Source organism: Zootoca vivipara, chromosome 6 (genome assembly GCF_963506605.1).
Source record: "Zootoca vivipara chromosome 6, rZooViv1.1, whole genome shotgun sequence".
In the NCBI taxonomy this organism is placed as follows: domain Eukaryota; kingdom Metazoa; phylum Chordata; class Lepidosauria; order Squamata; family Lacertidae; genus Zootoca; species Zootoca vivipara.
In genome coordinates, this window is record NC_083281.1 from 44,180,923 (window position 1) to 44,251,263 (window position 70,341).

At 50.3% G+C, this 70,341-nt stretch overlaps 2 protein-coding genes across 2 annotated transcripts; one reads left to right on the forward strand and one right to left on the reverse strand.

Annotated features, from left to right (window-relative positions):
- Positions 1–1,598: 1,598 nt before the first annotated feature.
- On the forward strand, positions 1,599–14,973 carry UTP11 (UTP11 small subunit processome component). Its single transcript, XM_035120432.2, has 8 exons — positions 1,599–1,722; positions 2,623–2,684; positions 3,828–3,930; positions 4,853–4,966; positions 5,537–5,630; positions 6,094–6,224; positions 7,764–7,874; positions 8,181–14,973. The coding sequence occupies exons 1-8, from the start codon at positions 1,660–1,662 to the stop codon at positions 8,262–8,264; spliced, it is 762 nt and encodes a 253-aa protein (XP_034976323.1). The 5' UTR covers positions 1,599–1,659; the 3' UTR covers positions 8,265–14,973.
- A 14,248-nt stretch (positions 14,974–29,221) lies between these two features.
- On the reverse strand, positions 29,222–30,454 carry POU3F1 (POU class 3 homeobox 1). Its single transcript, XM_035118760.2, has one exon. The coding sequence runs from the start codon at positions 30,452–30,454 to the stop codon at positions 29,222–29,224; it is 1,233 nt and encodes a 410-aa protein (XP_034974651.2).
- Positions 30,455–70,341: the final 39,887 nt, after the last annotated feature.

Sequence of the window (70,341 nt, forward strand, 5' to 3'; positions counted from 1 at the left end):
GCAGAACTGATAATGGAGTGAGCTCTGCTTCCCAGCTCTCCCACTAGCAGCTAGCCTTGCCTTTCCCATAGACACAGCCTCCCTGTCACACACATTTCTGTCCCACAGCAGCAGTACAGGCCTCTCTGCTGTCCCAGCACAAGGGGTGGTGGCGGTAGAGGGCATTTCCTAAACGGTGGACTCGATTCCCTGTCCCCACATCCCTGGTCCTCTTCTAGGCAGCTTCCTCATCCAGTCAGTGCCAGAAGCAGCTGTTTCAGGTCACTGGGAGATGGGATAGATGGGTGAGGAGGGGGATCCCTAGCTGCAGTGAGTTCTTCCTTGGCTGAGGGGAGGTTCTGCTCCATTGGGGGGCTGCCTCTCCACTGCCATTTTTCTTGCTGCCACCACCCAGAGACAGAGAGCTGACCTACACCTCAAAAGCAAAGTGAAGGTGGCAGAATTCTGGGTTGTGTATCACTGAGAGGCAGTGACTGGCCCAAGGTGAGCTTCAAGGCCAAGTAGTGGCCTGACACACTAGCTACTATAATACACTGGCATTCTACAAAGTGCAACCGCTGTAAGACGCTTCCCCCCCCCCCACACGGCAGGGAGCGGCCTAACCCAACCCTAACACTGCCCCCCCCAATCCAAGGAAAGCATTCAGCACAAACATGGAGTTAAGCTTTCTATTTGCAAAGGCCTGGAATCATTCTGGGAATCACAACCTGGATGTAGGGAGCAGGGAAAAGGGTAAGCATGGCCTTAGTCATAGAATATAATGGTAGAGCTGGAAGGAACTCCAGGGTCATCTAGTCCAACGCCCTGCAATGCAGGAATCACTGCTCAATAATCCCTTGACAGACGGCCATCCAATCTCTTCTTAAAAACCTCCAGGGAAGGAGAGTGCACTACGGTCCTCCCAGGCTGAGGTACAAGTACTCAGGGGACACCACCCATCCCCTCTCCTCCCTCTGCCCCTCACAAACCGCTCCAGTGCCTTCAGGTCTCTGCTACCGGTAGGCGCTCCAGGCACTGACCATTGCTTCTACTGTGTGCCTGTTTCCTAGAGCGCTTCTCTCCTGAGCCCCTGCATCTACGGTACGTTCGGAACATTTAGGTTAAGATCTTGCATTTGAGGGTCTTTCAATAACGTGAATACAACACAACGGAATGTAATTGTTATAAAAATGTCCTTTATAGCCAAAATAGAAAATAAAGAATAAGAAACTAGGGCAGGGGAGCAACACCCTAAAAATAAGCTTTGTTCCACCACAAATGAGAAGAGAATGAGGAACTGGGGGTGGGGGCTCCTCTCACACCCTCCTCCCTCCACTCTGAACTCAAGGGCAGCAGGACTCGTGCCACATTTAAACCTCACAGGATCTGGAAAAGTTGGAGATTCCTGATCTAGGGCATGGGGTGAATGGGAGGAGGCAGCTGTATTTCCTCGTCTGGTACCAGGGCGAGCTCGAGTGAGGAATTCCGGCGAAGTCTCCTGAGCTGGCCCCGCGGCTGACGCTTCTCCCTCGTTCCGTCCCAAAGGAAGGAGTCGCTTCTCCTCGTATCCGTGCACGCGCTTTCCTCTGCACGTTCCTAGTTCTTCGGTCCCCGCCGAGCGGAAGTGGGTGAGATGGGGACCGGAAGTCGCCGGCGCTGAAGTGCCCGGTTCGCGAAAGCATGGCGGCGGCGTTCAAGAAGGCGGGCAAGTCCCGCCAGCGGGAGCACCGCGAGCGGAGCCAGGTGGGCGGACCAGGCAGAGGCGCTGCGGGGAGCGGGGCGGGCGGGCGGTCTCCGGTGGCGGCTTCTCCCTCTCTTCCCTCCCCGCCCGTCTCGGGTGTCGCTTCCAGGTTTGGGCTCTGCCTTCAGCAGGAGGGCCAGTGATCCCCGCAGGGGCCTCGTCTGGCTTAGAGGTCGCTTCCCTGCGCCCTGGCTGGGTGGGGAAGAGGTTAAAGGTCGTGACCAGGGTGCCCCTCAGGAGCCGAGGCCGCGGCGTCTCTGGAGCTCCTCTCTCCGGCTTCGGGGGGGTGTCGCTTCCGAGTTCCGACGCCTCCCTGTTGTATGAGGAGGAGCTGCATTAGGAGGGAACCCGAAGGTTTCCTCCCTCTTCCCCTACGGACCTCTGGTTCGTTGCGAACGTTCCAGAAGTTCAATAGAAATGCCCGGTTGGAAGGGACCCTACCCCAAGGGTTCATTCTAGTCCAACCCCCTGCAATGCAGGGATCACAGCAAAAGCGTCGCTGAGAGATGGCCTTCCGTCCTCTGCTTAAAAACCTCCAGTGGAGGAGAGTTCACCACCTTCCGAGGTAGCTGGGTGTCAGACAACCGGGGCCCACCTCGCTCAGTATGGTCTGCACTGACTGGCAGTAGTGGCCAGTCTCCAGGGTCCTTTCCCAGGCCTAAATGGAGATGTTGGCAAGGATTGAACCTGGATGGAAAACAGGCACCCTGCCACTGAGCTTACAGACCTTTACAGTATGAATAAATGTGCTATAAAACAAGCTTAAGCTTCAGTTTAAGTAGTCTACTTGTTTGTTTGTTTGTTTTAAATAAGACACCTTGCACATATACCCACCTACTATGTTTATTGAGTACTTGTCCCCATGTGTGTTTGTTTCTCTCTCCCTGCTCCCCATCTCCCAGCCAGCTTCCCGAAAGAAACTTGGAATCCTTGAAAAGAAGAAGGACTACAAGCTCCGTGCCAAGTGAGTAATGTCTCTCACTCTCACAATATGCCTCCTGCAGCTGCTCACTAGGACCTGCCAGTATCTTGCACAGCAGCAATGTGATTATCATCATCATCATTTATTGCAGTTATATCTCATCTCCTCCAAGGAGCTCCAAGTGGTGTACATGGTTCTCATTACTCTTCATTTAATACTCATCCATCCTCATTTCATCCCCACAACAATCCTGTGAGGTAGATTAGGCTTAGAGGCAGTGACTGGCCCAAGGTCACCCAGTGAGTGTCATGGCCAAGTAGGGATTCAACCCCTGGTCTCCCAGGCCCCTAGTCCAGCACTCTAGCCACTGCGCCACACTAATTTGGCTGTGTCAAGTTTGACCCTTAAATGTGCTGACCCCAAAATGGTGTGCAGGAGCTCTCCACTACTGCACTTCTCTGCTCAACAGTTGATGAACAGGAAGGCTTTTCTTGCAGCAGGCAAGGAAATGGGGTCTCCGCCATGGATGTAGGCAGGTTTTTTGTTGGGGGGGCAGGCTTTTGTTGGGGGCGGCGGCGCAGAACCTCAGTTAAGTATTTTTATTGATTATTATTGATCAATAAATATTGGGCCCAATTTTTGTGAGCAGCTAGAATTGGGGCGAAGAATAAATTGGCAACCAATGTAGTTGGTTTAAAATATGGGTTGTGTGCCATCTAAATGGAGCCCCAGGCTGCAATGTGGCTGCTGCATATTGAACGAATTGAGGTTTGAGTTGTCTTCATGAGCAGCACCATGTGGAGTGTGTTACAGTAAACTAATCTGGAACATTTGGAGGGTAAAGCATTCCCCTAATCATCTGTAGTACTTTGTGTGTTCATGGCAGAGGCTTGCATTAGTTCCTGGTGAAATAGAAAAGCCCTGCCACTGGATCAAACCAAAGGCCTCTTTAGTCCAGCATCCTAGTCTCACAGTGGAGAACCAAATCCCCGTGGGAAGCCTCCAAGCAGGAACTGAGTGCAACTGCACTTTCCTTATTTGTGATGCCTGGCAGCTGATATTCAGAAGCGTAAAGGAAGGAGCAACTCTTCCCTTTCCCCCTTTTCTAGCCCACCCGTAGCCTCTCTGTGGAGGAAACACTGTGTGGAAAGGCTGTGCTAATGTGGATGTTTTGTTGCCTTTCAGTGACTACCATAAGAAGCAGAAAGCACTCCAGGCGCTTCGCAGGAAGGCCGAGGAGAAGAACCCGGATGAATTCTATTACAAAATGACCCGTGTGCAGCTCCAGGTGAGAGTCTGCCTTGGGAAGCAGCCCTGCATAAGGGGGGGACATGGCTTCCTGATTGTTTGTCCAAGAAGCTGATAGCGGATCAAATAGCCTTATTAGCCTGAGTAGAGAATAGGATGGGACTATTTTTGAAGGGTGTGTGTGTTCTGTGACCAACTTGAATAGCTTTAAAAGAGATTAGACAAAAGCATAGAGCAGGCATCCCCAAACTTGGCCCTCCAGATATTTTGGAACTACAATTCTCATCATCCCTGACCACTGGTCTTGTTAGCTAGGGATGATGGGAGTTGTAGTCCCAAAACATCTGGAGGGCCGAGTTTGGGGATGCCTGGCATAGAGGAAGGCTCTATTTTACCTCGCACTGTCAGAAACAGTCTGATTCTGAATACCAGTTACTGCAAATTGGAAGTGGGGAGAGTGCTGTTGCATTAAAGTTTTCCTTATTGGCTTGCTGTTTGGCATTTGGTTGGCCACTGTAAGAAGAGAATTAGATAGGCCTTTGGACTCATCCAGATGGATGGACTCTTCTTATGTGGGGCTGCATTGGGGGAGAGACAGTTGCAGTGTAGATTCTACTGTTGACCTTCATGGCTTGATTGACTGGGTGGTGGTAGGGATAAATGCCCTTGTTTGCACCTGTATATTTGCTCCATCTTTCCTACACCTTGTGGAGCATAAGAAATCCCATCCTTGCTATTTTTGTCTTTGGAGTATTCCTGTTTAATTTTCCTGTTCTGTTTGTTTGCTTGTTTGTTTGCCAAAGGGAAAAGGGGGGTTACTAGCTTGTTCCACAGTGTAACCAGTCAGATCTGTTGCAGAGATTGTTGTCATTTTAGGTTTCTGTTGCCCCAGCCCAATCTAAACCCTTATGGCGCCACTGACTCTGTCTGACCAGAAAGTATGTATGTTTTCTTACTGGCAGGATGGAGTTCACATAATTAAACAGCAGGAAGAAGAAACCACGCTGGAGCAGCAGAAGCTGATGAAGACACAGGACCTGAAATACATTGAGATGAAGCGGGTAGCTGAAGTCAAGGTCAGAGCACATTCCCTTCACCCTCTGGGATTCCCACTGGACTTCAAGGGAGTTTACTTCCTGGCACTTATTGTGGGTGTGTGAAGGGTTAACAGTAACCCCTGTAAATGCTGCTCCCTGGTCTACCATGTGTGGAGTTGTGTTTGGCTGTCCTATATGTGGCTTGGCTTGCTTGCAAGAGCTATGTGCCAAGCTTTCCACCGTGCTTCTGTTTTGTGTGAGGCACCCTGGTCTGGTTTTTGTGGATGAATGATCATGGAGAGCTGCCTGGCAGCTGGATGGCCATGCCTTGTGCTAGGAGGCCGCCCTAGACAGATGGCCTCAGGGAGCCTGGGGACCCTCCTTTCTAGCAGGCCAGCCTATTGGTCCCACTGGTTCTCTGTTGCCTACTCTGACTGGGGTAACTCAGGCCGCTGCTTGTCAGGCAGAGGTGTTGGGGACTTTGCTTTTCACAGTCTGCGTGCAAAGCCTGTGCCCTTCCTTGAGTTCTGGTCCTGCCCCACCACTTCCAGCTCGCCTGGTTCTGTGGCTCCCAGCAAAGATGAAGACTGAGTCACTTTTCTCTCTCAGAAAATTGAAAGGCTGAAGTCGGAGCTCCACCTGCTGGAAGCTGAGGGCAAGCAGCCGAACAAGCACACATTCTTTTTTGACACAAAGAAGGAAGGTAAGAGGGGCATGTACGGTGGGTGGGGGCACTTGGCTGCTCTCTCCTCACCTCCTCTTTCTTGTTTACTTTTCCTTCAGAGGAGCCTTCCTTCTCATCCTTCTCCTTTGACTCTAATGCACTTGAGCTGAATAATGTTGTGAGGGTTGTGGGATGAAAGTTGGAAGAAGGGAAGGGAGGGAGCTGGCAAGCGGAAGAAGAGCCTGCTGGATCAGGCCAAAGGGGGCCCATCTAGTCCAGCATTTTGCTCTCACAATGGCCAACAAGATGCCCATTGGGGGAAACCTATGAGTGCAGGATTTGAGCACAAGAGGCCTCCCTCCTGTGCCCTCCAGCACCTGGTATTCAGAAGCCCCCAGGCTGCTTCCTGTTCTGCATGACCCTTCCTTAGGGCTCTTGAGTGTCTGGTGAGTGGTGTTTCTTGGCTGACTTTGCCAACCCCAGGGCCTTTCCTTTTTTCCAGTGCAAAGATTTGACATTGCCACCCATCTGAACACTGCGCCGGAGCTGGTGGGCAGAGTGTACAACCGGCCGACCCTTGAAACTCTGCGGAAGGAAACCGTTCGGGGGGCCACCACCCAGGCCCAGTTGAAGGTCTGTGCAGCTGTTGCTTATCAGCCCCCCAGAGGCTTCTGCTTGGGAGCTAAACTGAGGGTGTCAAAGCGGGAGGACCCATGTTCTTGTCCTGAGCCGTGGTTGCATACATTGGCTTGTAGTCAGCTGAGTTCTGCTCTGTGTGGACCCACTTAAATGAATGGATCTCGGCTATTAATTTCAAGGGGTTTACTCTGGGTACTTTGTGTAATGCTAAATATTGCCCCAAGTGCCATGAGGACTAGTGGAGAGGTGCTGGAGTTCTCTCGGCTCCCTGCAGATACAGGGGTGACGTGTTAATCTAGGTAGGCGGATAAGAAGGGAAATATTTCTCAGCCCAGGGTTGGCGGCTGCTGATTTTATTTATAGTCTTCAGGCTTGCAGGATTTGGGAAATGGGCCAGAGGGAGCCAGACGTCTGCTCAGCGTGTTTGAGAGTGGGGGAAGGGGATTCCCCCCTTTCTTCCTCCCCTTTCAGTTTGATAGGCTCCAGCCTATCAGGAAGCTCTGCAGAAGGTCACATGACTCCTGCCTGGGATATGGAGGAGGAGGAAGCCTTGAGGAGCAGAAACATTGGGCAATACCCGGCAGCCTGAGAGGAATGCAGAGGCCATCCAGAACTGCTGAGGCAGAGACTGCTGTGGCGGGAGATGGGAGATAAGGTCCCACCCTCCTGTTGGCATATTGCTGAAGTCACTGTGCTAGTTCAGACTGGTGGGTTCTCTCCTCTTCCAGGAGATCTGAGTCACCTTCTGAAGGTGCGACAAGTCTGGATCTGTGCTCCTCAGTGGTGCTAATTAGCTCACACCTGCCGTGAGATGGCCTTGCTCGGGAAAGCTGGGTCTGGCAGCCTGGGGCCTGGGTGCCGTGGGGATCAGCAACATGCTCCCCGGAAATGGCATTGAGCCAGGCCCACAGGAGAGGCCCAAGCTCCCTCTGCGCCTGCTTTGGTGAGATGCGAGACCTCCAGGGTTCCCAGAACAGCCTGCCTGCTTTTGTCAACCCACACCTTCCCACTGGCCCGGTATGTTTATGTCCTTCCATGGCCTACTGCTGTGAATAGTTAGGAAGGGTTGGAGTGAAACGAAGATGCTCCTTTGGGAAGGTCCCTTTGAGAATCCAGGGGAGAAGTTTGACTGCAGGGTGTCTGTGGCTTCTCTTGAGAATCTGGCTGCAGGAGGCCACTTATTATCCTGCTTTTTCACATGTTGAATATTTAGCTGTGTGATGGGCTCTGGTGAAGGTGCCCTTGCTCAGCTACAACTCCCAGCAGCTTGCATGACTTCTTGTCAAGGATGATGATGGGAATTGTAGTCCAACAACATCTGGAGGGCATCGGAGTGGGGAAGGTTTGCCTGCAGGGTTGAAAGTGGGGTATGCTGGGAACTTTCACTTAACCCACCGAGAAAGATTTGGAGGCAGCCTTGAGCACAGTGTCTTCTCCTTAAGATCGGTTGGAGACACCTGGCGTTTCAGGGAGGACTTGTTTTTGTCCATTGCCAAAAAAATAAGTGTTTATCTCTCTCTCTTTTGTCTTAAGAAATTAGCCCGCCAGAGGAAGAGTCAGTACAACCTCTTGAAGCAGCGCATTGAGAGGGAGCGGAAGATGTTTGTCATCGCTCAAAAGCTTCAGACCCGGAAGGACCTTTTGGTGAGGGAGCAAACTGTGTCTCTGCCTTCCACCTAGTATTGCTCCCCTTTGCTCTTGGTTCCCTCTTTTCCAGGGAACATGGGAGGGGGTCAATGTGTGTCTCCAGAGAGGATCAGTCAGCCCTTCCTGCTTCCCAAGGGTGACGTGGGCAGCTCCACAACCAATTTGAGAGACTGAGAGATCTAAGATGGGTTGCTTGACTCCTTGCTGCTTCCCAGCCCTCCAATGTCTGGCTTTTCTCTCTTGAGCCTTATGAGAAGGGTATGTTGCTTTAAGAAGCCTCACTTTCTTCTCCCCTAATTGCAGGACAAAGCCCACAAAGTGAAGCTGAAGAAAGAGACTGTAAACCAGCCAGCTATTTACAAATTCCAGTTCAGGCGGAAGCGCTGACTGCTGTGTGCTGTGGTGGGTATGATGAAGGACATCTTATTCCACGATAACTTAGAAGAGGTCCCCCCCAGTGGCCTTTCTTGGTGGAGCCGTCTCATTGCACAAATTCATTTTCTCGTTTTCAGAATAAATGTTGTCTTGTATACCTTCTTTTCAAACATATCCAGTGGGAGCAATTCTGATTTATATTGCTTGTGTGAAGGTGCTCATTGAACATGCAGAGATGGGGCCCTAAGGTGGACTTGTCAACCCATAAGAACTGGCAAGAAAATGTCCCTTCTCCTCCAGATTTTGAACTTCTGCACTGGAACACCTGGGTATGAAATGCAAGTGGGTGGATAATAATAAATTCAAACCAAAACAAGCAGTGAGACTTGCATAAAGAAGGTACTTCTTTTCTTCACTCCATATATTAAGTTATTTGGCAGTTGAGATTACAAGAATATTGACTTTCCCTATCTGGGATGGGGCTTACTTTGGTTTCCTCTTGCAGAGAGCTAAGGGGGAGGATTGGTTGGGAGTCATGGCAGCCCCAGATTCCCCCACTCAGTGAGCTGTGCTGATTGACTGGCTTGCCGTAGGCTGCTTTGCTTCTGAAGGATGTTGCAAGGGGTTTGGCTGAGCCCCTCCTGGGATGTGGAGAGGGTAAAGTTCTGCCCACCTTCTGCTCTTTGCAGCTACAATATATTGTGCCACACAGATAGGGCAGCAGGGAGAGCCTTCCAGAGGAGCAGCCAGCTGGCATTGCCCATCTGAGCTTCTTGGACTTTGCCTAGCAGTGGAGGCTTAGTGCGGAATGCCCAGCAGGTGGCAGTGCTGCTCTGTGGTTGCAGAGGACTGTGCTGGTTGGGGAAAAGCCAGCCAGAGCAGAAAGGGAGCTGCTGGAGTGCTCCTAACCACTCAGCAAGAGGTTGCTTGCCTTGACTCCCATCTGAGATACCAAAGAACTGAGCCAATGTTGTTTGATGAAGTTGATGCTGATGCTGCTTTCAGCATGCAGACCCCTGTGGTGTGGCTCAGGTCTTTGTCTCCAGGAAGATCAATTGGGGTTTCTGTTTACTTTCGTTCTTAATGTGTGTGGCTGAACTGCATTCTTGAGGTGGACCTTTGCAAATGGGTTTCTGCTGCCAGGAGAGGAAGCCCAGCTGGGACACCCTCACCACAGGCTGCAGGCTCTCACCTTGATGAGTGCCCCTCTGGTTTCCGCCCTGTGTTCTCCAACCATATGAGAAGGCAAGAGACTGAGGGACATCCTGTGTTCTCTCAAAGTGGGCCATTGCTGGTTTCCTCTGGGCTCCTGATGGTTCTATGTTAGGCGGTGGGCTTTGGTGATCCAGTCTGATGATCCTGCAGTGCCCTGTTTACTTGGTATGATGCACACCATCAGAATCTCCTGCATTCTCCACATCAGTATTATATAAGGCAGAAGGGGAAAGGAAGGATCTGAAATGCATTTTGGGGCAGACACCCCAGCTGCCTCTGCCCTGGAAGTGTGCCTGCTCACTTGTGGCAGGTGTTCAATCCCACCTGCAGAAAGAACGCTGTAGCTCAGCAACCCTGGATTAGGTGCAAGGAGGTTTGCTTCCTAGACAAGGCATGCAAAATCTTTGTTAAGGGCAGCCCCTCCTTTCCTCTTTCGGCCCTCAATCTTGCAGAGAGTCGTCCTGCTTATCTCACACCTGGGGCAGTATTGTTTTCTGCAACCTCCTCCAATCACTACAGGGTTTTGTGAGGGTGAAAGGCTGCAGAGGAGCATGAGAAGAGCCTGGCGGCTGGATCTAACTGAAGGCTGCCCATCTAGTCTTGCACTCTTATTTCACAAGCCCCAAATGAGCCCACAAGCAGGACCTGAGTGCAAGAGCACTTCCCTGCCTCTTCTGATCCACCCACCAATAATTGGCATTCAGAAACATGCTCCCATCTCTGAGCTTGGAGATGATACAGCCAGTGTTAGTAGTAGCATTTGATAACGTCCTCCTCCCTGAGTAGGCATTCTAAGAGCCATTTGTAGGAAGGTGATTCTCTTGCGTCTATCTCTAGCAGGTCAGCATGGCGCTTCCTGAGCCAAGGGGTTGCTGGAGGCTTGTTGCCAGGTTCTTACCTCGTCAAAAGAGGTGCTCAGCCCCACCACCACCAACCCAATTTATTTGGACCTGGGGTCATCTTGGCCAGCTCTGGCATCATTCATGCTTGGAATGTGGAAAAGGCTTCCATAAGGTCCTCCAGGCCCTTCCTGCTGCAGATAGAAGCCCAGAAAAGTGCCTAGATTGGCAACCAGGGCTGCTGTACAGATCTCTCTTCTCTTGTAGTGTCCCTGGGACAATGCTCAGCCCCACTGAGTGCTGAGGCACCCATACAGCGCTTTTGCTGCAGGACTTTCCTGTATTTCTCAACCCTGGTAAAGTCTGGAGTGGGAAGCATGGGGTGGGGTCTCTGAGCCCCCAGCACCTGCCTGGAGGGATCTGTGGGGGAGAGAAGCAGCTGGGGATAATTATAGTAACAGGAACTGAACAGGCAAGTTTCTGGGAGCTGGGAGCTCCTCCCTCCCTCCTCCCCGTCTCCCTGCTGGGTTATGGTGCATCTGGGCTCCAGGTGACTCAGTGTGTGGCAAAGGGTGGTGGAGCCCTCTTGGGAAATAACCTCCTTGCTTGTGCCAGCTGCCCGCTTGCTGCCCTGAGCCCGGGCTGCTTGGGGGCCACTTGCCTGGGCTTCTGGGTGGCTGATCGAGGGAAGCCAAGAGTGTTCGCCTATCCCTGCTCTCTGAACTTGGCCTCCCTTAGAGGTGTGTGAGGATAGGTGTGTTTGTGGAGAAGAGAGCCCTGCAGGCTTCTTTTTAAATCCTCTTTGCAAGACTGCAGATTGATCAAGAGTTTGTCCCAGAGCAGCAGCTGCCGACGCCACCTTCTCTCTGTTAGATAGGAGGTAACTGAGCACTTTGGCCACAGTCCCGCTGAAGCTTCCCTCCATGCCTGCACCCCGCATAGAGTAGGGAGCTGTCCTAGACCACCATGCCAGCCCGTCTCACTCAGCCTTTCTTTCATTGGGACTGGCTGCGAATCTCCATGGTTTCAGGCAGTGTTTTTGCCAAAAGGAAGGGGAGAGGTTGAGGTTTGAACTTGGGACTTTTTGCATGCAAAGCATGTAGTTTTATATACTCCAGAGTGGCTTCTGACAAAGAGCAACCCAATTGCACTTTCGTATCCATTGCCACTGCTAGGAGCAGCTAGCCTGCGTCTTGGGCACAGCTGTCAACATGAGGCTTCCCATGCCTTGAACATGGGCTGTCACTCCCTAACAGGAAGTCATGGCATTGGCATGGCTGGAGCCCCACACTGGGTCCTTGGTGAGGGGCCTTTGGTAGCTTGTTGAGTCCTCAGAGAAGGAGGTGGTTCAAGGTGGCCTTTGCTTCTATCCCAGGCAGGTCAGGGCAGTTAATAACAGCTGCCACAGTGTGCCAGGAACATATTGACAAGGCTTTCCTTGAACCATTGCTGCAGCCCCTTCCAGCCCCAGCTGGTTTGAAAGCCAGTCCCTGGCATGGAGCAGGAGGAGAACATAAGAGCCTGCTGAATCAGGCCAGTGGCCCATCTAGGCCAGCATCCTGTTCTCACGGTTCTTAACCAGATGCCCCAAAGAGAAACCAGCAAACAGGACTCTGAGCACAAGGGCAGTTTCTCCCCTCCTGAGGTTTCCAGCCGCTGGTATTCAGAAGCATTGCTGCCTCTCCTATCTGTGGAGGCAGAGCATAGCCATTGCAGATAGTAGTCATTGATAAACTCTTCTGTGGATTTGTCTATAATCTTTTAAAGCCATTCAGGTTGGTGGTCACTGCCTCCTGTGGGAGTGAGTTCCATAGTTTAACTTGTGTGCTGCGAGAAGAAGCACAGGTCAGCCAAATCCAGCCTGGGGGCTTCTGTGGAATTTCAGGGCAGAATTAATGAGCAGCCCAAATAAGTGGCATGGGGTCCCCTCTGGGGAAATAACTTTGCTGGTGGAAAGGACCAAGCATTCAAACCACTCTCACACACACCTGCACTTGAAAGCCCCATGGGTGGGCTGCCCTGGACACCCTCCCAGGAGCCCCCAGCCAACCCTCCACTGCTCTTCTGGGAGGGGTGAGCAGTTTCCTCATGCATTGTCATGAGCTGAGGGCAGGGGGACAGGCAGGCTTTCTTCTTAGTCAGAGCTGGAGCCGAGGTCTGTTTTGGCTGCTCATCAGCATCAGGGAACTGTGTCCCTGCGAGGTTTGATACAATTTAATTAACCTAATTAAAAGCTCTGATTGCAGAGATGATTGGGGTAGAGCCAGCAGCAACTGCATATTTATAATGAGCTGGAAGGTGTGGGACCTCCGCCAAGCGATATGCATCTCTAATGAGCTGCTGCTGGTGCGATCTGAGCGCGCCTTTGGAACGTGAACATTTATTTTTGGCAACGGCGGGCAGTTTATCATCAAGACGCGGAGGGAGGGAGCCTCCTTCCTTCCCAGCTCCAGGCGTGGCTCTCCCACTCCCAGCCCCCTTGACAGACACAGACGCAGCCTTGCCAAGGTGCAAAGGCAGGCAAGCAAACAAACACCCGTCCTGCATGCAAACCTGAGCCCAGAGAGAGAATCGGAGAGATGCACCCAGGCTCCTTCCACCTCAGTCATTCATAAAACCCAGCACACACCCCATGCTCCTGGCCTCATGCAGCCCACCCTCTGAGCCCTGCTGGTACATGCAAGGTCTACACCCACTCCAGCTGCCCAAATATCTCCCTACTGTCTAGGACCCCCTCCTACTGTCTAGGAGCTCCCCCAAGGCCTGGCTCTTTCTCCAGGCTCTGACTAAAAGAGACCCTCAGTCCACCGAGACCAGGATAGGCTGTGGAGAGCCACTGTGGTGTAGTGCTTAGAGTGTTAGACTAGGATCTGGGAGAGCAGGGTTCAAATCCCCACTTGAGTCATGAAACTCACTTGGATGACCTTGGCAGCCAGTCAGTGCCTCTCAGCCTAACCCACCTCACAGGGTTGTTGTAATTAGGTGAGAAGGAGGACAAAGGGAATCTTGCCTGCCCCTCTACCTGAGTGAGCTTTAACCTCCTTCATGCATAGCTGGAGCACCTTCCCACCAGTTTGGACCCAGAGCGGTGGCTGATCCATGCCAGGCTGCTGCAGGGAGGCAAGAGGACAAGTTGGTCAGTGAAGGAACGCCTACATTCCCCTCCTTCCAAACTGCATTGGTTCCTCTGCAGAACAAGGAAGCTTCCTCGGAGACCCCACTGTGAGATCTAGTTCATCTGCAGTGGACAGGACAGGCCTGGCCTGGTCACAGGGGAACGGGTCAGAAGATAAAATGAGACAGAGGTGTGTAAAGGGTGAGAGTCCTGCAGGGAGGTGGGGAGCTGTTTTGATGTTGACCACTATTTGTTGGCAGCTCCACTTCCAGGGATTCATCCTTCTGCAAGCACAACACCATCTCCAGGCACAGCCTCCAGGGGTTTTCTTTCCCTTTCAGTCCAAATGGGCCCTATGGTGGCTTGCAATCTTTAAAAATGTATCAATAAAAAATAAAATGCAGAACTTGTTACACATTTTTTTAATGTTAAATTGGAGCTACCAGTAACTAAATGCAGTGGAGGGGAGAAAACACTCAAGGCTTGGTGAAATAAACAGGTTTTTACAGTTTGCCCAAAGGGTCTTAAATGAATGGGCTCCTTTGGTTTCCTTGGTACTGCAGCTGCAAAAACTCCTCTTGCCTCCTGCATCCCAGCTGAGTGCACCTCTAATGGAAACATGACCTAGAGCAAGGCAAACACAGTGTGATATCAGCAGGTTCATGTTATGTCAGTAAGTTCTTGTAATATGGCCCTTCGCAATTCTTGGCCCCAAACTGTTAGGGCATTGAATCAGGCCCAGTAGTGAAATTGCAGTCTCTGCAGATTGTACAACTCTGGAAACAGCCTGGGTGAAGTTCTGGCAACAGCCTCTTGATTTCCAGACCTGTTTCAAAGGCAGCCCCACAGAGGGCATCTTTCAGGCATTAATCTTGATAGGATGGTAGCATATTGTGACAGTGGCCACCTCTTTCCAGGGAAAGGTGGAATTGATGCACTTTGGAAATTGGGCAAAACCACCTGGAGCTACAGCTGCCCCCTGAGCATCCAAGAGTGCTCCTAAACTGTGGCCCTCAACCTTCCAGGGTATGGAACCTCATTTAGGACAGGGAGGTCAACAAAGGCGCCAGGCGGACCTCTCTGGGAGAGTATTCCATAGATGGGAAACTAACTCAAAAGCCCCTTGTGGTCATAGTGCTCTACTTCCAAGGAGTTCAAGGTACCGGTAGCACCAATGCCCATAGGCAATACCCATAGGGTAGCAATCCTCCTCCCACCTCCTGAATAAGGCCCCTTGCATCAGAAATAAGGCCCCTTGCATCATTTCTCTGGGGGATTGGGGGTTTCAATTGTAAAAGGCCTGGTGGGACAGGAGTGGTGACTGAGCTACCAGCTTCAGAAGAGGAGGTTATCACCCAGCCCACCACCTCATCTAAGAGTATGAATTAGAGCCCCTTGTCTGTCTGCCTGTGAGAGACAGCATCTGGTTTTACTGGCCATACAGGGGAAATCAGAAGGTTGCCTTGGCTCAAAGAGGACCACCACCACTAACAGCTGGTCACCAGCTCCAGCTGGCCATCCCACCACAGCAGAACAGAGAGGCAGGAGTTAGCACAGCTGCACAGGGTGGGTGGGTGGGTGGCTGGCAGAGGTTCAGTGCATTGAAGAAGCCCAGATTGAGCCCTGCTTGTGTTTATGCCCCCAAGTCTTTCCTAATCCCTCAACAAACAGGGTAGAGTCCCAAGGAATGTGTTGGGGGTGGGTGGGAGGCATGTGCGTGTCCTCAAGTGACCGGCCCCCTCCTCTAAGGTGGCTCTAGCCTCCCACTGCACGGGGGTGGGAAACACTGTGGTTCCAGGAGTCACATTTTTGGAGTGGTCTCTCTACTGCCTGAGCAAATAAATGTCCCAGCAGGCGGACAATTGTGTGCTTATGAGGGGCTCTGTCGGAGGCTCAAGTGCCCTTTGTAGGGGACTTGTCAGCAGTGTGTCCTTTTGCTGAGCGTATGCTGAGACCCCTCCTCTCCTCCCCCCAGAAGAAAAGGCTTTGCTGAATGCCCACACTGGGGACTTTGTTCCCCGGGGGCTTGAGGGCTCTGTGGCCTGTGCCAGCCTTGCGAAATGGGCCTTGCAGACCTGCGTGGTGAGAGATAATGTTTCCTTCTTATCTACTGCTGCCCACCTACACGAGGGCCAGGGGGCTGACCTTCCAAAACAAGCCTTGATTCTTCCGAGGATTGTTGGCACCCTCCCAGGCCCGCTCTGCTCACAGGGTGGCCCTTGTGCTTGCTGCATGGAGGGACCCCGATCCATGGCTCAGCCCACGCAGGCTGAGGCTGCACAAAGGGAGCTCAGGCGGCCACTCGGCCGCTCCCCTGGCATCTTCTGGGCAAGAATGTTCCCTTTGCTGCATATAATAATATAAAAGCACACAAAGGGAGGTGGCTGCCTGCGTCAGGCCTTTCGCTTGCTTTCTTGGGAGCACAGTGTCAGCCCCCCAAAGGTGAAATCTCCCATCACAACTGCCCATGAATCTTGGGCTGCCTCCATTCAGTTCCTATGGAGATCTGCAGACTTGATTTTAAAGGGGCCCAAATACCACAAACTCGGGGTACAATCCCGTAGAGTAGGTATATTCAGCCTTTTCAGATTCAGGATCCACTTTTAACCCAAACATGCATTTGGGGGACTCATTTCTTAATCTTTTATCCTTTTGCAACTGCCCTTGGATCAGGCTGCAACCCACCAGTTTAAGGCTAAGGAGGAGTCACACAGGCTCAGTGGTAGGGCATTTGCCCTGCATGCAGAAGGTCCCAGGTTCAATCCCCAGCATCACCAGGTAGGCTTGGGAGAGACTTTTGCCTGAGATCATTGAGAGCCACTCAATGTAGACAATACTGAGCAAGGTGGACTGACACTGGATAAGGCAGATTCTGATGTCCCTATGAGTGGATGAGCTGCTTGGCTGGTGGAGCTCCCCTGGGATGGCCGGCAGAAGCTCCATGAGGGCAGAAGCTCTTACAGCAGAGCAGGCAACAATAGGGGAGGGCTGTGGGCCTGGCACTGTTTGGGCACATCCTCTGCCCCTTGGTTTGAAGGGCAACAAGGACATCTGGGACTGGTGGAAGATAAGTCAATGGGAAAGGGAAGATCAAAATAATAAAGTCCATCCCCACCCCTGGAAATGACAGAGGGTAGGATGCAGTGCAGCTCAGCAGCCAGGCACAGCAACACCCCTCAAGCAGTCAATAAGCCCCACTGAACAAAATGTCCAGATCAAAGGATGCAGCTCTTCTCTGAAAAGGAAACATCTGGTTCCAAAAAGAGACTTCTGAGCATGTGCCAAGTACCCTTTTCGAAAGGGCTTCAAGGTGTGCCTGAACCCCATCACTCCCATCTCTTGGAAAAGTCACATCCAAACCCCCTTTTCTGCCTAGGTCAGGGGCAGAGTGTTCTGCTTTGGGACCATGGAGGGCCTTGGTAACAGTGCTGCCTGGCCTAGATCCCATCAGGGTGACAGGTGTGGGAATGTTGAGGATAGTAGGAGAGGATATATTGATTAAATATTATCCTTCCTCATTCATGCTAGTGAGGTGGTAGCAGAGCACATTCCCCTGTATATCGCAAGAAGCTAGTTGGTAGATTCGTTAGAATCTCTTGAGTTATGCAATCCAGTCTGGCTTGTCCAGATTGGATTTGTTCCTGGTAAATTCCCCTCTGATTCCCTCTTAAAAAGAATAAAGACACAACGGTGTTCTCTTAAAAGTAATAAGAAGTTTACTTACATTCAGTTCACAGTGTGATCCTGAAGGCAGGCTTTAGCTTGCAGTTACAGAAAAGAGTGTGGGTTCATCCCATATGGGGACTGAGCCCATGTGCTGCTGGCTGAGAGCCAGCAGACAGCAAAAGAACAACAAGATGGAACAAGGTGAAACAGCAAAATGAGAAGGGAAGATGGCTGTGTGACCAACCCTTTTATGGGGTCTCCCAGGGTCATGCCCATTTACCTAGTCACATGCAGGGGGAGGATGCTCCAGACAGGTGTGACAGGAAGTCCTCCTGGTTGGAGTAACACCCCCCTGTGTGTCCATTCTGGGCAAACAGGAAATGGTGTATTTGACTGCTACAGTGATGTCACCTCCCACAACAGGTGAAGGACCAGGCAAGAGGGGTCCCTTCAGTCCAGGCCACCACATGGCTGTCAAAAGGTTCTCTGACACTTTGGAAATCCCTGTCTATTGATATCAGGTGGGTGCCTTCATTGTACTCTTCTCAATGCCTGCTAAAAGGATCCTTGCTTAGACAAGCCTACCCACGGATTCAGAAAGCGGATGCGAGTTTTAATCTCTTTTTACTCTATTGTTATTTTAACATTTTGAAAGTCTTAAATTGTTATTAATTCTTCTTAGTGGTAATTGTGTAGTTTTATCCTTTTTGTAAACCGCTTTGAGATTGTTGGTTTGTTTGTTTTTTTTTAAAAAACCAATCAAGTGGCATATAAATTTTATGTAATAAAGAAATAATAGTTAAAGTGGGCTGCTGGAATGTGCCCACTGCCCTTGGCACAGGGACAGCTGTGTTTGCTGGATGCAGAGAGGCAAATGCCATGCATCTGGCTAGCCCTGTGTGTGGGACTGTTTTGGGAGCCTCTCTCCTTGCTGGAACAGTCAGGGGGGCATCACCTGCCTGCTGCACATCTGGGTGAAGTGCAGCGCCCTGCCCAGCCCCTGCTGAATGCACTCCGTGTTCCAGCTGCATTCCAGAATGGGAGAGCTGAACTCTGGCCAGGGAGGCCTCGGGTGGACGGAAGCAGCAAGCATCCCATCTATGCAGCTGCTTGCCAACTGTCGTCAGAAGGAAGGGATGCCCTGAGCCAGTGACGCGCGCTGGGCTGGCATGGAGGAGAGGAGCTGCTGTTGTGGCCACCGGATCCTGAACCTTCCTCCAGGGTCAGGCTTTAGTCAGGAGAATCAGAAACAGAGCCTACTGCCGGGTCATTCCTGACCTCTCTGCCTATTTTAGCTGGCACAGAGCTGCCCGATTGATTTGGGAATGGAATGGAATGTCTTTGCTAATAGGATCTGGGCATTCTGAACATCATTGTTCAGAATGAACTGAGAATCACAGAACTGTAGGGTTGGAAAGGACCTCAAGGGTCATCTAGTCTAACTCCCTGTGATGCAAGAATCACAGATGACTATCCAATCTCTGCTTAAGGAAGGAGATTCCACCACCTTACAACTTACACACTTAGGTCCAGGTTTGTGCAAAGGCGGTGGCGGCGGGGTGTGGGGGGACAGCCAAGTACACTTGCCCCAAGCCTCAGAGGGCTAAGCTGGCCAGTTTGGGGTGGGGAGCTGTCAGGGACCAGCTACTCTCTCTCTCTCTCTCTCTCTCTCTCTCTCTCTCTCTCTCTCTCTGTGTGTGTGTGTGTGTGTGTGTGTGTGTGTGTGTGTGTGTGTGAGAGAGAGAGAGAGAGAGAGAGAGAGAGAGAGAGAGAGAGAGAGAGCATAGCTGCCAAGTTTTCCCTTTTCTCGTGAGGAAGCCTATTCAGCATAAGGGAATTTCCCTTAATAAAAGGGAGAACTTGGCAGAGAGAGAGAGAGAGAGAGAGAGAGAGAGAGAGAGAGAGAGAGAGAGAGAGAGAGAGAGAGAGAGAGAGAGAGAGAGAGAGAGAGAGAAATATTTGTGGTGTTCCTCTGACTCTGTCCTCTCCAGTTTTTTAAGGTGTTGGCCAGAACTGGGCAGAGCACCTACCACCAAGGCAAACACAGGCACTACCCCCTGCTTGCAATGTTGGAATTATTGGTGCAACCCCAAATGACATTCCTTGCAGGTGATGCTTTTGCAAGATCCTTGTCGTCATTTCTTTACTTCACTTGGGTCAGAGATCCCTGCAGCCTCTCTGCCATTTTGGCCGAGAAGTGTTCCCTTTACTTTTATCTTTCTTGAACTTGTTCCTTATAGCAGGGGATTTTAAACTGAGGATCATTCCAGATGGGGGCTTAGTGCTATCAATGGGTCTTCCAGACATTGCAGGTGGCTCACCTACCATTTTGTTTTGACTCAAGATTTCTCCCAGAAAGGATAAACCCAGTTTAATTGTGTGTGTTTGTGTTTGTGTTTGTGTGTGTGTGTGTGTACGTGCAAGATGGCATTTTGATGCAATGATGCCATGTGAACCCTGTGAGAAATTTGCACAGATGAGAAGCATCTCCCACCCCCACAACAAACACTCACCTGGAAGCAGCCTGAGGGCATTTTGAATCTAAGTCCCAACCTCTGGTCCCCTCATCACACCCCCTCCTCATGAGTCTTATGCTCATTGCTGTGAGCAGCTCTTGTGGTTGCTGTGGGGAGGACGGAGGCAAACCTCCACTTTCCCTCTTCTTGCATCAGCAACAAATGTGAAGGGCAACGTTCCATCTGCCTCTTTACCCAGCACGCTGGTGGAGACATCACACACGCAACAGAACCCAGGAGAAAATCCTGCTGCTCTGGAATGGGGTAATGTTGGTGGCACCTCGGCATGCAAATCCCCTCCTTAAGGCTGCCTTGCTGCTGCATGCCTTCAAGATCCCCTTACCTTTAGCCCTGTTTGTGAGCCACACAACTTGAGTCACTTGTCTCCACCCCAGCTGGCTACCAGCCCACCAGTTTCTTCCCACTGTCCATCTGAAACACCCCCCTCGGTGGCTGATGGACCCAGCAGTTTCTGGTTTGCAGCTTACAGAAGGGAGACCCAGACACTGCAAGGCCTGGCCTAGCGAGAGATCTGGAGCCCACCTTGGCCTCCGCAGCTGGAGCTCCACCACTCCTTCTTTGACAGACAGGCAGGTCACTTGACAGGCCGCACTGGGGTGCCCTGTGACCCCTGGTTATTTATGTGGCCTTGTGAAATTGATGTGCCTAGAGCCCTGGGACAGATAAGTGGAGGCTCCGTCATTAGTTTAAGCAGAGGTGAAAGGTGGTCAATAAAGAGGATTTCATGTCGCATTGATCATCCCTTGGCATTTCTTCCTGGCTCCCACCTCCCAGTCTCCAGGAAGAGCAATTAAAGGCAGAGCCAAAGCTCCACTGGGCAGCGCAGCAGAATTTCCAAGGGTGGCCCAGGGAGCAAGGTCCCTGCCCCTTGAGCCTGGCTTTGACTGCAAACGCAGAAAGGGCTCAAGGGCTGCCCTTGCCACAACCAGCCACTCACAGGCATGGAAACAGTTGACAGTCCCACAAGTCGCCTCCAAGATCTGAGAGCTTTGCGGTTTGTTTCTTCAACACCTTCATCAAACAATGCAGAGGCCACCTCCCTCCTTTCCTTCCCAGGACTCCAAAATGGTAGGAGAATTTCCCTGCCCATCAACAAAGCAGAAAGCCAGGCCCAGCAGTGGCTGTTTTTACTAGTTTCGTTTTAATAATGCTTTGCAGACCTGTTTTTATGTTCCAGTTGCTATTTTCTGTCCCATTGTGTGTGTTTGCCATTAACAGGACACTAGTGTGGTGAAATGGTTTTCCTAGTGCCTGGGAAACCAGGGTTCAGGCACGAAGCTCACTTTGTGTGACCTTAGGCCTGTCACTGTCTATTAGCCTCACAGGGTTGTTGCGAAAATAAAAAGGGGAGAGAGACCTGTGTATGCCACCTTGAGCTCCTTGGAGGAAAAAGGTGGGGTATAATAAATGCAACAAGCAAGCAAGCAAATAAACAAATAAACATCAAGCACCATTTGATAGAAAGGAAGAACAAACATTCAACCAACAGCCAAAGCCTTTCTTCAAAGGTCCTTGGTGTGTTTCTTACTTTTGCCCTTCTCTCCCCGCCATTTCTGCCATCCTTCCAGTTCTCTTGCATAAGATCATATTTGCTGCACGTGAGACCTAGATCCATAAAATTGGAAGGGATCCTGAGGATCATTTTATCCAACCCAAATATGCAGCTCTCCCATATGGGGATCGAACCTGCAACCTTGGCATTATCAGTACCACGCTCTAACCAACTGTGCATAAAAAGTTATTCATAGTGGATCCTGAATGCTTGCTAAGAGAAACCCCCACCCCATCCACCAGTAGTGATGTGTTTTATGCAAGCCCAAAGGCAACAAGGTGGGGGTGGGGTGGGGACTTCTCTTCTTTAGATCTTATCCATGTTTCAGAGGCTGCTGAGTGGCTCCTTACTTTGCCGGGTTGGCGGATCAATTGACCAGGCCATTTTTCATTGTCTGCTGCTCCCTTTGACTTCCTCCATCTTTTGCCCATGGGTTCTATTAGACCTTCTGGATGAGATGGGCAAGAGTGAGATCTGCCATGACCCCTCATCTGGCCTCCATCCCTCTTGGCCTTGGCACAAACAGGGCCTGTTGTTCTCACCCTTAGGATGTTGACAGCCAAGAACTTCTGGTGTGAAGGGAAAGAGTTATAGCTGCTTGCCATTCCAGGCCTGTTTTTAATCTTCCTCCTGCAATATTTGTATTCTGCAGCAGACTGAGCCGATGGATTGAGAGTCGGGCAGAAAACCTCGCAGAGCTGGCAATTTGCAGCTCCCCCCCCCCCCGAGCGAAGCAAACTCTGGCATGGAAAAGTCAAAAGAAAATTAAAACAAAATTGCCATCAGCTGTTGGATTGCTCCATTTTCCTGGCCAGGGGGTGGTGGAAGGAGGCGACCCCATAGATGAGCCTGGCTGTAGGATCAGACCAAAGGGCTTGCTGCTAGGCCAGCATGATTCTTCAGTGTCATCGGCCATTAATATCATGGGCCCATCCCTGTGGAATACTCTGCCAATAGAGGTTTAGCAGTCGCCTTCTGAGCCAACTTTTAAATGAAAACTTTTCTATTCCACCAGGCATTTTGGAATGCACTCCTCCACGATGGTTAATTGATGTCTGTTTTTAACTTTAAGGTTTTTTGTTTTTATTGCTGTAAATTGCTTTGAGTTTATATTTTTATAAAATGATACCACCGTGTACATTTTTAAATTCGGAAGCTGACAGGCAGTCTGTGGGCAAAAGAGCTCTTGCTTCCCATTGATCCACAGCAACTGGCCTTGAGAGGCATGGCTCTCTGCTCTGAGAGGCTGGAGGCAGACACCATGACTTGGATTTGCCTGCTCCTCTTTTAGGCCAAAGTCCCACAATGTGGCCAACACCATACCATGTGGGAGCAACTGCCACAGTCTAATTGGGTGCTGTGTGAAGAAGCGTCCTTCACCCCCCCCCCACACTAAGTTCCTGTATTATGAGAATGTGTGGGGGGGGGGAGAATTTCCACCTCTCCACTTTCTCTGTGCCATGCACAATTTTACATCATGTGTGTGCACCCCATTTCATATTACTTTTTACAAACTAAGATTTTCCAAACTTCACTTTGCACATTTTTATATAGGAAGGCAGGATTTTTTAAAAAAAAAACAACCCACAACATTTGTTAAAAAACAAAATAGGTACAAACAAGAAACATTTCTGAGTAAAGGTTCTCCCTAGAAACCTATTCACAAAGACGATGCATTCTAGTTCTGTTTGACTTTGTTTATACTGGAGGAAATGGGATGAGAAAACTTGCATGGAGGACACAAAACAACCCTTTCCACAGGGACCCTTTAGGGCATCTTTCAGTGACAGACATTCAAAAACCTTTAGGGTGAAAAACAGAACAGAATGAAGATGTTGTGAGGAATTTGGGCTTTAATCAATGCTTGCCACTGCTCTCCAGTTCTTGTCCTTCAGCTCAGGCTTACAGAGTGCATTGTGGGGGCGACACCTCCCAAGTCAAGGAGAAAGGGCTGTAGCAGCCAAAGAGTTTGCACCAAAACCCCTCCGTCAGAGACTTGCCACAGAACAGGAGGGAGGGGGGAGAGGCATTTGTCTTCTTTCTCCAAATGCATGGCCAGAATTGAGGACCTGAAATACCTGCCCCAAGGAACTACAGAGCTGCAAGTGGGCTCTGTGCAGTTTCACAAATCATTTAGAAACAGACTTAAACACACGTCCAAATAATTTAGAAATACATGTAGATTTAAATATATCCCCTTTCTGACCATTTTAAAATTAAAAACCTGGATTACAAGATTACAATTAAAATCCTTAAGAATAACAAGGAACAGTTTATGTTGTATCTATAAGAGCGCCTTGAATTTTAAACTCCATTTTAACAAATGAAATTAAAAGAGAGAGAAAAATGATTGTAATTCAAATAATGATACCTTTTTTTCAAGTCCTGTCAAGAATCCTTCAAAATGCTTAACTTTTCTTTTGTGTGCAGTTTATAGCAACATTCATGGCAGTCGAGGCAAAGGTAAAGTTAAGCAAATAATTTCAGATACTGACAACTCAGTTTAAGATTGCAGCACCATGAGAATTGTCCCCCTGCCCTACAGCAGATGTTCTTTAAGTTATTACCTGGGAAAAAACAAAAATAAAAAATTCCTTCCTGTAGCAGTTTAGAGACCAACTAAGTTTGTCGTTGGTATGAGCTTTCGTGTGCATGCACACTTCTTCACACGAAAGCTCATACCAATGACAAACTTAGTTGGTCTCTAAGGTGCTACTGGAAGGAATTTTTTTATTTTGTTTCAACTACAGCAGACCAACACAGCTACCTACCTGTAACTGGGAAAAAACATTTTGCTTTTGACTTCTCCAAATTCTAGTTTTTGCAAAATTCTGGTATTTAATTTATTTTAATCTTGTGTATCCAGTTATTTTATTTTATTTTAGTTCAAATGAACTATTATAAAATTATGCACACATACATTTTAACTGAATTGAAATGTCCTTAGTGCAATTCACTATATCCTCATGAATAAATAAAACACATTTTCTAGCTCATTTCATGAAAACACGGAGAATAAAACTCCAATAATGGTTATGTTTAAAAGGTTACCGTTGTTTAAAACAACTGAGAAATGCATCATTCCATGTAAAGGGCTACTACTGGAAAAAGGGAAATTGAAAAACAAAATTTTAACCATTGTGGCCTGTTGAATTAAGCTTTCTTTTGCAAAGAGACTGAAGAGCACAATTTAATATAAAAATAAAAAGCTCACAATTAGAAGGAAATCCTATGTCTTCTCATTTAAATCTTTGTACTTGTGAACAACATTCCACTGCCCACAGAATGATAAAGGAAGCAAAAGGTAGCTGAATGCTGGCGCTAAGCCTTTGGGCATTTCTGCACCGGTGACCAGAAATGTGACCCAGGAAAGCCCTTTTTTGGTTCAATTTAAAGCCCAGACAGAGCGAGGAGCAGCATCAGCCGCTGCCCCAGAGCCTGTCCTGCTGTTGGGGAAGCACCTCCAGCGACCACAGACAATGATCCTGGGCTTTATGGGAAGCCACATCGGTTTAGGGCAACCCGGGAAAAGGGGACGTGATACCGAGTGGCATGAATTATGCAGGAGGCCTGATTTAACACGCGCATTATTCCTCCCCGCAAGCCGAGCCCGGCGCACTTTAATGCTGCCTTTGCAGCCTCCCAATTCCCCAGCCCTTCCTGTGATTACTCACAGCAACAAAGCCCGCTCTTATTAGATCTAATTGAAACTTTTGCAGATAGAGCTGATGTGAGTCACAGAGGAAAACACCTGATTAAGCTGCAGGCACCGTCTATTTATATTTGTGCAGTGGTGGCAGAAGCAGCAGCAGCGCGCCATTGGCAGAGGTATGAGAGGACGGGACACGTTGCCAAGGCGGAGGCCAAGTTCTCTGCCCCTTCTCGGAGCCCCACTGAATCGGTGGTACTTCCCCCCCCCCACGCCCCGTCTGCTCCAACCCCTTTGCTGCTCTCCTCTCCCTCTCCTCTCACAATGTAAAGATTTTGGAGCACATCTGAAATTAAAATGGCTCATGACAATGAAGGGGGTGGGGTGGGGCTTGCTTAACAGCAGCCAGGCAAGAGCAAAGGTCAGGAAGCCAGTGGCCCGAGCTACCCTGGATCTCCCCCATGCTCAGAAGCAGCTGCCTAGGAAAAAGCCACGTCGCCGCTCCCGCTGCATCTCATGTGTCCAGAATTCCATATCACTCCGAAACCTGCTTTCCGTCTCATCAACATTCGTGAGCTGATGGAACTTACCAACTCATTTATATTCTGCTTCCAGAAGAAGCACCCCGCCCCCCGCAACGCCCCACAAATTGCCAGAGTGACCTAGTATTCTGCTGCGCTTCCTTTGTCAGGCGGTAGGGGGCACTCTGTCTTCACAGAAACGGCCCCCCCCGACCCTGGGGGACAATGCACTTTCGCACACTCGAGGGGCCCTTTAGACAAGTCCATGAGACCCACCGCAGCTGAGGTAGCTACCGGCTCCATAATTCATTCAGCTCACAGGGCCACCAGGCACACAACTGGCCGACGAGGCCAAGAGGATCTCCTGCGCATCTTCTCTCTGGAAAGGTGGCAATAAGGAAGCAGCCGGTTCTTTGCGCGCCTCAGTGGGGAGGGGGGCAGCAGATGGGCGGGGACAGGGCTCAGTTCCACGATGGGCCAGAACGCGGGGGGGGGGGGGAGGATGGGGACAGGAAAGACCCTTTCCCCTGGAAAAAAGAAAAGCGGGGTGTTGGGACTGTTGGGGAGACAAAGGGACCCGCCCTCTGCTCTCGCATGGCCCCCATTTGCGTCAGAAGAAGCCTTCGGGATACAGAAGAGAAGGGGGCCCCGATAATGAAGGGGCTGGAGCGGTCAGCTCTCCTCCCCAACAAAGGAGGATCCTGGGGAGGGAAACGGGGAAGGAGCCAGTCGATGGGGCTTGGTCGCCAGCTTCGACAGGCTCCCCAAAGGGTTGGTTCGCCACCCCGGCCACACTCTACGTCTCCAGAGGCTGTCCCCACGTTCCCAAAAGGAAGAGGAGGCCGCTGCCTGGAAGCAAAGACCCGGCCTTCTCTTCCTCTGGCCCGCCCCAAGAAAACGCGCTAGCCTAAGCAGAGCGACCAAGACTTCCTCTGACTTCTTAGCGGAGAAAAGCTGGACGGGGTCCCCTTAGTCCCCCACCTCTTGCCGCATCGGGGCGCGCTGCTGGTTCCCCCAAAAGAGTGTCCCTCCAGCGCAGCTTAACGGCAGTTTAGAGAAAACCCCAAGCAAAAAAAGGACACCCCCCCAGCAGCAACCCTGGTCGAGTCGTGCCTTTCGCACGAAATGCCATTTCAGGGCTAAACAAAAGTTGTCTTAAAACGACCTTTGACAGCACAGAAAAGAGAGGAAAGGGGCTCCGTGGGTGGCCTAGAAAGACTGAAAGGCGGCGGGGCGGGGGGTGCAGCCTGAAGGACGGAGAAAGCAGCAGGGCCTAAGGCTGGCTTGAGGTGGGCGAGGGAGGGGCTTCCTGCCCCTTACCGGCTTCTCAGGGCTGCTTCTCCAACCACCCTCGACACACTGCTCTCTTTCTTGGGCTAATTCACAGCCGACTTTGCGGGCTGCGGGTCCTCTGGTTTCCCCCTCGGATTCTGCATTTTCAATACTGTATGTGAATAGCGGGGAGGAGGAGGAAGGCCATGCGACTGACTAACTCCAAAAAGACTTACCATCTTCCCCAAATGATGCTCCTTAAACTCTTCCCCACTTGGGCTATCAGATTCCACCGCAAACTCTCCCTGATCTGGAGATAACAGCAGCGAAACAAACACTTTGAATGAGTCTCCTTAGACTGGTTGACAACTAGCTTGACTTTACTGGGGTTTTCTTTTCTTTCTTTTAAGTTGCATTTTCATTTCCGCCTGGGCATTTGCATTATCAAAAGGAAGACAAAGGCAATCCAGAGAGGGAAGCAGATTTCCAAATGCATGTTCTCTCCTCTACTCTGAAATGTGTTCATTTGCATCAAGCGCGAGCAGGCGGATTATCCCAGAAAGTGACCCAGGCAGCGGCGTCACCAGGAGACAATGGTGAATTTTGGAGCTGCGTGTGGCGCAGCAGAATTCAGGGGAACCAGCAGACAGATGGCCTAGGCTGGGGAGGAGGGGGTCTGTCTGCTTCCCTCCCCGCCCTCTGGGTCGCCCTTTCATTTCAGTGAGGCTCAGGCAAGGAGAACTTTCTCTTGGATCGGGCTCAGAACACTGAGGGCTCCTGGCGGATGAGGTGGCATAGAAGCGCATTCAGACGGCTGCGATTCTACTTACCCTTCTCTGTGCCCATGCCTCACTGAGCTCACGTAGGCATCTTTAGCATTGTCCTAAATAAAATGACCGCCCGTTTGAAAGTTCACCACCCAGTTTCAATTAGTTCACTGTATAATCTAAGAACCTTTTTCAAAGGCTGTTGTCTTAAAAGTGTTTGCTAGATTGTTTTTACTTAGTGAATTATTGCCCTGCGGGGATTCCAAATTGGTCCAGGCTCCTACATAACAAAAGATGCGGCCCGCGGGGGTAGGAATTCTTGTCCCCCGCGGCAGCCGCTGAAAAGGAAGAGAGTTCAAAAACCCTCCAGAAAGAAAGAACTTTCCCGCAAGGACCACAAAGCTGGACCGAGAGGTCCCAGCAGGAAAACAAAACAAAACAAAAACTGTCGCCTCGCATTCCACTGGCTTTTTCGCAACCTGGTTGGCAAACCCGAACTGAAGAAGCTTTCCACGGCCGGCTTCGTCCCGACAACCTCCTAATCTACTGGGAAGGGCTCTCCGCACCCGGTAGGAGCGTCTCGCTGCCACGCCGAAGCGCTTCGAGAACGGAGAAGGGGCCTCCGTGGGGAAGCGGAGACCAGGCAGGCAGGTGAGCGACCCTAACCCGGCCAGCGAGCGGGACCGGCTAGGGAAGCCCATGGCTGCCTCCCAGGGAAGTTGAAGAGCACTCGGGGGCATTCTTCAGCAACCCTGGTGGACCGAGGAGAACACCGTTTTCTGGGGAAACCGAGAGAGCCAAACGCACGGCCCGACTGGGTTCGCCGCCGCTTCTTGTAGGCCTGAGGGGACCGGCGCTCAGCGGTCTCACTGGAGAATTTCTCCACCGTTGGAGGGAGATTTAAGACAGTGGGGGCGGGGGGGGGCAGGAAAGAAAACCTCTGGGGCTGCGGGAAGCGAGAGCCGTCTCCGGGGCTCCTGCGTCTTAATCCTGCCCGACTCCAGAGTTTCCACCGCCGCCTTGGAAGCTGCCTCGCGCCCTGCCCTGCCCTGCCCTACCTTCCTCCTCCTCTTTCCCGGCGCTGATGGGGACAAAAAGAAAAAGACACGAGGCGGGTTCCTGGATAAATGTTTTATGCGAGTAATAAAATATTGGCTGTAACATAAATAAAAACGGAGCAGGATGATACAGGGGTGGACCCGGCCCAACAGACGGGCCCCGGGCGCCCGGCTCCGGAGCGGGCCTAGCGTGCCAGCAAAGGGAAGTCACAGCGGGCCAGGGCGGGAGTCGGGGGTTGGCAGTTCGGACCCGGTCCCTCAACCTCCGCGCCTGCCGGATTCAAGGGGCAAAGTGGAAGCGAGCGCCGAGTCCCTTGTGGGTCGCTTTGGGGAGCCCAGGCAGCATCTCCCAGACACCGCCCGGCTGGCAATAGAGGTTGCGCCCCCCCGCCCCCCGCAAGAAGAAACCGCATCCAGCTCAAACCTTGGGCCTCTCGCGTCTCTCCCGCCGGCCATAAAGCTGTCGCTGCTGCTCCAGGTTCTGTCGGTGGAGTTTCAAATAAATACAGAGACTTTAAATTAGAAAGAGAGTCGGTCGCCAGCAGGCGTAGGAATAAATTAACGCGCCTCTGCGCGCTCTGCTGCTGCTTGCCCGGTCCGGCGTCGTCGTCGTCGTCGTCGGGCGGGGCGGCTCGGCCATCTGTCTGTCCTAGGGCCGCGCCGGGGGCTCTCTCGGCCGGCCCCCGAGGGCGCAGTCCGTTGGCCCTGCGGGCAGGTCCCGCAGCCAGTCCCAGGCAGGCCAGTCCAGTCCTCGGGAGCCGTCCCCGCCCGGACCGAGTCATTGCCCGGGGCTCTGGAGCGTGTGCGGGTGCTGCTGGTGGTGGTGGTGCTGAAGCGTCGGCGAGGCGTCGGCGCCCTGCGCGTAAAGGTCCTGGTCCATGGCCGGCGCATGCGGTGCGGCAACGGGCGTCATGCGCTTCTCTTTCTGCCGCCGGTTGCAGAACCAGACGCGTACCACCTCCTTCTCCAGCTGGAGCGTGTCGGCCAGCGAGGTGATCTCGTGAGCCGAGGGCTTGGGGCATTTGAGGAAGTGGCTCTCGAGTGCGCCCTTGACGCCCACCTCGATGGAGGTGCGCTTCTTGCGCTTGCGGCCCTGCGCCGCGATCTTGTCCAGGCTGGCCGGGCTGCCTGTGCTGGAGTCGGTCTCCTCCAGCCACTTGTTGAGCAGCGGCTTCAGCTTGCACATGTTCTTGAAGCTCAGCTGCAGCGCCTCGAAGCGGCAGATGGTCGTCTGTGAGAAGACGTTGCCGTACAGGGTGCCCAGCGCCAGCCCCACGTCCGCCTGCGTGAAGCCCAGCTTGATGCGCCGCTGCTTAAACTGCTTGGCGAACTGCTCCAGGTCGTCCGAGCTGGGCGCCTCCTCGTCCGACGCCGCCGACCCCGGCTCGTGGCCCCCCGCGTGGCCCAGGTGCGGCGGGGAGCCCTCCAGGTGCGCCGCCTCCGCCTCCTCGTGCTGGTGCGGATGGTGCTGGTGGTGACCGCCGTGGGGCGCGTGGCCATGGGGCAGGTGCAAGGCCGGTGCCTGCGGGCCCAGCATCCCGTTCAGCCCCGGGTAGGCCGCCTGAGAGTAGAGCAGCGCCTGGTGCCCACCGGCGGCCGTCGGGGACATGGCCGAGGGGCAGCCGCCCAGGTGATGCGCGGGGCCCCCCTGCCCCCAGTGCGCTCCGCTGCCGCCTCCTCCTCCGCCCGTTTGCTGGTGCACCAGGTGCGAGCGCGAGTGGAAGCCGTCGAGGTCTCCTCGCGGGCCCGCGCCGCCCCCTTTGGCGTGCTCCAGGTGGGTCCCGCCGCCGCCGCCGCCCCAGTCTCCAGTGGCGCCTGGCAGCCACTGATGGTGCGGGAGGCTGCCGATGGGGTGCCCCGGTGTAGCGGCCAGGCCCTGTAGGTATTCGTGGTGCATCATCTTCTGCACCTCGCGGTACGTGGGGCCCTGGTGAAGGCGCTCGGCGTCCGGCGTGGGCACAGCCAGGAGGGGGCTGCCGCGCGGCAGGTACTGCGCCGTGGTGGTGGCCATGGCGGCAGCTGCTTCCGCGTGGGGTCGGGTCGTCGGCTGGCCCGCGCAGCGCGCCTCTCACTGGGGCCCCCTCGGCGGGGGGACGCGCTTTAGAGTCCCGGCTCGGCCCCACGCGCGGCCACTCCCCCACGCGCGCCCCATTGGCTCCGCCACCCGCGACTGGCAGCCCGCACCGCACCTCCATAGGGCGCCCCCGGCGAAGGGAGACGCCCCCGCCCCGTCTGCCGGCGCCGGCCGTGATTGGAGCGGGAAGGCGCGCCGGGCGCGCCGCTCGGCCACTCAGCGCGTGGGGGGAGCGGCGCGGCCGCGGAGGCGGCAGCACCTGCTGGACGGGACGGGACGCGACGCGACGCGACGCGAGAGCCAGCCAGCCAGTCAGCGCGGGGTCGCCGGCGCCCTAGCAATCGCGCCGCGTCTGCGGAGCCTTTCGGGCGCCGGTTCCCCCTGCTCCGCCGTTGCCCCGGTGAGTCTGCCGGCTGGGGTTGGCACTAGGGGTTTTTTTGGGCGGAAGGACGGACCCCAGTGTCTCCAGACGGGTCCTATCTCAGACTTGGGGTTGGGGGTTTCCTCGCGTTGATGCTCAGCTTCTCTCTCCTTTTCGGGCCTGAGGGTCTCGCGTGGGGGATGTGGAAAGAGAATTTCGGGGGTGAGGAAGAGATCGCCCCGCTTTTGTGACGGTCCCTTAACAACTGTAAGGGCCCACGATTTGGCAAAACTGCCGGGCGGAGGGGGGGGTACTTCCTCTCCAATTTGGAGGGAACGTGTCTGCTAGAGGCTGAGAGCGCCTCTCTGCTCCGGAGCGAGGCCGAAGGGGGAGCAAGCCGGCCCATCTCCTTGCCCAACGCTCTCGATGCCCTTCTCTCAGGCATGTTTGGTTCTCCGGGAATTGTCTCCGCAGTGGGACCTGGATGGACCCAGAGGGAACGCCCGAGGCCACAGCGCTGGGTGAGTGCCTAGTTTCGCCCCCTTGCCCACATTCCTGATGCTGATGTCTGTTTCCACAGCTCTGCCGCGCACGGCTTCCTCTGTGAAGCAGGAGGAGTTTGAGCTTACCAGAGCGGGTTTGGCTGCTCTGGGTGGTGGGCTGTTCCTCCCCAAAGCTTGCTGACAGAAGCCTAAATCCTAGCCACTAGCAACCAATGGATTCAAATGACAAGAAAGGAGATTCCGACTTAACATTAGGAAGAACTTTCTGACGGCAAGAGATGCTCGGCAGAGGAACGGACTCCTTCGGAAGGTGGTGGACTCTCCTTCATTGGAGGTTTGTAAGCAGAGGTTGGATGGCCATCTCTCATAGAATCATTAGTTGCGATTCCTGCATTGCGGGGGTTGGACTAGATGACCCTTGCGGTCCCTTCCAACTCTACAATTCTCTCTCCTGTAACTTGTTTCTAGAAAGCGATGACATAGTTGTCTGGGGTAAGGGGCTCGTGTGTTGCTGAGGTTCCCTTCCTCCCCCAACTCCCCTTGCAGAATGGGGGGGCGTCGTAGGGATGAGACGGTCCTCCGAGCTGCTTTTATGAGGGTGTGCTGGGATTCTGAGCCACTCCAGGTGCGCGCTCCGCATGCTGAGCGGGGCAGAGACTCACCTTGGACCACGTTTATGGAGCTCAGTCCTTTCTTGGCATCACTGCCACGCAGGAATCTGGAGGGGCAGCAAACGTTTCAGGTTTTATTCGACCCTTGCGTGAAGGCTTCGCTTTCCAGTGTCCACCTGCCAGATCCGGGTTCAGCACTCCGGGCTCCTCCGGGCGTTTTCCATTGGGAACTTTATTTAAGAGTTGGTCCTGGGAGAGGGGAGAGGGGCGCTCCTGCCTGCAGGGCCCCACATTGGGTCTTCCCAGCACGGAATGGGCAGCGCCGGGAGAAATGAGTTCCAGCATCAAGGTGGCCCCTATCTAAAAACCGGGCAGTGTTGTGTAGTCGGTAGTGTCGGACTAGATCACTAGAATCTGGAAGAGACCAGGGTTAAAATCCCTACTGGCTATGAGGCTCATTGGGTGTCCTTGACGGGGCAGTCGCCACTTCTCAGCCTAACCTATCTCACAGGGTGGTTGATTTTGGGAATAAATGAGGAGGGGGGGGAAAAAATGTGTTTGCCTCCTTGCCCTCATTGGAGAGGAAAAAAATGTGGGACGTAAATGCAATAAATAAATAATAATTAAAAATTAAAATGGATTTCCCCCCAGGCCCACCCTTTCCTCAAGCAGTTTAGAGCAGCGCACAGTCACCCCCCCCCCCAGCTTGCAACTTTCACACTCCCCAGACGGCAGCAGCAGGACACAGGCGGAAATGCTTGTTGGGCAAAACTAGGCCAAGCGGTTGGAGAGGTGGGGACGGGTGGGGGCTCCCATCATCTCAGAAGCCTAGTCACCCTCCTCCAGGGTTGGGGTCTAACTAGTTTTTGTTTCTTGTTCACAAGGAGGGTGGGATGAGATGCCCCCCGCGCCTTATCTTTGGCCCTTGCGCCCCCCCTCTCGCAGCCTACAGCCACGTCAGGATGTGTTTATTGACCTTATGCAAATCGTGTTTGTGCTATTTCTCAGCGGGAACGGATGCGATGGAACCACCCTATCACCTTAGGAGCCACCGAGGCCCATGACTCACAGGCTGTCCATCCTCACGCGGGCACAGGATGGCACGTGAGTCACTGGTGAGTTAATGAGCGGTTGTATGAATGAGACCTTCATTCTCTGGGTCACCAGCTGGCTTCCTTGCCAGCTTCGGAGTGAAAAGAGCCCCCCCCCCGCTTAATAAAGAGCAATATTTGTTTATACTGTATATGCATTGGTCAATAACCTGTTTTCCTTCGAGAAGCTGAAGTCGTTGCATGAGCTCCTCCTTTTCCCCACAGCAACCCTGTGGGGTAGGTTAAGCTGAAAGCTAGTGGCTGGCCAAAATACTTCACGGCTGGGGGGCACCACTCGCCCGCTCCCCCAGCTCCAATGCCTCCCAGTCCCAGACTTTACAAGCCTGCAGACTGCCCACGCACGGCTTGGGCAAAGATTCTATGCTGGGATTCCTGCATAGCAGGGGGCTGGACAAGACGATCCTTTGAGTTCCTTCCAACTTTATCGCTCTGTAGCTGTTTCCACGCCCGTGAAGAGGCGGAGGGCGATTGCTTGAGAGAGCCTCATGGAGGTTGGGGCAGAAACCACGGGTGTGGGTGTGTGCTCAGCTTCCAGGAGACAACCCCGCCATGTTGCTCAGTTGGGGGCGGGACGGGGGCTGCAGCAGGCCTGCCTGCTCCGGCGGGTGCTAGGGCTTCAGCGCCACTCCTGCCGCCGCACTAGCCTGAGAATCACCCCGGAGCGCCGCTCGCGCCGAGTCGCCTGGAAGGAGCGCCCACGGGCGTCCCTTTCCGCCGCTCCGGAGCGTTTCTGGCTGCGCCGGCTCCGGCTCGACGCCAGATCTGCAGCCAGAAGGAAGAACGCGAGGCGAACAAGAGGAGTGGACTCAAGCCATGAAGCTCACTGGCCGGACACTGCCTCTCGGCATAGCTGCCAAGTTTTCCCTTTTCTCGCGAGGAAGCCTATTCAGCATAAGGGAAAATCCCTTAAAAAAAGGGATAACTTGGCAGCTATGCCTCTCGGTCCGTCCTAGCCTACCTCGCAGGTTTCTTCTGCGGATAAAATGTGGCCTGCGGAGGGGACAGGACCGCAAAGCGGCTTCTTCGCGTCAGCCTTAGCCTCTGGGCAAGGGCGCGAGGGGAGCGTTTGTCTCGCTCTGCAGAAGCGAATTCTCGCCGAGGTTAAAAGCAGGAGCACAAGAGCCATTCAGCCCGCCTTCGGGGACGCAACTCCAGGCGGGCCGCGCTCGGCAGCTGCGGACAGGGCCTGGGGGGTGGCCAGGCACTGGTTGTGTGCAGTGGTTGGCTAGTGGGCACTCTACACATGCTCAGAGGCTCTTTTGATCACCACTAGGACGCGAGTACAGAAGAAGCGGCTTCTGTGTGTGTGGCATGGGGGCTCAGGAATATAGCCTCTAAAGTGGAAGGAGGGAAAAGGCACGAACAACCCGAAAAGTTGGGGGGCGAGATCTGTCATTGCTTCCCGCAAGAGAGGCAATAAGCAGGTTAGGCTGAAAGGCAGCATTGTTCAGCAGCAAAAGGAGCCTGGCTGCCGAGAGAGTGGAGGTTTGTGCGCCGCAGCCTTGTGAGCTGTGTTCAGTTCTGGGCACTCAGGCGAAGCTCCTGCGCTCGAGATGCTCGCAAAGCATTTGTCTTTTGCACTTGGTTTAGGCCGATGAACAGATCTTGGGGTGCTTGCGGGAAACAAAGCAAAGATCCCACAAGCCAGGAATGGAGTTTTGGATTCATTTACTGTATTTTCAAGGACGTGCCCTGGACATCCCTGTAAACTCCTTCCTGAGATGGTCCTGGGATGGGTCTGGCAGTGCCCTTCTGTGTCCTTCCAGAAGTTGGTGCTGAGGACCCGCTGCTCTGGTTTTTTTTTTTGGGGGGGGGGTCCTCTTGTCCCCAGGTGTTTTTTGTTTTACAAAAATATCTCCATGTGCACCCACTGCGGTGGGGAGGTCCTCTGGAGAACTGGGCTGAGGAATAGCTGACTCTAGCTTTGTGTGTGTGTGTGTGTGTGTGTGTGTGTGTGTGTGTGTGTGTGTGTGTCCCCTTTGCTTTTAAAAATGGTTCAGTTTCTGGGGCATTTTTTAGTATAGCTTTCGGAATTGGTGATTTTGCTGCTGCTGGCTTTGCATTGTTGTTTCCCTCTGAGCTGCCTAGTATCTGTCTGCAAAGAAAGATGGGGTATAAATGTTTTTTTAAGTAAAGAGTGCTGGGAGAGGGGAAAGAGAGAAGGGGGTCTGCTAGAATGCAAAATGGTGGAGAATCTTTGAGGAAATGGGAGAATGGCAGACTTTTTAAAAGGGCTACATAAGCACACCAGGGCTCCCCTTTTAGTGTTTCTATATTGTAAACTACCCTGTGATCTTCAGGTGAAGGCAGTATTTATATATTTTTTAAAGTCCAGGCCACCTCTGATGAAGTCTGGTTGCCTTATGTGGCTTGCTCCAAATCCTTCAGGCACATTTCATTGGCTTATCTAAGGGATGGCGCCAGGCTGTTGCTTACTCGGGAGTTAAGGACTCACTGATTCTTGCTTAAAATTGCACTTCACTCGCCCTCCACTGCCCAACCATTCTGAACATGGGCAATTGGTTTGTCCATACATGCCACTGTGGAATTGGTGCTTTTCTCGATCATCTTACCATTTGTATTCATGCAAGGGTGTGTGTGTGCCACAGTAACAATTCACACAAGCCTCTCTCTTTTATTCCTCCTAGGAAGTGCAACTCAGATTTGTTGGGGGAACGGCAACAACTTCTTTGTCTTGCTCCTCACAGGGCCGTTGTGTGGAAACTGAGTCAGGAGCATGATGTGCTGGGGGCTCAGGTGAACATCTCAGATCAACCATGAACTCCTTCTGTGGCTTTGCAGGTAGTTTTCCCTTGTACAGGTATGTGCAGACTCTCTCAATAAGCCAAGCAGGCATCAAGCTGAGAGAATATTTGGCAAAGCCAGGCTCATGGAACTAGGATATCAGACCTTCCTGCCTCAGATTCTGCAGCTCTGTATTTTTTTATATATTTACTATATATAAGGACACCCAGTTGTTGGATGGATTTAGATGAGTAGGAGAGGATATTTTATTTAGTAATTATACTTCCTCTTTCTTACTTATGTGAGAATACAAATACAGTATCTATTTCAACAGAGTTAAAAATCACCATCCATGAACAGCTTATCTCTGGATGCTATTAGGACAAGGTTGCATAACCTTTTGGAACAATTGTGATATCCAAGGATGCTTTAGGCAGACTTGGATTATCTTCTCCCTGTCTGAGCCAGTGTGGTGTAGTGGTTAAGAGCGGTAGACTCGTAATCTGGGGAACCGGGTTCGTGTCTCCGCTCCTCCACATGCAGTTGCTGGGTGATCTTGGGCTAGTCTCACTTCTTTGAAGTCTCTCAGCCTCACCCACCTCACAGGGTGTCTGTTGTGGGGGAGGAGGGGAAAGGAGATTGTTAGCCGCTTTGAGACTCCTTCGGGTAGTGATAAAGCGGGATATCAAATCCAAACTCTTCTTCTTCTTCTTACGTTTAACAAAAATGTCACTCTCAGTCTGTCTAGTAAACAAAGTTTACTCACATCAAAGGTCTTGCCAGGATCCAACAGATGAAAACCAGGCAAGCAACAATCCTTAAAATGTTACAGGTATCCACAGTCCAGTTCCAAAACCCTGTGGCGTTAGTTAGGCTGAGAGGCAGTAACTGGCCCAAAGTCACTCAGTGTTAAGGATTTGCTTCCTAAATGTCCAGCGTTGTTGTGTGTTCGGCTGTCAGATCACTGGGAAATGGGTCTCTGCCTGCAAGAGGTCTTGCTCCTCACTTTTTAAACCCTCTGCTTGTCAATGTGCAAATAAAACACTTGCCTGAATATTTTCTATTCTGCCAGGCCTATGCAGACAGTTTGGAACACATCCTTCCACAATGGTTAACTGAGGTTGGTTCTTAACTCTTTCAGCCTTTTTATGGTTTTTAATGTATGGTTTTTACGATTTATGGTTGTAAACTGCTTTGAGATAGATAGATAGATAGATAGACAGACAGACAGACAGACAGACAGACAGACAGACAGACAGATGATAGATCAGGGGTCAGCAACATTTTTGGGGCATGGACTGGTTCACGATCCTGCAGACACCACGGTGGGCCAGTGTGTGTGTACGCACACACGCATGCACAAACGCCATTTCTAGCGCTCCTTCTGGCGCGGAGGAGGCGTGCACAGCTTCCCATTGGCTGGAGGAGCTTATTGCAGCCAATGGGAAGGTGCCCAGCATCATGGAAGGCGGTCCCTGCTCTGCTCCGCACCAGTTTAGCATGGCGCATGGGAGCCGACTGAGCTGACAGCAGGGGTCCATGGTCCGGTTAAACGACCCCCATGGGCCACTTCCGGCCCATGGGCCTTAGGTTGCCTATGCCTGTGATACGTAGATAGATATGACATAGCAGCAGCATATCAATTTTTTAAAATAAATAAATAAATAAATAAAAATTGTAGAAAGAGACAATTAAGTCACCAGGTGCCTTTGCATCCTCTCCATACAGTAGACTCTCAGGTTATGTTACTCTCGAGTAACGTAAACTTCAGGTTGCGAAAGCGGCAAACCTGGAAGTATTTTTTTGGGATTCACTGCTCGCGCATGCGCAGAAGCGGTCTATCATGCCACACGCGTGCGCAGAAGCGTTGCCTCTGGATACGGATTTTTCAGGGTGTGCATGGACCCCTGGAATGAATTGAATTCTTATCCAGAGGGTCCACTGTATTTGGAGAGCACCTAACTGGATTCCACATGGCTTAACTTAATATGCACTTCGAAGGAATACGTGAAGGGAAACGAGAGGAGATTTCCCACTACAGATATGTGAATCTCAGTGCACACAGTGAAAAACATTCACCCTTGGACACGCACACAAACACACATCCCTCCCCCCACCTCATTTTGTGACGTGGCGATTAATCACTATGGGGTGGAAAAGCTGCGTCTGAGGCATCTGTCAGTGGCTTCTCTGAGGGTGTTGCCAGCGCTGTTTCCACGCCAGGATCCCAGCAGTTTCCCTCTGCTTCGTTCTGCCTCTGAGATTTGCGTGTTGCAAGGGCCTCCTTGGCAGAGGCCCAGGACTTCTCAAACCCGTCTTGCTGGAGCCGAGATCTGCTCCACAACTCGTCTTTCTCATCCTGTGTTTCGCCAACAAACTCCCACTGCTGTCAAAGAGGCCCCGAGGAGGAACTGGCTTCTCTTCCAGCCTGAACTCGCCCGTGGTGCTGGTGGTGGAGGAGATGGTGTTGGTGATGTTGCGCTACTTGGCTGCTCTTGCTGCAGCTCTTGAGCTTTTCATCCTCCTGGTGGCGGTGGTTGCTTGAGAGCCGTTTCCAGAGCTCGGCGGGAAGAGAGGAGTTGTGGCCTGGGAAAGTGGCGAGAGGCTACAAGTATGAGTGCCTATGCTCTGCCTTTATTTACAGTTGGAAGCAGCAATGCTTCGGAATGCCAGCTTCTGGAAACCACGGGAGGGGAGAGTGTTGCTCTTGTGGCTGAATCCTGCTCGCGGGTTTCCTTTTGGGGGGCATCTGGATGGCCACTGTCAGAATAGGATGCTGGGCTAGATGGGCCATTAGCCTGGTCCAGCAGGATCTTCTTGTGTTCTTATGATGGGAAGATGGGCCACTGCCCCCACCTCTCCTTGCCTCTGGTCACGGAAGACACAAGGCCACTGAGCAATGTCAACATGACACTGCTGTTCCCCTCCCGCTCCTCTCCCATGTCTCCTGGATTCTGAGGAGAGGCCATCATGGGCCAGTAGTTATTTGGAAAGGTGTAGGTGTGGTGGCGGGACCCAGGTGGCACTGTGGGTTAAACCACAGAGTCTAGGGCTTGCTGATCAGAAGGTTGGCAGTTCGAATCCCTGCAGTGGGGTGAGCTCCCGTTGCTCGGTTCCAGCTCCTGCCCACCTAGCAGTTCGAAAGCACGTCAAAGTACAAGTAGATAAATAGGGACCGCTCCGACGGGAAGGTAAACGAGGTAAACGGCGTTTCCGTGCGCTGCTCTGGTTCACCAGAAGCAGCTTTGTCATGCTGGCCACATGACCCGGAAGCTGTCTGCGGACAAACACTGGCTCCCTCGGCCTATAGAGCGAGATGAGCACCGCAACCCCAGAGTCGGACACGACTGGACCTGATGGTCAGGGGTCCCTTTACTTTTATCTTTAGGTGTGGTGGCATTCTTCTAGGCCAGAGGCGGAGAACCTGAGGTCCTCTGGACATTACAAGACTGCAACTCCCATGATCCCTGAGGAATGCTGGCTGGGGCAACCTCATGGAAAAACAGTTACAGTGGGAGCCCTGTTACCCTGGTAGTTGCAGGGAAAGCTCATAGTTCTTCCTGTACTCAAGGGATGGAGAGGTGGCATGACTTTGCCTTCATGCTTCATGGAAGCATAGAACAGGCACCCCCAAACTGCGGCCCTCCAGATGTTTTGGCCTACAACTCCCACGATCCCTAGCTAACAGGACCAGTGGTCAGGGATGATGGGAATTGTAGTCCAAAACATCTGGAGGGCCGAAGTTTGGGGATGCCTGGCATAGAACCTGCAGAGTTTGAAGGGACACCAAGGGTCATGTAGCCCACCGCCTACCATACAGGAACCACAAGTACGATTCTATGAGAAGTACGTAGGGCTGAACCATTGCTCCCTGCAGGCTGGTTCTGCAAGTATCTGGTGGAGGGTTTGAGGTCCTGGCAAAAGTTGGCTCCACTGGCCTGGTTCATAGTGCAGGGCTGCCGCCGCTGCCGGCACTTCTAAAGCAAGCTGCCTTCAGTTATTTCTCTGCTCCAGGACCCCTTCTCTGGAAATGCTGATGGAGCTTCTAGGATCCCAGCAGCTCCCAGGCCCCACCCATCCTGCATTGCTTAACTGAGGTGCTCCCTCCTGCCTGAGTCTCTCCCCTAAAACTGCTGGCAGAGCAACCATCTCTATGAGGTAACATGCGCAATTAATCTGATCTAGGGAGTGAGGGGAATCCTGGCTCTAGGGAGGATGAAAGCCTAAGGCTGTTGCCGTTCATTCTTTTGCCTGTGCAGCATTGGGGTGGGATCTGAGCAGCACAGAGAGGCTCCCTGTCTCGCTTATGATGTTATCATACCCACATCTACTTGCACCTGTGAAAGTCTGCCATCCTGCTTCACTTGCAACAGGAGCAGCACCCCAGAGTTTCCTGCTAAATTCTTGCAACGTATCAAACCGGAAGTGAAAAGTTCTTCCCTTTTTTAGAGGCTTTATTGTGTTGTTTTGAACTTTTTTTTTAAAAAAATGTTTTAAATATGTTTTTATTTTAATAAAAAAAATCACAGGCATGTTTGCCACCCTGGACTCCTTTGGGCACAAGGTGGGATATAAATTTAATAAAAATAAAGAAATGTATGTATGTATGTATGTTCTGGTGTATTTGTTTGTCCCACTTTTGTGGGGTACCATGCAAAAGGGCCTCTCGAGATGGCAACTGTGTGGGAACATTGTGGGGACACATTGCAGAACAACTAAGAAAGCAGAATGAGGTGTGGCTGGCCCAGTATAAATCCAACATTAATGCACCATTATTGACTCATAGAATCATAGAGTTGGAAGGAACCCTGAGGGCCATCTAGTCCAACCCCCTGAAATGCAGGAATCACTACTAAAGCATCAATGACAGACGGCCATCCAAGCTCTGTTTAAAAACCTCCAATAAAGGCAAGTTAATCACTTTCCAAGGGAGTCCGTTCCACTGTCAAACAACTCTTACCAAACCTCTTTCGGAAGTTTAGTCAGAATCTCATTTTTGTAACTTAAATCCATTGGTTTAGGCCCTACCCTCAAGAGCTTGCTCCATCTTCCATGTGACAGCCCTTTAGATATCTGAAGATGGCTATCATCGCTCCTCTCAGTCTCCTCTTTACCAGGATAAACATACCCAGCTCCCCCAGCCATTCCTCATAAGGTTTGGTTCGCAGATCCCTTGATCATCTTGGTCGCCCTCCCCTGCACATGTTCCAGCTTCATAACGGCAGGGGAGCTGTCACCCTTGAAGCAGGACACAGGTATAACATTCTGAAAGCCCTCACCCACCAACCTCTGTGCCTCTCTTAGCTTTTCCAGGTCAGCCACCTTGGCCTCCAGGGATTAGGGAAACAGACCCAACAGTAAAAGCAGTTCGACAGTGGAACGGATTCCCTTTGGAAGGAGGTGGACTCTCCTTCATTTGAGGTTCCTAAGCGGAGGTTGGAATGGCCATCCTCTGTCAGGGATTCTTCAGTTGTGATTCCTGCACTGCAGAGGGTTGGACTAGGCGATACTCTTGGGAATCCCATGCAACTCTACAGTTCTATGATTCCACACCTGAGTGCCAGACGGTCACTGCCCTGAGCAGGTCACTGTCCAGCAGGCAGACAGTCATATCAGTGACATTCCTTGCAAAGCCCTAGACAGCCCTGCTGGCTTCTCTTGGCACATTCTTTTTTAAAAGCAAATTTCTCGGAGCTTTCAGGTGCCCCCTTTCTGCCTGCACTCCATGCAGTGATTCTGCGGCAGAGGGTGCCAGAGCACCCAGCCAGCAAGTGGCAGCCTCATGTATTATTAATGGCAGCCAATCCCATGCCTGGCGTCACACTGATAACCCACCGGGGGTGAGGAGCGAATCCAGGTGGCAGAAGGTGCCAGAGAGCGGCTCACACAGGTGGGTGCTGATGTTTCCCCAGCAGAAGGCCCCTGTTGCTTCCGGGGGTGGGGGCTGCACACACACACACTAGAGGGCTCCAGAGGCAATTGGATTCACTGGAGGGAGGCTGGCTCTGGGAAGATAATTTTGGTTCCCTGTTCAGTCAACTCCCAGCAGCAGCTATTTGGACAAGGCTGAACCATACACAGCCAAGTCCTCAGTTCTGAGCTGGCAGCCCCAATGAGGCCTCCTGCCTCCTGCTTCTTCCAGTCACTAGGCTGTGCACCTCTGGCAGGGGCTGCCCCATCTCCTGATGCTCATGCCACACTTTCCATGACAAAAGAGGCTTCAGAGTCTGGAGGGGAGGTCGGGGGGGGGGGGTGGGTGGGTGGGAGGGGTGGGGGCACCATAGCTGCCAAGTTATCCCTTTTTTAAAGGGATTTTCCATTATGCTGAATAGGCTTCCTCGCGAGAAAAGGGAAAACTTGGAATAGGCCATTCGGCTTGAGTTGCATCCAGCAAAGGCATGTGGGTGGTGGCAAAATTTTGCCTGTCCTAATAGGGAAGTTGGACTTGACTTGGTAGGCACAAGATACCCCTTCCCCTTCCCCTCCTCCTTCCTCCTCACTGATGTGATTCTTAGCATCCATTGGTGTAATAATTTGTTAAGCAGCAGCAAGAATGATCTAATGCACTCACATTTGCCATATAATCCAATACTGTACCCATTTACTTTAGAGTAAGCCCCAAACAACTGAATAGACCATTTACATATATATATATATTTCTTTTTCACTTTGCTAATTTGTTTATTTTTTAAAAAATTAATACAAAACATAAAATGTATTTTTTTTTAAAGTGAAGAAAGAGAGAAAGGAATAAAGGGTATGGTATCTCACTATAACAATTGTTAACAGTTAACAATTACACTTTTAAGCCTACTGTATTTTGTATAAACGAGTTCCACATTTCATTATATTTGTGCATGCTAGTATAACGAGACATTTACAGAATTGTGCTGCTAACGTACCATTCCTGTACTGAAAAGATTTTATTCCCTTCCCAATTCTTGACATTATTTCAGATGCAAATTGTAACAACCTTCACACTTTTTGGAAATGCTCCAGAAATGGGAAATATCCCTAATCCTAAATTTCCAGAGGGACAATTGTTGCAACAAACACCAGTGTTGTAATAAATGCATTAGTCGTTCAGGCGACACAAAATTCTTTGCTGTCTTTGGTAAGCATAATATCCGGCTGAGAGCATCTGTTCTCCTCCTTGAGATGTCACACAGCAGAGGGACAACCCCTCTACTTCCCCTCCTCTTAGAATATCTTCAGGATAAAAGTTGTGTGCCTTGAGTTCTAGAACTGCCTGAATTGTGCAGAAGTCCCACTGAATGCAGCCGAGACCCAAATGGGGGCTGAGTGGGACTGGGGTGCCTTTGATTGATCTCTGGGGGTGGAACCTCTCCTCAGAGCCGCCAGCACGCAGCCTCTTTGAACCTCCACAGCTCATCACAAACACTCGACAGACTTGGAGTTTGCCAGTCCCTCTGCTATCAATTATTTGCCCTTTTTCTGTTTACCTCCAGGCAGCAAGTAATTATTTTTAAATATTAATTTAGTTGTGTCATGTACAGTTTGCGGCTCAGCCCTGAGATCTGAGATGCAGAAAAGCAAGCTGTGTCTCAGAATGCATTGCACTGGTGGTGACACACTCTGAGCATCGCCAGCTATGCAAAGCCTGCAGTTGACGGTGAAGAGGGGGGGGGGAGAGACAGGATGAGAGTTGGTACCCTGGATGCTTGCAGGGACCAGATACTTGCGGAGGCAAAGATGCTGTGCTGGAGCAGAGAGGAGGCTGAAACCAGAAACTTCCCTCCAGCATGAAGACCTGACACATCTCAGCATGGAAAGCTCTCTGTGCTGCAGAAGGGTGAGGCTGGTTGTCATGGTCTTGCCAGGAAGCCGTTTACGAAGAGAACGAAACAACAAAGTTATCAGTAAAAACATGTAAAAATAACTATTGAAAACATTTCTTCTTCTTCTTCTTCTTCTTCTTCTTCTTCTTCTTCTTCTTCTTCTTCTTCTTCTTCTTCTTCTTCTTCTTCAACAATGGAATGCTTGGGGAGATTTGGAGGTCAGTGTGAAGTTTGGAGAGATGCAGCGGGAGGACAAGCAGAATGTGTTCCATGTCTGTAAAGAAAAGAATAGTAGTTGTTAATGATATGAAGAATGTATTATGACTGGTAGATTCTGTTAACATTTATTGGTTTATTTGTCTATCTGTAATGGGTATTGGGGTAAAAGTGGAAACTAATAAAAACTATATTACAAAAAAAGGAAAAGAAAACATTTTTTTAAAAAAAGCAATAGACTAAAAACAGATTAAAACATGCTTCAACATTCTATATGTTCTATGTGTCTGGAAAGGCTGGCCTAAATAAAAGTGTTTTTAGTAAGTTCCGAAAAGAGTACAATGAAGGCGCCTAATTATCACTCCCATCTGGCCCAACAAGCAGGGGTGGGGGGAGATGGAAGTTATAGCTCCACAACTGCCCTAAAATGTGAAATCCATGGGAGACAGACCGCAGCTTGTAACTGAAAACATTTTGTTCATCTGACAATGGGAAACAAATAAAGATCAAACTAGATTTACTGGTGAGAGCAGTGTGACTTACTTATCATATGGGTGTTCTCATTTCAAAAGCAAAAATGCCTTCAGAATTGGACAGGTGCCTATGGCACTTTCTTTCAAATATTATTTTGGTTTAATACATATTAAAAAGAAACCGGTTGTTCATCCAGAGAAGGGGCACCTGCAAATTTGGGGATCAAACAGCCTTCTACTCCTTGGGGGGGGCAAGCAAAGAGGAGTCAACAGCTCCCAACAAGTTGGGAAAGGCTCTTTCTAGTCTCCAATTTATGTCCTTATTATAGGGATTAATTCTCTGTCCTCCAATCAAATTCCTATGGTCTTTTATTGAGCCCAGGACTGCAGATGGATAAATCTCTACACTTCAAACTATGAAAGAAGACTTTTGTGCATTTCTGGCATGCTACTGTTATAGATACCCACTACCAGTTTGCCTGCTCATAGTGTTCTACTGATCCAAGGTGGATCAGTGATCCATACAGAATGGATAGGACTTGCCTACTCCAGAATAAAGATGGAAAATGGCCTTCCTCTCTGAGACAGGCTTTCTACAGAGTTCTGCAGTCTTTGCATTGCTGCAGTGATGGTTGTGCTGATGGGGCCTTCAGCTGCTTTGCACAAAATTGAAGCTGTTACAGCCTCCACTTGATGAGAAGTCTTTGGGTAAAGGTCAAGCTAATTGGTTCTAAGGGAACTTATTGATCCAGCACCGTCATTAGAGACTCAGGTGACCTCTGTGGCTTGAAGTGGCTTTTACCAGCTTTGGCTGAGATGCCAGCAGTGACCTTTCTTGGCTTGGTCACAGTGACCCAGGCTTTGGTTACCATCTGTTGAAACTATTGCAATGTCTTGCACTGTGCATGAGGCTGCCTTTTACAAATGGCTCAGAAATGGCTGTTTCTCCAGAACTATATCCTGAGACTGAGCAGTTTGACCAGATTATGCCTCTTCCTGGCTTCTGAGCCTAATTTAAAGCCCTAACAGCTTGGGACCAAGTTACTAGAAAGTCCACTTTCCCCCATGTTTACCTGTCTGAACCTTAAGACTCTCATCAGAGGCTTTGCTCTGAGAGCCAAAGGAAGGGAGATGGGCCTTTTTTTTCTTTTTGCAGTGATGGAATTGCCTTCTCAGGCAGGTTTGTCCCACCTCCCAGCCATCTTTATGATTCCCCCCCCCCAAAGTAGGGCAATACCTTTCTGTTCAACCAGCTTCTTCAATGACATGCTTTGCAATCTGGCCTCTCAGCTTTAAACTGAGTTTTAGATTTTGAGATCCAATCCTTTGTTTTAATTTATTTTGTATAAATCAATGACTAGTTTTGTGGCTTGTTCCTTTCCGCTGTCTTCTTTCTTGACCGTTGGAGGTAAATGAAGTGGCTTAAAGAAAGAGTGGCTGGTGAGTTCCAGATTTGAGTTCCCAGACATAAATTTTCTAGGATCTGCAATAAACTCCACAGATTAGGTAGAGAAACAAGGGTGTGCTTTGGGCTTTGAGCAAACCCAGTGTTTGTTTGAGGGCCTGACCACATTCCTCCCAACGGGAAGGCAATGATTCCTTGCCCCTTTCACCTTAAAGGATGCAGCCTTAAAATTTCTGCATAATAAACTTACAAACATTTTCAGGTTCTGGAGCAGAATCCTGGGACACCAGCAGGAGAAGAGGATGCACACAGTTCCTTGCCCCCACCCCTGGAAGTGCCCAGGCCACTCTGGGATGGCTGGGTTGTTGCCTCTTCTGAGTTGTCTCCATGGGATCTGGCCATGGTGCTGAAATCCAACCCAGCATAATTGATCCTTTGGGCTGCTGGTTGCTGGTGGCTTATTCACCTCAGGGGTCTACATGTTCTCTATAGGCACGCCTTGGAAGGCAGCAGTGGTTTGGTGGCTCAGAAGCTGGCCAATTTTTCTGGAAAGAAAAGACAATCCATGGGGCGATGACCTCTCCTTGGTGTCGTCCTGAAGATCTTTCTAGTCCCATTGGGTTTGTGGTGGTGGTGGAATCCAGGAAATGGTGACATGACAAAATGGCTGATCAAACTGCAATGGTGCATCTGTCAACTTTGATTCCAAGCCTGAAGCTAGAGATGAGTGATGGGAACATCCAGCTTTTTAGAGCCAGGATGCTTTTGATGCCTCCTCCCTGAAACAAGTAAAATTTAGCTGGAGGGAAGTTAGCAATCAGTTAATTGACATTGAATTAACCATGAAATGCAGCATTAACTACTTTGCTTCTGAAGTACAATCTAACAATACTTTAACAAGGCTTTTAATTATTGATTATTGCTTATAACACACAGGAGACTGCTCCTTATTTTCCAAGACTCTTGTCCTTCAGACACAACCATGCCCTTCCCCTCGAGTTTCCCCTTTCCTATTTTGTAGAACCTTGGTTGTGTGAAAGCAGCTTCTCCAAGGTGCCTCAATGGCCAAGGTGGAATTGGAACCTAGAGCCAGGCATGGATTAAGGGACTGAAAGGGATGCTGGGGAGGCACACGGTCTCAGGCAAATAGGACAGATGGGAAGAAGTACTACATACTGATATTTCAGAAACAAATGGACAATAATACCATCAAACAAATGATCTGCAATCAGCCAATACATTCAAATCACAGATCCTTGCAGGATAATTCTGGATAGTGGCATCACTATCTCTGGGATGAGGCTGCAGCTGGAGAAGCCCCAGGAGGCTCTGCTCCTTTCCCCCAGGCACAGGAAGTTCCCAGGGGCTGGTTTTGCCCAAATTTTGCCACTAACCTCAGAAGGAGCAAAGCACTAAACCTTAGGAAGATCCTTCTGATGTCAAGAGCCATTCAGCAGTGGAACAGACACCCTCAGAGGCTGGGGGAGGTTTTTAAGCAGAGGTTGGATGATGACCTGTCAGGGATTCTTTAGCTGTGATTCCTGCATTCCAGGAGATTGGACTACATAACCTTTGGGAATCCCTTCCAAGCCTACAACTCTATTATTCTTTGATGTTCAGTTAGGAGAGAGGGCACTCCTTTCCAAGCTGCAGATGGCATTTTTGCTGCCTTTCTTCAGCTTCCTCCTGATTTTGCCACTCTCCAGCATGCTGATGTGCATGAGGATGACATAGCCCTCCGTCAACCAGGAGTTCTCAGGCCTTCTGGCTTAAGGAGGCCACCCTTTGTGGCTGAGCTGGAATGCAGTTGGCCTAAATGACATCAATCCAGCCCCACCCATGAGTTACAGGACCACCTTTTGATCCAGTTAGACCCCCTGAACAACTCTTGCTGCTGCTTCTGTTCCAGCTGCAGGCCAAGGTCTCCTTCCATGGGGATCTCCCCTGTCCCCCAAATGCCCTTTTGGGAGATTCACTTGGCAGCCACTTGGAGAACACACAGGCAGTGCTCTTCCAAACAGCCAGCGGTGCCTTTGAAGGAGTGAGAGAGAGGGAGAGAAGAGAGGGAGAGTTGGGTCACACCCAGCTCAGTCCTTCCTGCAGGCAGGTGCACAGATCCCATTCAGGTGCCCTCTGGGGAGATTCCAGGTGGCCTCCATCTCTTGCTACCCCTTTCCCATATTACTTTGGCTTGCTAGCTCTGCCATGACATGTTGGCAGCTGGAACAATTGGCTCTGGCTCCTTTATACAGCTGTGTGTGAAACACACGGGGTTGTCAGAGGTGCAGATCCAATGCCAGGGAGCAAAAGGCTCTTGCCTCCATTCCTTTGGGGCAGGCATCCCCAAACTGCGGCCCTCCAGATGTTTTGGCCTACAACTCCCATGATCCCTAGCTAAGAGGACCAGTGGTCAGGGATGATGGGAATTGTAGTCCAAAACATCTGGAGGGCCGAAGTTTGGGGATGCCTGCTTTGGGGTATGTGGCCTCCAACAGGCTGACCAAGGCAAAGGCTGGCATGGTTTGCTTCCTTTGATGCCACTACAAGGTATCCTGAAACTGGGAGCCTCAGTTCTTGGGGTCAGGAGATGATCTGCAAGGGGGAGGTGTTCTCTAGCGGCACAGGGAGTCCCTAGTTTTATTAGTCCCTTCCAAGTTCATAGCACTAGAACATGGCTATTCAGTGAGGTAGAACATTGGAAGATTCAGGAGAGATAAAAGAAACTAACGTACTTAATCTAGAGGAGGCAGTGATGGTCACCAACTAGGATGGTTTTGAATGAATAATAGACAAATTCATGGAGAAGAGGGCTATTGATAGCTACTTAGCCATGGTGCAAACCTACATGCAGGATCCTAGCACAAGCATTGCTGCCTCTACCCTTGTGAGTTTGAAAGTGGACCTTAGAATCCTGCCTGTTTCATTCTGTGCTCTACCAAAAGCATCGTTTATTGGGTTAAGTAGCTTAGGACAGCTGCTGTTTTCAGTTTTCAGGTGTCCCCTCCCCCCAGTTTTTTGAATTGGGTTACTTTATTTGCATTTTAAAAATTGCTTTGCGGCTTTCATCTCTTTTGTAAGCTGCCTTGGGAGTGCTTTGCCCTGAAATGTGGCACATATTTCAGAATGGATGAGCCACAGCAAGGTGATCCAGGGACATCCAGCTGCCCCACCTGCCATAGTAGCCCTCCTGCCCTCCACCTCCTGGAGTCTCTTGGGGCAGACACTGCCTGCTGGGAGAGGCTCCCTTGTTGATGTTCCATGCAGCCCAGGGTGCTCACTCCAGCCCACCCCTGCATGATCTCGACAGGCCCAGGCTGGATGCGGAATGCGCTTGGAGGGCGGGTGCTGCTTCCAGAGCGCCTTTCCCCTCCTGGCAATGGATGAGGAGGATACAAGCTCTGCCCTGCTGAATTCCACGTGTTCCCAGCCCCCGCTTCTCACCCCACACACCTCTGCACTGATTGATGCCTTGCCATTCCCCCAGAGCAACCCCCACGCCCTTCTCTCCCCTGACCCAGCGACCTGGCCCAGTTGTGGGACCTTGAGCCAATCAAGAAGTGGTGGTGGGGAAACCCATAAAGAACCAGAACTCTTTAGAGCTGGAAGGTCCCCTGCCACCCCTCTCATTCCACCCTCTGTCCAGGGCAAGGATATTCCTGTCTCCAGGGCAGCCCCCACCCCCAGGCAGCCGAGTGGGAAGTGGGCCACCCTTTTGGAAAATTCCCTGGGTCAGATATATCCAGTCTCTGAGGCCTCCATCCCTCCTACAAGAGCTAGGAAGGACCACAGAGAATTTGAAGGCCGCCCAGAAGAGAACTTTGCTTTGTCAATGACCCCAATCTCACCCCATCTGTCCACTACCCACCCCAGGAAGGATAGTGGCCCATATATAAAACCCAGTTTGGAACAGAGAGTCCAATTAGCCAGCCTCCCCTCCCAATTGTCCTCTCTTCCTCCACCACCCACTTCTTCCCCAACCTTTGAAGAGAATCAACACTACCTGTGTATCCTGCGCCCCTCCCCAACCAAAAGGCATCCATTCATTGCCTGTTGCAGTCTAAGGCTCTTCTGATCTCCTGCCGCTGCCAGAAACCACAGAGGACAGGCTGCAGCAACAGCTCAAGAACTCCCCTCCCGCTCCCTGAGGCGGTTTTTTTTTTTTGGGGGGGGGTCAGTGGCTCCTAAAGTTCAGTCCTGCTTGCATTAGCCTTTCCATTTGGAGGCTTAATGAACTGCCCTGGCGGGGCTGCTCCATGAGGATGCTAATTGGAGGTGGCAAAGCCCACTTACCTGGGTTGCTGCCGTGGCATCCAACTGCCGCCCATCCATATTTAATGCCCCACGGTTGTTTTGGTTCAAGAGTCGCGTCTGATGGAGGAGATAAAGAGCTGCCTTTATTAATGAACCAAAGCCCATCCGTGACCCACCACAGCAGAGGAGGCAGGAGGGGGGGCAGAGGGGGGCATCCTCCTCCTCCTCCTCCTCCTTGTCACCTAGGTCAGCATCATTGGAAAGGAGGGGGAGGAGAGGGGAGGGAAGCCCATTTTTCAACATAAAGATGCACTTGTGTTTTAAATTATTTATCATTTACATTATTTTGTTACATGGGAGCGGGGAGGTGGACCCTGGCATTAATCTTGCAATGTGGCTGTGGTTAAATGTGCGGCGGAGGGAAGAGATGCAGCCTCCCTTGACTCTGGCTCAGAAAGAGGCTGTCGGAGGGAGGTGAGGAGGGGATTCCATCTCACTGGTTGATTGATGTGGCAGAGCAGAGGGGAGGAGGAGGGAGAGGAGGAGGGTCTTCTTTGAATCTCCCCCCCCATTTGCTCGCCTCTGTGTGGCTTAGACTAGGGCAGGGTTGGCATAAGAAAATAAGATTCAGGCTAATGTCCACCTAGTTCAACATCCTATTCTCAGAGTGGCCAACCAGGTGCCTTTTTAAAAACCACCCAGGTTGGAAGCAGTCCTTGCCTCCTGCGGGAGTGAGTTCCCTGGTTTAATTAAGTGCTGCTTAAGCTTAGTTTCTGGGACACAGGTGGCGCTGTGGGTTAAACCACTGAGCCTAGGGCTTGCCGATCAGAAGGTCGGCTGTTCGAATCCCTGTGACGGAGTGAGCTCCCGTTGCTCGGTCCCAGCTCCTGCCAACCTAGCAGTTCGAAAGCACGTCAAAGTGCAAGTAGATAAATAGGTACCGCTACAGCGGGAAGGTAAACGGGGTTTCCATGCGCTGCTCTGGTTTGCCAGAAGCGGCTTTGTCATGCTGGCCACACGATCCAGAAGCTGTACGCCAGCTCCCTCGGCCAATAGTGCGAGATGAGCGCTGCAACCCCGGAGTCAGTCACGACTGGACCAAATGGTCAGGAGGTCCCTTTACCTTTAAGCTTAGTTTAAATAAGCATTGCCCATAGGAGACAGTTTAAGGTTTTAACATTGCCAGGATTGGGCACAAGTGTGAACTGCCACCCCACCCCCACCAAAGGAGCCAAGGTTCCTATTCTTTCTAACTTGGCTCTTATTTAGAGTGAGGTGTTAAAAAAAAGGAACACCTTCCTAATGTAGATCCCAAAGCAAAGGCATTTAATTCCCCCCCCCCAAGTCAGTTTGAAAAGGGCTGCTGCCGGCTGAAGGGTGACCTGTAACCTGCTGCCTCCCTAAGGACCCATTTGAATAATGTAGGACACATTCTGAGTGGTTCAGGACAACCCTGCAATTCAGTTCATTGCTACACCCCTATTGCTTGCCAAGCGTCAGCAAGATTCCAGGGGGTTTCTGGCACTCAACCAGATTGGGGTTCCATTGGGGAAATCAAGGTTCAGCAAAGACTAGTTTACACATATTTACACCTGGAAGCCTTCAATGGGGGTGGCTTAAGAACACTGCACCACCTCTCGTTTCCCTCCTAATAGCTTCAGCAAGTTTGGGTCCAAAGGAGCGGCCAGTCATGGCCCCTGGTCTCTCAGGGAAGCCTCCTCCAGTCAGCGCCACATGGAGTTCTCCCCACTTCCTTCTTCTTCCCCCAATCCCCTGCTCCAACCCATTCCTCCCCATTTGTCTGCTTGCCGCCACCATTACAGTACAGTACATTATTTCAAGCCTCTTTTTTTAAAGGACACTTTTCTTTCCTTCTTGCTCCATCATCATGCCTTGTGTAACCTCCTCCTCCCAATTCTGCTATTTACCCAGAGCTCAGGAAGAGGGTCAATGACAGGATAAGCATTGTCTGGGAATTACATCTTGATGGCCCTTCTCTCCAGGAGATTTCCTGGTTTGGCCTGCATTTTCAATCTAACGTCTGGCACCCAGGAATTGTAATGGGATCATTGCTCCCTGCAAACCCATAAAAGTATAAATGTTGATAGTGAAAGACACTTTCAGGAAAGGCAAGACACCATTCGCTTAGGGACTAGTAACCTGTGGGATTCTTAGACCCAGTGCTGTTTCCACTTGCAGGCCTTGATCCATCGCTGGAGGAGCCTCAACATGCCCCACCAGTTTGGGCAGCTGCTTCCCAGGGCCAACACTCTGTTTTTCGGGCCCTCCCCCACCTCAGCAACTCTGAAAGCTTTCTGGCCCAAAAAGCTCAGGAGAGGGGTGGGATTGGGGGGGGGGGACTGGAACCATCCCAATTTCATGCCTCAAAACAGGCACATCCCGCAGTCAATGAATTTCAAAGACACGCCAAAGCCGTCCAAATTGCTGCCGCTATCCATGGATCTGGAGAAGCTTTTATAAATGGCTGCATTACGACGTACAAAGCCAATATTTCCATAATGTCTGTCTAATGTACAAGAGCGTTTTACATAGAGCAGAGCCTGTTTCATCTCAAAATGCTTTTTAATTAACTCAATTCATTAATACCGCTTGTCATGGCTAAACTCCTGAGACTTAGCAAAAACTTTACTTTCGCAGTTGTCAACACATTTCATTCAAACAGATGCTTCCGAATCCTTTCAGAGCGGGCTGTGGTTCCTCATATGCAGAGAGTGCACTACTTAGCTGTATTAAATCGGGAACTCTGATCAGACTCCTTGCAAGGCTCTGGCAAGGCTGCCGGGTGTGTGTGTGTGCGCTGGACTGGGGGGGGGGGAGAGCAACCTCCAGCCCCCTCCGCAGGCACCTCTCCGCCCTCCCATCCTCCCCAGTCAGGAAGTTCTTTCTCTCCCCAGCAGCCACAGTGAAGGCCAGCTGCACAAGAGGCAGAGGCAGGAATCAGGCTCCTTCCCTCATTCTGGTGTGGGTTCCCCTTCATCATGCCTGCTCTTCCTGAGGTGCTCTGGGGGGGGGGGGCTTCCACAAGGATGGGCTTGTTGGGGATTTCCCCAATGCCAAGGAAAGGCTGCAGCATCTGGGACTTTTTTAGTTTAGAGAAAAGGCAAGTAGGAGGTGTCATAACAGAAGTTAATAAAACTCTGCATGGCCTGGAGAAAGTGGATAGAGAAAAGGTTTCCTCCCTCTCTCATAATACTGGAACTCATGGACATCCAATGACGCTGAATGTTGGGAGATTCAGGACAGGTAAAAGGATGTCGTTCCTCCTGCAGGTGCATAGTTACAAATATGGGACTCGCTCCCACAGGAGGCAGTGATGGCCATCAACTTGGATGGCTTTAATTCATGGACAAATTCATGGAGGAGGAGAGGGCTATTGATGGCTACTAGCCACAATGGCTATGCTCTGCCTCCATGATTAGAGACAGGAATCCTTGGAATATCCATTGCTGGAAACCACAGGAGGGGAGAGGGCTCTTATGCTCATGTCCTGCATGTGGGTCTCCCCTTGGGGCATCTGGTTGGCCACTGTGAGAGCAGGATGCTGGCTTAGATGGCTTCCCTATGGCCTTTTATAGTGGGGGACTTCTGATGCTCTTATACATAATGTTCCCATAGCACAGCTGGCTCACTCCAAGGGCCACCCACCCCTTCAGAGGAGGTATCCTAACTGCTTGGTCAGGGGCTTGCCCCACATTGCATTTAACTTCTCGAGACTTAACTCAGGAACTGCTCCACAACTTCATTTTTTAGGGGGAACTCTTCACAAGCTTTCGGGATTGCTGTCTCCTAGCTGGATGCTTTGGTGTGGCCAGCAACACGTCCTGCCTCAAAGGCCCCAGTCCTCATGAGGAACTTGTCCTTCCTGCCATCCTTTTTATCAGGCTGCACTGCATGCTCTCTTTCTTTCTAGGAACCACTAGGAACCTTCAGGTCTACAAGATATACCACAAGAGCATAGCTAGGGAGCTCTTAGAAAAACTGATGAATGCCTATCCCAAATGGGTGGGTGTGATGCATGTGCGTGTGTACAGGCGGCTGGGCATGTCTGGCTTTATCAAACCTTGGGCTGGTCACTGCCTCTCAGCCCAACCTACATCAAAGGCTTGCTGTGGGGATTGATTGAGGAACAGTGCGGGAGAACCATGTCTGCCACCTTGAACTCCTTAGATAAGAAGGTGGGATATAAATGCAACAAGCAAATAAACAAGCAAAACAAAAGAGGAAGTGGGGGCTTCCTGGTGTGATTCAGCCAGCAAAAGCAGCCTGGAGTTTTGAGTGTTGGCTTTTCACAAGCTGCCACTGTCAGGGTTGTGAGAAAAGGGGAAAGGGAGGGTCTGGGTGTTGCATCGCCACCTGCCCCTGGCCTCTCCTGACTGTCATGCATTTGGGCAAAGACACTGAGGACCCAGAGAATGCAGCTGCTGGTGCTGGTGGCAGAACAAAAGGCCCAGCCCTGCAGAAAAGGAGGGGAGGCCCCCAGAGGCCCCTCGTTTCCAGGCTGCCCCCTGAGATGCTGACAGGCTAGGCAGGAAAGAAAGCCATCAATTCTGCATCCTTTGTCCTCCACAGCCAACCATGGAGCTGACTTGAAGAATCCGCAGCCACATCACAGCATCCACCGCAGCAAAGCTTAGACGCAGAAGAAACGGAGGAGGACATCTCTCTTTCTCCATTTCTTTAGGCCAATTTCTCCAGAAACGACTCCAGTTCAAAACTGACCATCCTGCAGATCCTGGTTTAAACCTCACCGAAATTAATCATCCATGTTTACTGAGAGGGTCTATTCCACCAGGACACGATTAAAAGAATTACTCTGTGGAAAGCTGGATACAAATGATCAAAAGAATATTTGTATTTGTGTGTGTGTGTGTGTGTGTGTGTGTGTGTGTGTGTGTGTGTGAACAAACTACACTTCCCGGGACTCTTTGGAGGAAGCCACAACAGTTAAAGTAGTTTAAGAGTGCCTGTAGGCCATGTAAACAACATACCTTTAAAACACATAATTTCTTTCAAACAATTCTGGGCGCTGTAGTCTGCAAATGGCTGCTAGGAATTGTAACTGTGAGAATGGTCTTTAAAGGTGTAGTGACGGCAGAGGTGTGAGTTCAGTTGCATGTCTAATTTTGCCATATATTTAGAGGGAGGTGCAAGTTGGCATATCATACAGATTTATTTATTTGTTTGATATACTGCATATATACCAAAATTACATCTAAGCGGTTGTTCCAGCTTGCAGAATATATATATATTTCTGCATAGGGGCTCGTCTGTACTTGGTGCGAATAAACCGATATAACTAAAGAAAGAAATAAAAAAGAAGAAGAAAGAAGTATATTCTCTGTTTGGAAAACCCCCAAAAACCGTCAGAAGGCAAAGCGATGTCAAGCCCTCCTCCTAAATGTTCAGATGCTGTGACCCCCACCTGGCCTTCAAGTCAGCAGCCTAGCAAGTTGCACCTACTGGTTTCCCCCTTTTCCTTTAAAAGGATTTTTTGATAAGCCAATGACTGAACATCTAAAGGGGGAAATATATCTCTTTTTAGTTCTGGATAATTGTCCCCAGAAAAGAAAACAACAAACCTTTAATTACAACTTGCATGAAGAAAGCTTGATTTGTGCTTTCTGCCGAAATGCTGAGGAGTCGGATGTAAAATATTTGTAATATTTAGGGAACCCAGAGTTTTACATAAAAGTAAACAGCATGGCCTGGAGGCACAATTTCCAGCAACACAATAAAATGTGCAGTGAATTTATGGCGGCCATCCATTAGCTCTTACCAAGGCAACGTCGCCCATATCTGTCGTCCATCATTATAATAGAGGGTTAATGCACTGAATTTACATAAAAAAGTCATATTGTCGGCATGAATTATTTACACTCTCAGCTGTTTTTACAGCTTGGTTTCAAGCTGGATTCTGGGAGAGATTCTGCCAGTAAATTACTCAGTGGAGACCTGGCAGGAGAGCAGCAAGCAGAGGAAGGAAGGGAAGGGAAGAAGAGGGGAATCAAGAGGAGGAGACTGAGTCCCGACAGCCATAAGAACATAAGGAGAGCCCTGCTGGATCAGGCCAGTGGCCCATCTAGTCCAGCATTCTGCTCTCACAGTGGCTAGATACCTCAAATACCTCAATGGATTCCACAGATACCTCAATGGAAAACTTGCCAGTAGGACCCAAGCACAAGAGCAATACTCCTCTCTTGCAGTTTCCAGCAACTGGTATTCAGAAGCATTGCTGCCTCCAATTGTGAAGGCAGAGAACAGCCATTGTGGCTATATTATATAACAACAACAACAACAACAACAACAACAATTTACCGTATTATTTATACCTCGCCCATCTGACTGGGTTTCCCCAGCCACTCTGGGCGGCTTCCAACCGAATATTAAAAACAATACAGTGGTACCTCATGTTGCAAACGGGATCTGTTTCGGCAGCCCGTTCACAACATGAAAAGGCCGCAACATGAAGAGCTGCACCTGCGCATGCTCGTGATGCAATGTGGCGCTTCTGCGCATGCGGAAATTTAGCGCTTCTGTGGGTCTTCCAATTCTTAGCCAGTAATACTCTCGCCGCCGTTGTGGCATACATAAAGAAATTTTTTCTTAGGAATCTCTTTCCCCACTATACCCAATAGAAAGGATTCTGGTTTCTTTGGAAATGTGTTTTTCAACACTCTCTTTAATTCATTATAAATCTTCTCCCAGAAATCCCTTACTAGTGGGCAAGTCCACCACATATGATAAAAAGATCCTTCCTCTTTCTTACATTTCCAACATTTGTCTGATCCTCTTTTAAAGCTGTTTAGGTTGATGGCCATCACTGCCTCCTGTGGGAGGGAGTTCCACAATTTAATTCCTCATTGAACGAAGATGTCCGTTCCTTCCTCTGTCCTGAATCTTCCAATGTTCGGCTTCATTGCATGCCACTATTTTGCAGGTGTGATTCAAGCGCATTCTGGAACTTTCCACAGTTTAACTATTCTCTTCCATGGTGAGGTACCTTCTTAAGAGCCAGTGAGGCAAAGGACAGAGGTGAGAGGGAGAGCCAGGAAGGGAGGAGGGACCCCTGGACAGGGCCGTCTTAAGCAGGTCAGGCGCCGTGGCGCGCAGATCGCTCCGGCGCCCCTGCCCCACCCCGTTTCTTCCTGCGGCTGGTGGGCGGGCGTAGCGCACAGTGTGGTTTCCGCACGGCTCTGCCACGCAGTGCCCCCCTGCCAACCTGGCACCCTGGCGCCCCGCGCCACTAGAGTCAATGGGCAAGTCGCCCCTGCCCCTGGAATGGGAAAAGATTCGGCTGCCTGGGAAGGCTTGGCCTGCCTTGTCTTGATCCCAACTGGGCTCTGCACAGGCACCTCACAGGAGGGGGAGACGGCCATTTCATTCCTTGGCACCATGCTGAGAGTAAGGGTGGACCATTTAGAACTCTAAAAGCTTCTAAATATAAGCTGTGCATGGGTGGTGAATTTATTCTGCTGAAATAGGTATTTGCATTCTTACATAAGTAAGAAGAGGACGGATAATTAATAAATAAAATACCCTCTCCTATTCCTACTCATCTAAATCCTTCCAACATAGTACTCAATTCATTTTGCTTATCATAGGATTTTTTTTATCCCACCTTTCCACTCTGCATTTATGGCAGCTCACATCTGTTGAAAAACGGGACATATCATTTACTTTATTTCATAAAATTTATATGCCCCTTGATTGTAAAAACAACAACCTCAAAGCGGTTTACAAAAAAGATAAGACAATAGAATTATCAATAAGAAAAATAGCAACAATAACCCAACACTTTCAAAACGTTAACATAACACTAAACTAAAACCAGATTAAAATTTGCACCAGCTTTCTACATATCCGAGTTGTTGGCTTCCATCTGTCTTGAGAGACAATGGAAGCATGCACCCTCAGAGGCAAAGTCAAACCACTGGAGAGTTACAGAGCCTGCTGTGACTGTAGAGACGAATATAGGAGAGACATGTTTTATTGCAGCTGGGGCAGATGAAGGTGTCTGGTTTTACTGTTACAGATGCACCATAGCGTTTCTTCTCTCTGTGCTCCTCTCATTGGTCAATTTTCTTCTGGTCACTGCTGTGGATACACAACCTGGCCAGGCAAGACTTGCCTAAACAAACATGTTCTTAGCAGGGATGGAAAAGAGTACAGTGAAGGTGCCTGCCTGATATCAATAGGCAGGAAGTTCCAGAGTGTAGGGGCTGACACTGTTATGTATACAGTGGTCTGTGTTTGCCTGAGCTTGTGACTGGACTAAGGATTCTGAGCCCCTGTGTTCTGATTCAATACATGATATCCAATCACAGAACATTTCAGGATTTGGGCCTCTGCCATTGGCCCTTAAACTCTGAGTCATGATTCGCAGCTTGGAAGTTTAGACAGCCAATCATGTTGGGAGTGGGAGTGGCCCAGGCCTTCAGAAATGTATATAAGCAGTTGCTTTGCCCCTGTTGTCCAGTTCTGTAGCTCAATAAAGGTTCTTGCTGTTATCACTACATATTGCCTCGTGGGAACCCACCTACACTTCAGATACACTAAAATATAGATTTCTTGCAGATGCAGAATCGGTACTTTGTGGCACCTGTAACCAGGGCTGGCCCACCCATCAGGCAAGGTGAGGAGACCACCTCGGGCAGCAGGAGCCACAGGGGCAGCAAATCCAGCCTCCAAGGAACGCATCAGCCGCTGCCACTGTTGCAATGGTGGTGGCAGCTGTGGCACATTCCTTGGAGGCCATTTCTACCACCTCCTTGGCAGCCCTTCCCCCCGGCCTTACAATGCTGCTTCTGCAGAGGCCTTTTGGCAGATAGAAGGCACTGCTGGCCTCCTCCCACCCTTGTTCCCAATTTAGATCTTTATTCCTCCTTTGTACCTGATGTAGATCTTCCTTTACCCCTTCTTCCCTGGTTGGGAGGGAGGGACACTATTTTGTGGTTCACCTCAGGTACCAAAATTTATTGGGCTGGCCCTGCCTGTAACCATGCCAATTCCACAGATTAAAGCAATCAAGTGTGCATATATGTATTGAAAATAGTCCTAATATCTGAACAATTAAAACAGCAGCAGCAATAGGACCAGACTCTGAAAGAGGTCTGTGTGTTTGTGTATGCATGTAAGGCCACAGTTTGGCCAAACAAACCAATGGTCAAGAACTCTTGGGTCATGGACTCATGGAGGAGTCCTGTGGTTTGGACCCTGCAATCCATCTTCCTACCTCCTGCGTCCAGACAGTGACAGACAGGATATGCTGCGAGGTGGGTGCTCTCTTCTCAAGCTGATCTTCATCAATGGGCAGGATCAACTGGGAAGAGACTCTCCTTTGATTCTCTTGGGCCCAGGTCAGTTGAGCCAGTCCTTTTCCTTGCCCCAGACCTAACCCAAGACAAATGTAGGCATTTAAGAGCTTTGCAGCCAAGCACCTACTGCAAATGTTCCTTCATTCCCTGCAGCTGAGTTCCGTTGAGCTGAGGGCTCAGGGCTTCCTTTGCAGCTCTTCCTTGCTCTGTGGACAGGGAATGTAGGAAAAACCTCAGAATCCACAGGGGGAAAGCGCAGGGGAGTGAGGGCTGCAGCTATTACTCAACACAGGCCCAAATGCATTATAATGCGCTATTGGCTGCAAGACGGAAAATTATTCCCCTTTGAAATGGTATTCATACAGCTCCAGAGGCATACATTGTAAAATAATCATAATAAGTAACACAAGTTTCCCTGGGGGGTTATACCTTGGTGTGATTTAATCCTTAAATTTGTTTTGCTTTTTATCCCCAGGAGGAAAGAGATTTCAGCTGCAAAGTATTCCTCCCAGAAATGTCAGACAACATGGCACACTGGCTGCTTGCACCCGGGTATCTACTTGCAAAGGTCTGGTCAGGTGGCAGGCATTGGTGGGAGGCACCAGGAAGTCACATCCCAAGGGAGACTGGCAGCCCAGCCAAGGGGCCTCAAGCACACAAGCTTGAGCCAGTGTGGTGTAGTGGTTAAGAGCGGTAGACTCGTAATCTGGGGAACCAAGTTCGCATCATGCAGCTGCTGGGTGACCTTGGGCTAGTTTCACTTCTTTGAAGTCTCTCAGCCTCACTCACCTCACAGAGTGTTTGTTGTGGGGGAGGAAGGGAAAGGAGAATGTTAGCAGCTTTGAGACTCCTTCAGGTAGTGATAAAGCGGGATATCAAATCCAAACGCCTCCTCCTCCTCCTCCTCCTCCTCCTCTTCTTCCTTTTCACAACAGTGCCTCCCACAACCTGCTTTCCAGACAGAGAACATGAAGGATAAAGAAGCAATGGCTGGGCCATTTGAAGGCAAAAAGGCTAGGGCCAAGGGTCTGGCCAGGCATCATGGGGTCACCCCTGATCCCTGCAGAATGGATCAGAGATAGTCTGCAGTCCCCATTATGTGAGGATTCAGGGTGTGGGAACTTTATATCCCAGCTCACAGACCCTCTAAGGGTCCCTATTTTCCAGGGACGTCCCTGATTTTGAGAAGCCATCCTGGTTTCTGGTCTGATCCCAGAATGTCCCACTTTTCCTTAGGATGTCCCTATTTTGATTGGAGAAATGTTGGAGGGTATGAGCTCAATCACTGAGATCATCTGCAGGAGTGTTGCTGGTTGTTGGAGAAGCTCATTTGACAACAACAAGAAATTGAGTGTTTAGTGTCATTGGCCCAGTCCCATGCAGTGTCCCCCCCTCGGGGGGGGGTACTCAAGGGCATGCAGTACCACATACCCGCCAACATTTCTCCGATGAAAATAGGGACGTTCCTTTTCATAATGATAATTGTACTATTTATACCCCACACATCTTACTGGGTTGCCCCAGCCACTCTGGGCAGCTGCCCACATAAATAAACACATAAAAAAACATTAAACATTAAAAAAACCTTCCCTATACAGGATTGCCTTCATACCCTCCAACATTTCTCCAATGAAAATAGGGACATCCTAAGGAAAAGTGGGACATTCTGGGATCAAATCAGAAACCAAGATGGCTTCTCTAAATCAGGGATGCCCCTGGAAAATAGGGACACTTGGAGGGTCTGGTACCAGTGTTACAGCGAGGGAAAACCAAGCATGAAATGTACACCAAATGAAGGCCCTCCCCAGTGTACACAACCTGTAAATGCCCCTTTTTCGAGACTCAAGGCGGCTTAAACAAATTAAAACCACACAAATAAAATAGAAAAAGCTAAAAACATATAAATGGTAAGTTTAAAAGTAATTAAAACCCTAGTAAGAATTAAAACATTAAAAAAACCCAAATCTATTAAAACACAGATAGTTCAAAACAGCACAGCACACTGTTTCAAAACAATCAGTTCCCAATGGTCTGTTGGAATAAAACAGTCTTCACTTGCCAGTCGAAGGACAACAAGGAGGGAACCGGTCCTAAAATCTGGGAGCAGCTACTGAGAAGGCCCTGTTGGAAAACGAAGAGAATATCTGACTTTCTCAAACTGAAGAGAAACCAAAGAGCAGCAAAGGAGGTTGATAGCGCAAAAGGGACTGCTGCAATATCCTGCCTTCACCCAGCAAGAAAAGGGTTGGGGGAAGAACCTGATTGCACATGTGGTGGGGAGAAGCAGATGGAGGCTGCCTGCCTGAACGTCTCCTTCTTCCCACTTCTGCTTGCCACCCGACTCCCATCACTTCCTTCATTGCAAAGGGAAATTGGGGGTGGGGTGGGGTGAGGGGTGGGATAATTGCACAAGAGCACTAATCAACTTCAGTTGCACCACCTGATGTGATCGAATCCCACCCAAGAAGAATGACAGCCTGGAAGTGCCCTGAGGCAGGTATTAGGGGGCAGCAGCGGGTGAGGTTTTTTAGCGGAACTGAAAGAATGAATGTCCAACCAACAACAGGGGCAATGCCAGCTTAATCAGGAGCAAAGCGAATTGGAAAAAGGGCTTCCGGTAGCCTCACCTTCACCCTAACTCTGGGCCAAGGCGAGTTTAAGCATGGCTCAAGTTATTCTCACCTTGCCTGCAGCAGGTGAGGGCAGCTGCTGAGAAGTCAGCCAGGGAAGCAGGACATGCAGGGAGGCCCAGCCTGTCCCATCATGCCAGCCAGCTGCTAGTGGGGTTTTGTAGAAGGTGAAATGTTTCACACCCAATCTCCAGGCTGTGCCTCGACACAGAAGGAAGAGAAGGAGGAGGTTCTCCTTCTAGCAGCCCCTGAGAAGCCTCTGTGCAGAGGCCACTCCCTGGTACCTTCTCAAGATGAGATGGTGTAAAATCCAGTTGTTTCTTGCATTTCAAAGCATCTGTGTCTCCTGCAGCTCATCCCCAGATGCAAATATCTCAGCAGGTATTGCAGAACAGAATATTGGCTCACGATCAGGAGAAGAGGATTTATTGCCTGCTAAAGTCCATTTTGACCAGAAGCTGGAAGCTTTGTCAGCAATCTACATTCAAGGTCCTCTAATACCATAATAAGCAGAAATGGTTTTGCCCAAAGGATCTTGGGAACTGTAGTTTGCTACGGGGGCTAAGAGACCCCGGTTCCTCTCACAGAGCTACAAAGCAATCCCTCCTTCCAGGGAACTCTGGGAAGGAATCAGGGCCTCCTAACAATTCTCAGCACCCTCAGCTACAAGCATCATCAGAGCTGTGTTGCCATCAGCAGACTGAAGGTGTTGCAATGCCCTAGAGCAGGGGTGGCCAACTCCCAAGAGACTGCGATCTACTTAAAGAGTTAAAAACTTGCAGTGATCTACCCCCTTTTGGGGGGTTCAGGTCAAAGTTGTTGAGCTTTTTTGGGGAGGAGGAGGGCCCATTTTTAGGCATTCAGATCAAAGTTGTTGTTGAGCTTCTTTTTAGGAAGAAGGAAAGTGCCATTTTGGGGGGTTCAGGGCAAAAAAATTGAGCTTTTTTATGGGAGCCAAAGTTATTGAGCTTCTTTGAGGGGAGCCAGTGATCTGCCAGTGATCTACCACAGGCATCCAGTGATCTACTGGTAGATCATGATCTACCTGTTGGACGTGCCTGCCCTAGAGCAAGCATGTAGGTGTGGAACTTTTGGCCCTCCAGCTGAACTACAACTCCCATCAGCCACAACAAGCAAGAAAGAGATGATGGGAGCTGTCATTCAGCGACATCCAGAAGACAAAGGTTCCTCATACCAGCCGTAGAGCATGGCCCCCACAGGGAATGGCGTTGTGTCATGGTGACAAGAATGACAACGTATTGAAAAGAGCTCTCTGGCTCCACGGCCTGCTCCTCTGCCTTGCCTTGAAATGGCCAGAAAATGATGAACTGTTTCAGACAGAAGGAGCAGGGCCCCCACTGCTAGCACCCCACCCAACACAAATAGCTCATGCAAGGAGAAACCACCTGGGCCTTGGTCAGGTTTTGGACTGATGGCCCCAGCTAGTCTCTCAGTTTCTCCATATGTTCAGTGAGACGGAGGAGCAGGAGAGTTAATTAGGGCCAGGTGAGAGATTTATTTATTATTTATATTTATATTTTATATTTATTATTTATTAAAAATAATTTCAAATATCAATGTGGTTTACAGCAATAAAACCGTACAATAAAATCATTAAAATGTTAAAACAGTTTAATACATCTAAAGAAGAAGTTTTAAAAAGATATCAATTGTGTTGGTTAGATTTGGATGAGTAGGAGAGGATATTTTATTTATTACGTAATTATCCTTCCTCTTCTTTCTTGGGTAAGAATGCAGATAACTATTTCAGCAGAGAAAATTCACCACCCATGTGCAGTTTATCTCTGGAAGCTTTTAGAGACAAGGTTATGTAACCTTCTAGAACAATTATGATATCCAAGGCAATTCTTGAAGTTCCCTGGACCTAAGTTGTTAAGGGTTTTGTAAATTAATACAAGGACTTCGAACCTGGCTCGGTGGTACCGTAAGTGGGCAGCAAGTGCAGCCAGGGATGCTTAGATTTTGATGCAGCCACATCATGCCTATGTCGCCTCCTTCTTCTGCAGACACAGAGACACTCCCTGCCAACTGGGCCACCCAGAGGTTCTTCCAGGGACCCATCCTCTTCTTTGCATTGTGGAGTCCTGAGCAGCAGCAGCTGCTGCAGCCACCAATGCTTCATTTCTCACCACAGAAGTCCTTATTACTTGCATCTCTTCATGGAACACAAATTAGGGGCACGGGCTGAAAGGGAGATGCAGCCTGGCTGCCTGGCTTAATCAGCGCCGGCATCTCCAACTCCTTCCCGCTACCCTGGCAAGGCGGCCGAGGGAGGCAGCAGCTGCCAGGAGGAATCTGCTCAAGATCAGAGGCAAAGCTTTGTATTAAACTGTATTTCTTCCAGTCAGATGCTCCCTGCACATAACTCAGCTTGGCACATAACTCAGCGTGTTCCGTGTCAAATTCCTGCATTCATCCCAGGATCCCAACCAACACTGTCAGCTACCATTCGTGAAAACGCGAGCAGACAATAAGGGATGCTAAAAAGGAATTTGAGGAGCATATTGATAGAAACATAAAGACCACCACCAAAGTTCTTTAAATGCATTAGGAGCAGGAGATCATCTAGGGAGGTGGTCGAGCCCTTGGATGACAAAGGAGTCAGAGGTATGCTAAAGGAGGGTATGGAGATTAAAGAGAAGCTGAATGATTATTTGCCCGTCTACACAGTGGAAGAGGTAAAGCAGAGCCCTGTCTTTGAGTGGACTTTTGCAAAAAGGGAATCTGAGGAACTGAGGCAGATAGTGGTAGCAAGAGAAGATGTTCTAAGCCTTACTGACAAATTAAAAACTGAAAAAAATCACTGGGTCCTGATGACATCATTCCTAGAGAACTCTAATGTGAAATTGCTGGTCTGCTAACAGAAAATATGTAACTTGTCTCTAAGATCAGCCTCCATACTGAGGACTTGAAAATGGCCAGTGAAATACGCATTTTATAAAATGGTTACAGGAGGGATCTGTAACCATTTATAGGCCAGTTAGCTTAATGGCTGTCCAAGGAAAGCCTGTGGGAAGCATTGCCACTGAATTTTCTAGATGTCTTTGAGAGTGTCAACAGACATAGATCAGACACCCCCAGACTGTGGCCCTCCAGATGTTTTGGCCTACAACTCCCATGATCCCTAGCTAACAGGACTAGTGGTCAGGGATGATGGGAATTGTAGTCCAGAACATCTGGAGGGCTGAAGTTTGGGGATGCCTGATATAGACGGATAGAGATCCAGTTGACATTGTGTACTTGGACCTTCAAAAGGCTTTTGATAGAGTACCTCACCAAAGACCCCTGAGTAAGTGAAGCAGCCATGGAATAAAATGAGAGGCCCTTGTATGGATCAGGAAAAGGAAGCAGAGAGTAGAGGACCAGTTCTCCCAAAACAGGGAAATAGGAAGTAGAGCTCCAATTCCTTTGGGACATCTAGTTGGCTGCTGTGAAAACAAGATGGTGGACCGGAACGTATTCAGAGAGGGTGACCAAGATGATCAAGGGTCTGGAAACCAAGCCGTATGAGGAATGGTTGAGGGAATTGGGGATTTTGCCTGGAGAAGACAAAGAATGGATAGGATAGCCATCTTTAAATATCTAAAGGGCTGTCCCATGGAAGATGAAGCAAGCTTGTTTTCTGCTGCTCCAGAGGGTAGGACCTGAATCAATGGCTTCAAATACAATAAAGGTGATTCCAATTGAACATTAGGAAGAACTTTCTGATGGTAAGAGCTGTTTGACAGTGAAACAGACTCTCTTGGAGTCCCTCGGTGGACTGTCTTTCATGGAAGGTTTTCAAACAGAAGATGGATGGCCACCTGTCAGATATTCTTTAGCTGTGATTCCTGCATTGCAGGGGGCTGGAGTAGATGACCCTTGGGATACCGTCCAACTCTACAATTCTACAAATCTATCACACACACACAAACTCTTATTAAAATATCTACTTGCTGTGTTAGGAGGTGGTCTGAGGACTGCTTCAAAAGACTTGTTCTCCTTCTCCTTCTCCTGCCCTGTGGGGGCAGCCGTCATTTTGTCTGGTCGAAGTCCTTGGGACAGACATACCCAGGGGCATTTGCAGCCTCATTTTGAACATGTATGGGGGAAGGGAGGGGGTTGTGGCGGCTACCACTCTCCACTTGCTTGGAGCAGCTCTTCCTTGAAAAACAAGAAGGGTTATTTGTTGAAGGCAGCCCTCAGACAACCTCCTAACACTGTACATTTCCAGAGAAGTGTGAAATCTGAAAGGGAACTACATACTAATATGCACATCACTCCAGGAGGTGCAGATTAGACCGGCGAGATTCAGAACATGCACACATTGAATTCCTGGAGCATCCCTAGTTTATGAAGAATAACTCACGCCAGATGAACTTCATCACCCTTTTTGTTTTTACTTGGCTGGATTCTTTTTCCTTCCTGTCAAATCCGCAGATGACACAAAGCTGGGAGGGATAGCTCAGGCCACAGAAGGCAGAATCAAGATTCAAAACGATATTGACAGGCTGGAATATTGTGGCAAAAACCAACCAGATGAAATTCAGCAGAGATAAATCCTGTAAAGTCCTGCGTTTAGGTGCCAAGAATCAAAGGCACAAGTATGGGATGAGGAAGGAGCAGTAGCAGCAGCAGGAGCACACGTGAAAAAGTAATCTGAGTGCTTTTGTGGACCACAAGCTGAAAATGAGCCAGCGCTACAATGTGATACAGCTGTAAAAGGGGGGGAGGAGAGGGCTAATGCCATCTTGGGTTACGTGAACAGAAACAACAGGAGGAAATCAATGTTGTTTTCTTCTGATCAGTCTCTCAGCACAAGCATTTATTCTTGCCAAATGGGATGATCTGTCCTGCTTCTCTTCCTATGATTCTTCTGACCCCCCAGAGCAGATCGGGGGGGGGGGGGGCTTGGAGGGGGTGTGGGGAGCGGAGGGTGAGAAAGCCCTTCTGCAGCAATGGGATTCCCTGCACTCTCTTTTTATTCTTGGACGGCTCTTTTGTACAAGCATGGTAGATCACAAAAGGTGTATGTGCACATGTAAACAACTACCCATGGACCTCAGCTTTCCTGGCTTGGAGCAGCACACACACACACACACACACACACACACACACACACACACACACCTGCTGTTTTGTGGAAATCTGGTAGATTGAGAAACTTGTATTTTAAAAAATAATTAAAGGTGGGTGCTTACAGGTAAACAGATAGGCGATTTCCTGCTGATTTCATGCAAGATCTTGCGCTATCTCATCAAAGTCTTGCAAGATGTCTAGAAGAGCAAAATATCTATTGAGATTCAGGAGAGATCTTGCAAGCTCTTTGAGGGACCAATGCCAGCATTGCTGCAATGCCACTGGCAGGTGGCTAAGTGGTGGTGAGTGTCCCGCTGGTAGTGTTGTTGTGTGGCAGAGCAGGGTGGCACTTCCTGTTTTGCCTCTTGTGGCAAAACGGACGTACCACCCCTGACCTCGGGATTCCAGAACTAACAGCTGTCAATTTGGAGGGAAGGAAGGCAAGGACGCACAGCCCAGGTGGGGCTTGCTAGCTTGGGGAGGAGTTGCCTGATTCCTTAGCCGGAGTAGGCTCAGGACAGGTGAGACTCAACCCCAGAAGCTATAACAGAAAAGCCGTCCTGGCCAGGCCTGCATCCAATCATGGCTTTCTTCCTTTGGTAATTTAATCAGGGGATACAACTCTCTTTAAATAGTATAATACATTTGCTGAATCATGAACTCTGTACATGCACAGAGGCTCTACCCCTGAGTGAATTCCACAGTTTACACTGCATGAAGAAGTGCTTTCTTTTCTCTGTCCTGACTCTTCCAACATTTTAGTTCATTGGATGGTCACAAGTTCCAGTGTTATGGGGGGGGTACTTTTTTCTGTCCACTTTCTCCTTGCCATGTATAATTTTATAAACTATCATGCTGCCTGGGGACATGGTTGGCGCTGTGGGTTAAACCACAGAGCCTAGGGCTTGCCGATCAGAAGGTCAGAGGTGTGAGCTCCCGTTGCTTGGTACCAGCTCCTGCCAACCTAGCATTTCAAAAGCACGTCAAAGTGCAAGTAGATAAATAGGTACCACTATAGCGGGAAGGTAAACAATGTTTCCGTGTGCTGCTCTGGTTCTCCAGAAGTGGCTTAGTCATGCTGGCTACATGACCTGGAAGCTGTATGCCAGCTCCCTCGGCCAATAATGCGAGATGAGTGCTGCAACCCTAGAGTCGGTCACAACTGGACCTAATGGTCAGGGGTCCCTTTACCTTTACTTTTACCATGCTGCCTATTACTCACCTTTTCCCTAAACGAGAAAATCTCAGATGCTGGAACCTTCCTTCTTAAGGGGAGTCATTCCATCCCTTTGATCATTCTGCTTGACCTTTTTGGCCCCTTTCCCCTCTACAATTTTATGGCTCTATGGTTCTTTAGGAGCAAAGGCTGGAGTACTGTTGGTTCACTGGGTTCCATCATGGCTATGGAAGCAGCTTCGCATGTGAGGGAGAAAGGCTATGTCCCTGAACTGGCACAGATGCCCAAAGCTGCTCGCTGTGGCACCAGCCATCCAAACCTGGGGGCGTCCATCTATTCCTCATCGGACCATATTGGCAAAGGTGTCAAGCAGGGTGTTGGGGGGGGGAGTTGTGAAGCTAACTCTGGCTTCCCTTCTTGCTTCACTAATGAATATTCATGACTGAGGCAATCTGTACTAGCCAGACTCTCTCCTCGCCCTTCCCTCTCACCCTCCCCCTGACGTGAAGTATTAGTTCTGTGCGATGCTATATTTAATGTAGATCTGTTTTAGCAAATTGACTTTAAATGTGTATTGAGAGAGAGAGAGAGAAAAAGCTCAAGGAGAGAGGCAGAAGGCTGTGTAAGGTAGCACATGCAAAAGCCATGTGGGGTGGGGTGGGGGCAGGAAAAACAGCTCCCCCTTCCCAATAGTGTCCCTGTTATCTTACAGGGGAGCGGGTGGAGAAGGTGACTCAGAACAGGAAAGTATTGCACATGGCACCGCTTTGCAAGGGAGACCAGCTCAGCCAGGAAAGAAGTATTCTCACAGAACACCTGCCCCACCCCCCAGTTTACAATGGTAGAAAGACCCCTTTGAAAATCAAACAAACAGCTCACATTCAAAATCCCTTAAGAGTCTAAATTCTAACTTCAAACATGTCAAAATCTCTTTGTCTCTCAAGGAAGGTTTGTTCTGCTGTCTGAAGAAGTAGTGGGTTCAATTCTGGGGCGAAGTAAATTCTGCAAGGGGTTTGCTGCAGTAGGTCATCACAGACAATCATACAATGGTACAGTTGGAAGGGATCACGAGGACATCTAGTCCAACCCGGGTTGGACATACCCAACTCCCTCAACCATTCCTCATAAGCCTTGGTTTCCAGTTCCCTGCTCACCTTGCTCTGCACATTTTCCAGCTTGTTGATATCCTTCTTAAACTGTGGTGCCCAGAACTGGACAAGGACTTCAGGTGGGGCCTGACCAAGGGGAGATTAGAGTGGAACTGTTTATTCTCCTTCACAAATCTGTCCAATCCTCTTTTAAAGCCATCCAGCCTGATGATCAGCACTGCCTCCTGCGGGACAGAGTTCCAGAGTTTAACTTTGCACTGCTAGTGGATCCCTTCCTGTTCGCTCTCTGGTGAATGGCTGGCAGAGCCTATCAAAGGCTGTGCTTCAGATCTGTGTCCACCCAGGTTCCTTTCAGCAGCCCACCGAGGGAGCTGTTCAGGAAACTGAGCCATCGGCATGGGACAGAGACCTGAGGAAATGACTCTAGGCCTGCTGAACGATGCCATGTCCCAAGTGACACCCCCTCCGTTGCTGCCTGGGGCTGGGCCAGGCGGCCACCCAGACTTTGGTGGGGCAGTCTGCTGCATTCCCCGCTGGCAGGCTGGCTGCCTCCACCAGTTTGCCAGGCAGGCGCTGCCAGACACCCACTCCGCTCCTTCCCTCCTCCTGCTGCTCTATGACAAGCTGCTCAAAGCCCCATGGAGAGGAAACACTCCTCATTTACAAATATGCAAATGGTGTTTTTTTCCTCTTTTCTGTTATGCAAATGGAAGAAATCATAGGCTGCTAATTAGGGTCAAAGGAATGGTGCATGCAAATTAGAGAAACTGATCTCCCCCCCCCCACTCCTCCCCGTTCTTGGAGGACTGCTGGCCTCTTGGGTCTCCCTTCCACAATGCAGCTCTAGATGTTTCCTAGGAGGGCATACCTGTCTGTGTGCCTCCCTGATGGCTGGATCCAAGGGTCCAGGAGCTTTCTAACCCTGGTTCACAAAGTGACCAATCAGCAGCCCACAAGCAGGGGAAGCCCCTCCCTCTCCCGCTTGCTGCTCACCAGCAAACAGCTTCTTGTAAGGAAG

Bases quoted from the DNA above. Each gene is read 5' to 3' on its own strand.
- POU3F1 (XM_035118760.2), bottom strand. From the start codon at position 30,454: ATGGCCACCACCACGGCGCAGTACCTGCCGCGCGGCAGCCCCCTCCTG.
- UTP11 (XM_035120432.2), top strand. From the start codon at position 1,660: ATGGCGGCGGCGTTCAAGAAGGCGGGCAAGTCCCGCCAGCGGGAGCAC. The intron at 1,723-2,622 runs GTGGGCGGACCA...CCCATCTCCCAG, and splicing joins AGCACCGCGAGCGGAGCCAG to CCAGCTTCCCGAAAGAAACT. The intron at 3,931-4,852 runs GTGAGAGTCTGC...TCTTACTGGCAG, and splicing joins TGACCCGTGTGCAGCTCCAG to GATGGAGTTCACATAATTAA.